Below are 72,089 nucleotides of genomic sequence, written 5' to 3'. Positions count from 1 at the left end.
TTAAAAAATCATTTTAAAAAAGATTATTTAATTTAAATGTTAACCATGATTTATTTCTCAAATTCTGTGATTTTCAATTAATATATAGTTGAATTTTCAAAACAGTTCCACCATATTCCTTTCTTTAATATTTTCTGACAGACTGATTTTTTTTATTTTTATGGTGACCTGTTTGTCTCTTGGCTTCTATTCAGGAATTAATTTTGAATTTGTAAAAAGGCTCAAGTTTTGTATCTTCAAACATCATTTGATGTCAAATTAAATACACTAGCTGTTTTTTCATGGAGTGCCTGACAGTTTCTGGGGAAAAAAAAACAAAACAACAAAGTAAAAAGCACCAAAGTATTTGAAAAAATTTAAGCAATTCGCTGAAGTCTGATGCATACCTGCCATACTGAATGTTCTGCTGATTGTTTTCCCTATGCAACTATGCAGAAAATTGTTATTCATCACACTTAAACGTAACTGGGGAAAATGGACTCTTTTACAAAAGAAGCTTTCTGCCTCAAATTGCATATCACACTCTTCAGATTTCTCTGGACTTCTGTACAGCACAACAAATTTAAAAAAATCTAAGTTTTTTCTTTTTTTCTCCTTACTGATGCATTTTCTGTATCTTGATATGGCTATTTTATTTTAATTTATCGAACTGGGGTGAAAATTTACAAGGTCGACCAGATGAAAAGCATGTTTTGGAATCACTAGCTTTAAGAGTAGAGTCTTGAAATTTAATGTCTGAACAAATCTGCCATCTTTCTAAGAAATATTTAAGAAACAAAAAGAAATATTTAAGAAATAAAATTCAGCGACATTTGAAAAGCACTTATTACGGAATAATGTAGCATTTTCTTTTGAAAATGGGCTTGTTTAAATAATTTTCATGATCTATGTGAAAACTATTTTTAAGTTTTATTGGGTTTTTTTGTTTTTCTAGCATTTTCTCCCTTAAATAAACTCAAAGCATGGTCAGTTTATTCTTTTATTTTGAAAAAAAAGTGCAGATTTTTGAAGCTGCTAACAAAATAAGACTTGAGTTTTCTGTGGAACTCAATTTATCTTTTCTATAGTGATGCTCTTGACCAAATATGAACTTGAATGTAAATTTTTATATTTTTCAATGCAGTCGAAGTATGGGAGTAAGTACGTGCATGATCCATTAAAACCTCTGTGATTTGGACCTTATTTGTCTACTTTTACAGTTTTGCAGAAACATATTTAATGGATGGGTGGATACTGTGTGCCCCAGGCTTTTTGAATCATATGGGCTGCTATATATTTCCTTAATAGGTGGTATCTTCTGTCACTTTCTCCTCCTCTTCTTCTACAGTCTTGAGTCCAGCAGTAGCAGATAGTTTTCCATCCTGTCTCTACATTACCTGTTATCTTATTTTTTTTTTGTATGGTAGCAAACTAGGAGGTGCAGATGTAGGAGCAATGGGGTAGGAAGGATCATCTATCTGCTTGCAGGGATCTGAATTGGTCATAGCTGCTCCCTGTCAGAGTTAGGGATAATTAGGATTGATTTGCTTGCTTGAATAATAAAGGGAAAAAGGCACTGAAAAGGAAAGGGAGACTAGAACTCTGTGGTGAGAATGTCTCGGTGTGAAACCAGCCTTTGCAAGTCTTTGTTTAAAATTGGCAGTACTGACACCTCTGCGAATTCTCTGGTGATGTCAGGCATCACAGGTCAGCATATAAACCTCTGTAGCTCATCTGAAGACTGAGTTCTAGAGTTTAAGCTCAGTTCCTGTGGCAATATCAGTACCAGTGCTGAAGACCAAGATGCCGCATGGACAAAGATCCAGGACTCTAGTCTTGAAGAGCCATTGCTGTATCAGTCTGCTTGGAAAGTGTTCTAGCAACTTCTCCCTGTTGGTTTCTTCTTGCCTTGTCCAGTCTTGAAAATGTTCTCAAGTTCGAAAAGATTTCCAGAACTGTGTGTTTATTATTCTGTCATTTAGTTTTTAATCTGAGAGTTCTTTTCTTCTTGTTTACCTCTTAAGTGAAGAACCCAAAATATGGATATTGCCTACTTTGGAAATAAACTTTACAATTTATGAATCTTATGGTTGACGAAAATCTCATGGTTGTTCTTTTTATACCATGTGTGCATTTGCATGGATTAGCAATTAAAACAAAGGATTTAAAAGTGTGGTATTTCTCAAATTGGTGTTGTCAGTTATCTGTGAAAAGACAGAATTACAAAAAACTGCATCTAAAACAAGTGAGTCTAAGGGAGAAAGGAAAGGATGGATGTGAAGAATCTTCTCTTTAGTGCAGTCTGTGTGTTAATTAAGTACAAAACAGTTGTTAGCAGCAGAAGTTACCTGCTGAGCACACAGCTTTGTGATGTGAGAACAAGCTTGTCTGGGAATGTATGCTTAAAAGCTATATAGCCTTGCTTAATAAATACAGCCTTTTTGCTCTCTAGGTAGACTTTTTATTTGCCTGTAGATATAAAGCAAAGGACCACAAGTTTTTTTTGGAAGAAACATTGCAAAAATTTCATATATCCTAAAATTTGACAGTGCTAGCTTTTATTTTTTTTTTCTCTGTATCTGATCTTTTCTTTCTAGAGAAAGAGAAATACACATACGTTCTGAATTTTTTTGTTGTCTTGTGTTTTTTTTTTTTCGTTGCTACACTTTTGTGGATGGAGATCTGGTGTTTTCTCTGTGTTTCTAAGTGTTTAGCGCTGCAAAACTGGTGACTTATTTTGATTAGAATTTGGGTGTTTCCCTAGACATGATGAGGTGTGGTACTTTTTGATTTTTATTTTACACTGTCTGCAGTTCCACTTTTAAAGGAATGGGAAGTAGAACTTGTTAACTTGTTTGAATTCTTTGCCATTCTTCATTCTAATTGCAATATCATTCTTCATTTTACTTGTGGTAGTAGAACCCACCGTGTGTTAAGTGATTGTCACCAGTATGTTTTCAAATTATATATCCCAATTCTTCAAGTCTTCACAACTAGTCATGTGTTATCCTTTCAGCAGTTTAACTTGATATCTGCCTGTATTTGATTTTTCATCAAGTTCTGCTGTTACTCTAGGCAGAATTCAGCCAGCTTCTCTATGATAAAGACCCTATAGCCCTGGCATGTATGATGAATTTTTCTTTACCTGTGCTTTTTTCATAGCTTTTCTTCTAAAACACTATTTTGAATTTTTTCTACATATCCTGATGGCAGACAAAAAATATTCCTCAAAGTCACTTGGTATTTCTTCAATTATCCCTGCTGGATTTTTAATCTACAGTGGAAAGTTCTCAGGATTAGAGGTTTCTGCACTGACTTGCATAAGGATGATTGAATCTATTCACTGCAATTTATCCAATGTTTCCAGAAATCTCTTCTATAATATTTTTTTTCTCTAGTTAGCTGACTCTACTTTTCTTTAAATCAAATTATTGTCCATTAATGATTCATCCTTAATGATGGCTATTTGCCTGTGCAATTTTCTGCCATCTTTAAAAGTGATTGAAGAATTAATGAACAATTTTATTCCACTCTAGCTTGTGGCTTTGATACATACCTAAAAAATAATTAGAAGCTTTATGGAGATTTCTTATTTTTGAACGTTTGAGACTTAGCTTGAAAAATTTAATAATTTCTTACAACCTGAAAGGAAGGTGTCAAGGATGTCTTGTGTAAGATTCATTCACTTGGTTGTTCAGAGCCTGCATAGGTTTTTTATCTGAAAAATATGTAGCTCATTTTGTGATGGTGAATTCACCTGACCTTCAAGTAGTGAAAGATTTCTCCTTGAAGTTTGTAATTCTTTCATACTGATGCTTGAGTTTCTAGTTCTCTTCTAACTTAATAGCAGAATAGAGAGTAAATTTGAAATCCTTTTTCCTGTTCATCACTATTTTCAAGAAGAATTTGCTTATTTCCTCAAAATACTTCAAAAGCAAATGCTACCTGACATTTTTGAGTGTAGACATGTGCAGACTGAAGAGAGTATAATCTGCAAAAAACTCTATTATTTGACACATTTGTTTGAAGAGTGACCTATTGATAAGGATAGTATCCATTTTAGTTCAGTCTCACCTGGTAAATTCTGAGTTTGCTGTTGGACATTTTAATTTAGAACTTTTAAATCATTTTGTAAGTCAGTTTGGCTTTCTGAACCATGCAGAAACATTGTAAAGGAAGATGGAAAATATGAGCATTGAGAACATGAAACAGCTTACTGTAGTTTTACTTCCACATAGTCTAATCTAGTGCATATAATTTCTTAAAGATGTTTTTTCACAATATGAATTTTTTTTCAGAATTTTAACTTTAAAAGAAGTCCTATCAGGTAACCTATTCTATTTACAGTTAACCTGGAACTTGCCAAGTTATTTAAATTAAATTTTGGAAATGTATGAATTCTTGATTATTAGAAATTACTGACTGCTTGCATGCTTTGTTTCTTATGCAACCTGTGCCTTGTAAGGCCACATGCTTTTGGCTAGAAGCCTTCACACTGTGTTGCATCTTGTCACAAGACTGAGGACCTAAAATGTGCAGGTGTTTACAGCTTACCCTTGCAGACAGCTAATAGTGTACTGATAGCCTGGTGTCTGCTACTGTGACACTACTCCACTGCAATATAGGTTTTGGGTAGTTCAGCTTTTAATTCCTTAGAAGACCATTTAGCTCCAATTGGGAGCTTAAAATTACTTAGTTTAAAGCTGTTTCTTCTGAGTAATGGTAAACTTGCACAGTCTGTACTTCACATGACAAATTGTTTCTCTTGAGGAAATGGAGGTCCTCACCTAGAACACCTGTGTTGATGTGACCTCAATTTTTCTCTAAAAGTCCTGTAGTGCTGGGGTTGAAAGACCAGCTAACAGAGCTCTTCAGGGAGTTATTAAAGACTGCAGTCAGTTTATAGCTCTGGGATGCTGATCGGCAGGAGTGTTGTTGTGAAAAAGCTAAGTGCTGGGTCGCCATCTGTGAATCTTCCAAAAAGAAAAACTACTCCAGTGGTTCTAGTCCACTTCAGCCTTCTAGGCTGCTGTGAAGGGTAGCAGAAGGCTCAAATAGATCTTTCTGATGCATCTTCAGCCATTAATTATTGCATGTCAAGGGTTTATGAGCTTAGTGTTTAAATCACCTCTTGCTGTTGTTAACAACAAAAGCTTTTCACTCATGAATTGCTTATTGTCTTCATGCTGCCTCTGATACTCAGTGATGAAAATACTGCCTGTATTCTCAAGCTGGCTGTTTCTCTTAGTCAAGCACCCTTGGTAGCCCTCCCAGAGTGTGCATGCATGGTAGCTATGGCTTGGAAGAGGGATGTTTGCTCTCTGTCAGCATCTGAGGTGTCAGTAACCCAATTTAAGACTGTAATTGTTTCAGGAAAAGAAGTAGCTGTCTTTTGGCTTATAAATCTCCTTCCCAAAAAGGATTGCCTATTCTGCACCTGTCACAAGAGGCAATTCTGCTATTCAGTCTAAGAGGGAAAAGATTTGAATAGTAGTGATTTCAACTTACTTGCCAGGACTGTAACAGCCAGTAACTTAATGCCCATGCAAACACCTACTTCTCTTTGCTTCAGGGTGTTATATATCTGTAAATTCGTTTTCTTATGTGTTGCAGTTAACCTGGGCTAATGATGTACTCAAAATATTTGAAGCAGTTCTGTAAAAAGATATATGGTTGTTTTTTGTTATTGGATTGGCAGTATTAAGTAATGTATTCTGATTTGCCACTGGACATAATGGAAGTATATTTTCAATTTTAGAGCGGTGGAGTGAATGGGAATGTGTGGAGAATCCCTGAATGAGGTATCTGGTTTTAGATAATTTTTATTCAACCTGTAGAACAACAGAGAAATGAAGTTGTTGCCTCAGACATTTGAAATCTACTTCAAAGTCACAGAATAGACATTTAGTGAATCTCAGCTGGTTATATGACAGCAGTAGGGTTTGTACTTTTATTGTGTTCTTAATTTTCAACTTTTAGCTATCCTCTTGAGCTCCTGCAGTATTTGCAGTGATATTCTGATTGGGAATATTTCATCTCCCTCCTGGATCAATTTATTCCTTTTCATGCATAGCAAGAATTGCTGTGAAAAAAAGACTGCAAATCCAAAATCTGTGCTTTGAATTGGTTTGAACTTTTATTATTTGATTAAAATATTGTTCATCTGGTCCTTTGAAACCTTTCCCGCTGCAGTTTCTTCCTGCAAGACAGGGTTTTCTTGAAGTCAATCTAAAGAGGTCTGGCTATGGCTACGAAGAAGTGTAAATTATGTGATTTCAAAGGCTTGCATTTGAGCAACTGTATAAATAATATTTTGTTCCATTCTCAAAAATGCTGTATTGAGGGAATTTGTCATGTTTACGAATTCATTTGAGAAACCATGAAGCACTGATTGCGAAATTATAAACTGTTTTCAGAAATTCAATGACTATAGTTGTTTCTGAAAACTATAGGTACCAAAATAGCATTGTATCTTCAATTAACTTTTTTGCACTAACTGAAAGAATTTGTTTTAAAAGCCAAACTTTTTAAAACCAATTTTTTTTCAATTCAGAAATGTTATTTCCTTACTATGTAGAAATATTTAAACCTAATCATAAAAGTTTAGAGGTTAAGTAAACACTTCTTGGGTGAGAAGGTACCTTCCGACCCGAAGTATTCTATGATTCTGTGATTCCAAATAGAGAGAATCAGAGGTTCAAGGATGCAGTCAAATAGGTTCCATGCAACTATATACAGTTTGACAGAATTGTGGTTGGAGTGCATAACTATTGTTGGTTTTGGTATTGCTTTTCTATGCCATGAGAGATTTTAACCTCACAAGAGCTTTTTCTTTTGTAAGTATAATGATGCATACTATTAATTTGTAGGAAAGGAAGTATGAACCAGTAGGCTCTGCCTTTGTGATTGAAGTTCATCCTTGTTTTTCAACTGTTGCCAGCTGCTTCTGTATTTGTCATTCTGCCTTTATTCCAAGGCCCACCATTTTTAGAAACATAACTGATATTTTTTTCAAATAGTCAATTAAAAAACAGACTTAGGGATTTAAAAATTGCTTCAGAGTTAAAAGTGTAGTCTTCCTACTCAGAACGAGAAGAGAAATTTATTTTACTGACCTACATTTCTCAGATTTTTCTGAAGTGCAGGTTTGCTTTTAATGAATTGTTTTCATACTGTTCAGACTAGTATGAGCTGCTTTCTCTCATCACCTCCTCAGAACTTACTTGCTGAATTGTACCGAGCAGATGAATACCAAAACTTTTTCAAAATCCATCAAATGAGTATAGCTCCATGAAATATTCTTCTCTTATATTAACTTCTGAGAAGAAGAGCACTGACATCCTCAAACTCTTTAGTATTATTTTAAAGGTTGAAATTTACTGGATGCATTTGTGTTACTGTGAAAAGGATGAAGAGTAACCCGTTTTCCACAGGTGATGGGCTGACCTAATTTAAATGGCTTTTTATCATTTGCTTTCATGGCATTGAAAGGTAGTGCTTTGTTTATCCCCAGACTGACCTGTTTACTGATGTTCTGATGGTAATGAGTTTTCTGCAAACAAGCACTGGAACCAATTTAGAGCATGAGCAAGTAAAAAAGAAAAACAAAAAACATCAGCCCAGTAGCAAAAGTAGTTCTGAAACCTGACTGTAGTGTTGGCATCACTTCTCTTTTCAAATATGGGTGTAACCAATAGGATTGGCCTCAATTATAGTTCAGAGATACAGAGTTGTAGATAATGCTCACAACAATTTGCATTGGCTCCATTTTTTTAAGTTTGCTCAAAACTCCATACCCATGCCTTATATGTTACCTTACAATAAGCCAGTTTTTTTCTCTCATTACTAAGTAGACTGAGAAGCTGAAAATTTGGTTTTGTGGGGGCCATCAATCTTTCCTTAGATGCTGTTCAGTTAGTAATTTTCCATTTGGTTTGAATTTATATTAATAGCTTAAACATAGCAAATGTTGTGTCAGGAATTTGATGAGCCCTTATTTTGTGCCATCTTCTGTTTATTCATAACTGAAATTCTGGTAAACAAACTTTATATCAGTTTTGTCTGGTTACGTGCTGCAGCCAGTGTAGAATCCTGACTTAGCTGAATAACAGCAATGAAGTCCTTTGTCAAGTCTGCTACAGAGTCGTATTGAAGACTGATCACTAGTATAAACAGAGATAAAATTGATCCAAAGACAAAAATGACTGAGTATCTGCATGCTATTCTGAAAGAGTAAGTTTTCTTTTCCATGCCAACTGTGTTTGTAAAGGAGGTTGTTAAGTGAAACAATGCTCTTTATATGAGCAGTAATTTTAAAGATGACCTTTTCCTATGGTGTCAAATGTATCATGGATTGTGTTGCAGGGAAGAAAAATTCACTTGACCTTCAGAAATAACAAGACTTGAATGTACCAATTTTTCCTCTTTTCACTTTATTCTTGATAAAGTACACCCTTTGTTCCTACCATTTGAAAGGTGTTTTTAATGCTCCTATTTCTTCCATAGTATAAGGGTTTTGAAATCTTTAACCCAGTATTTTGAAGGGATGGAAAATACTTGGTTTTGCAAAAATCATCAATTCTATTACATTACTCTGTAGGTAAATGCAATTATTAAGCCTATGCATTTGGGGATTATTTCTGTGGCTGGTTTATAGATGCAGTTGACCTTGTTTGCCATAAGAACACACTGCTGATTCATTTTGAATTGGCTCTCGGTCTCCAAAGGTTTCTTCCTGCAGAGCAGCTTCCTAGCATGGTAGTACCCAAACTATATAGATAATAATTGTAGAATCATAAAATGGTTTGGGTTGGAAGGAACTTCAAAGGTCATATTCCAGTTCCAAGCCCCTGCTATAGGCAGGGATGCCACTAGCTAGATCAAGTTGCTCAGGGCCTCATCCAACTTGGCCTTTAAGAACAGGAATTTGTACTTTTTAGTTACTGTTCTTTTGAGGTTTTAACCTGCCTGTTTTTTCTAGCTTTTGGGTGTTCCTTGAACTGGCCACCCAGACCCATTCCTGCATGTTGTTTCAGGGTATTGTCTGCATGTTCCAGCCCAGCTGGGTGTCACCAGGAACCTTGCTGAGCATGTTTTCAGTCCTATGCCTCAGCTTCCCAGTAAAGACACTAACAAATACCAGCTCCAGTTTTGGCCTCAGCTGCCACTGGTGGCTGTCTGTCAGCTGGATTTTGTAGGGCTGCTCAGAACCCATAAAAGCCTGGTGGTCCAGCTAGCAGTCCACCCCCCTGATAACCCACTTCTTTAGATTAAATCTCACTAAATTCTGAGAAAGTACTCTGGAAGACTGTCACAGTCCCTGTTGAAGTTAATGCAAATGCCATTCACTGCTCTTCCCCTGTTCACCAAATCAGTGCTCTCCTTGAACTGAGCTGCCAAATTGTTCAAATATGGTATGGATTTGGTGTAGCTGTACTGCCTGTTCCCCTTTTGGTTTTTGTGTTGTGGTGATCTGGTTGGATTTGAGTTACTTTATTTTGTTGATTGTTTTTTGGTTTGGTTTGGGGTTTTGTGTGTTTGTATGCAAGATTTCTTACATAACCTTGCAAGGATTGAAGTGAGACTAACTTAGCAGACGGTTCTCCAGATTCTCTTTTCCTACTTGATGATAACTTTTTTCCTAACCTTGAGGATTGGGAAACTCTGGATCACCATTTCAGACCTTTCACAGATGATAGAGAATGGCCCTACAGTAAGACCAGCCTGTTCCTTCAGAACCCTCAGACACTGCCCTTCCAGTGCCATGGAGTTGCACATGTCCCAGTGGTTTAAGAGATCCCTGACCCGGTCTGTGTGTCCTGCATGTGAAGTTTCATTCTTGCAGGCTCTGCCACTAGGCTCCAATAACAGAGAAGGTGAAAAAGGCACTGAGTATCTTACCTTAAGGTGCCATTGCTGCTTTTGCTTTATTCCAACTTGTACTCCTGGATTATCTGAGAAAATCAAGAAAATCTTCACATGCTCAGGAAATGTAATTCAGGTGCATCCATCAGTTTTTCAGCAGCATCCCATGTGGTGTCATTGTTTTGGAAGGGCACATCCACAGGCTTTCCTTCTGTTGCTGCAAGTTTTTAATTTCCTGGATTTGTCTTTCTCAGCCCACTTCTTGAGATTCTCCTTCTACTTATCATTTGAGTGCACTGCTTAGCTGTCTCTTCTATTTTTACATCATGGGGCTCAGACTGGTGGCAATTCAGGGTCTCAGTTGAGATGCATCCACCTGCTGTTTGTCCTTGCTCACTTTGCTCCATAGCCTCTTCCACTGAGGAAGCAGCACTCAGGCAGAGCATTCCTCCCATGTTTGAGGCCACCATCAACTCTCCAGCAGCAGAGGGAGAAACCAAGCATACAGCCCAAGCCCTGGATGGCAGAGCCCTCTTCCCAGAGCTCTGGGTCAAGGCTGTGGTATGCTAAGAGTAGTTGCTTCATTAGAGTTTCTGAGCCCCTCTGCTTCCCTGCTGTGCTGGGGAAGCAGACAGGGGGAGAGCTGTCATAAAAGCAGTGGTAAAAATGCAGTGTAATTCATGAGGTGGTAGGCTGCCCAAGGGAATGAGAGCCTTCTTCTAAAGGTACAGGGAAGGGCCTTATTGGTGGAAAACAGTGTGTGATGAACTTTCGCATCGCTGTCTTTTCATCGTTCCCTGAACCCTCAAAAGATTCAAAGAATTTGCAAAATGTCTTTTTGACATTTCACTGAACTGACACAGGAATTTTCTTTTGTTAGAGGTAGATACACTGCCAGACTATGCATTCTAAAACACTTGATATATTTGGTATTTTTATGGACAGCAAATCTAGATTGTGGTTCTTTTGGTGTCTTGCTAATTTGAGGACCCCAAAGCACTGTGCTTCTATGTGTTTTACGCTGTTTTACAGCCTGATGTCTTAACAAGACGGAACTTCAAGAAGTGTGAACTTAAAAGAATTGTTAGGCTTTTCTTTCAAAACACGTATTTTATTAGCATTTGTGTTCTTCAAGTACAAGCAGGGTACTGAAAGTGTGACTTGATTCTTTGCCAAATCATTTCTATGGTGTCCCAGTTTGGACGAAAAGAAGCCTATTGTATGAAGAGTTTAAGGTCAGTCATGCACTATGTCAGACAAATTTTGTCTGTATACAGTATTTGTTTCTGCCAATGGTTGATATGCATATCTAGGGCAGAGAATAGGGGAAACAGGAATGGTACTTCCTTGCTCCTCTCCTGGAATGCAGTGAGTTGAAGTTCACAGTCAGGGACTGCCCGAAGTAGGGGTGAGGACTTGGTATTTAATAGGTGGTGAAGAGACTTGCAGCGCTGGCAGGGATGGTGGCAGGCTGCTCCCCTGGATGAGTATACACTGGAGGGAATACATTCCTTTTCTGGGTTTTAACTTTTTGCTGCTAAATTTGCTTGGCTTCTGCCAATGCAAGAAGAAGGAGTAAAAGGCATCAGCTGATCTCTATTTACCATCTCCATTCAGCTTTTGATTTTATAGACCTGCCACTTGATTTGGGTTACATCGTTTCCAGCCAGGAAAAATGCTGCTTTCATCTTATAATTAAGCTGCTCTTTGTTGTGTTCATTCTTTTGCACTTCTCACTTGTTCCTTCTAATCCTTCTATATCCTTTTTGAAATGACAAGACTGGATGTTCACACAGCACTCAAGATGAGAAAGCAGATACTGTGTAATGGAATAGGGATGGTTTGGTTTCTGTTTTCTACATAGTAGTCTGTAACAGATTTATTTTTCTTTCACTGCTGCTGATGGTTTTACAGAACTTCATAGTACAACTCTCAAGATCCAGAGTTCAGGTCTATCCTCCAGTCTATTAAAAAAAAAAAAAAGACTAACAAAAACCAAACAAAAAACCCCCAACTAAACAACCCCTGGGATTTTTTTAAATAATGTATGTCACTTAATGTTTCATTGTGGTAATTTAATATTTTACTTTATCATCAAGTCGTTAGTTATAGATACTTCTGCAGTTCCTAATTTTTTACAGTCATCCCTGTGCACCAGAACTGCGGAGATGCCAGTTGGGATTCCAAACAAAATTCCTTCTTGGCATATGATGTGCACCTGTGCAGGAAGCAGAGGGTTTTACACCCTTCTAGCCTTGTGCAAGTGGAAAGCCACAGGCTCCAAACCTGTGTGACTTCAGTGTAAAGGGGTACAATGAGATAGGAATGTGTCTGCTGCCAATAAGAAAAAATAAGCTGTATTTAGGAAAGGGATGTCATGGTATTTTCCCTTAAGAAGGGTTGTGGGGGCAGAGGCAGGGGTCAAATTATGGCAATGAAACACTAAAGGAAGTGCAGTCTTAAGTGATGCAGGCTTTTAATGAGGTTTTTGCATAGTCACAGCTGATAGGCTTTAACCCCCGCTGGCATCCAAGCCCCATGCAGCAGCTATTCACTCACTCCTCACTGCCCCAATGGGATTGAGGAGAGAATGGGAGGAATAAAAAGGAGTTGAGTTAAAGCAAAATCTGCCTAAACAAGTAAAACAAAACTAAGAGTTCATTCTCCATTTCCCATGGACAAGCAGATGTTCAGCCATCCCCAGGAAAGCAGGGCTCCATCACATGCTATGATTGCTTGGGAAGATGAAAGCCATCACTCCAAATGTCCTCTCCTTCTTTTTTCTTGCCCCAGCTTTGTATGCTGAGCTTTATATGATTCCATATGTTATGGAATATCTTTGAGTCAGTTGAGATCAGCTGTGCCTGTTGTGTCCTCTCCAATCATTCTCACTGGTGGGGTGGGGTGAAGAGCAGGAAAAGCCTCAACTGTGTGTAAGCACTGATCAGCAGTGACAAAAACATGCCTGAATTATCAATGCTCTTTCCAGCACAAGTCCTAAACATGGTCTCTGCTGGTTGCAGTGAAGGAAATTACCTCAGTTCAAACCAGCACAAAGGCTTGTGATTCAAGTTCCCCTTTCAAAAAATTCCCCAGTTTTCACTGAAAGCATGCAAGAAAAACTTAGTGTATGTAATTTGTAAAATCCTAGCATGTCTTTGCGGTCTCCTTATTTTATTTCCTTCATTTTCTATTTGGAGAGTGTCTACAAATCTGGTTTTAACTAGTATGGTGTTCCCACTGGTAAACATTTCAGGAGTACATTGTCTTGAAATATGTCAGTGGTGGTTAAAAAAGTAATTAAAAATTAAACCCCTGCATATTTTTTAGTATGAAGAAGCTCAAAGCTCTTCTTTATTCTGCCCTACCAGTTGTGGAAATATGCAGTCTTTGTAATGAAATCTGTAATTTGAGCAGGGCAAAAGAGAATTTCCAAGGTTAGCATTCTAGAATTGTAATGTATAGACATTGAAAAACGTATAAAGGTTTGCTCTATAATAAGACATTAAGTTAATAAGGGCAGTTTAAATTTCAGAATTGCCAGCTTAAGCTTTGAATACCTAGTAAATTGTCATGGCGGGTTATGGGTACTTTGTTAACCTTACCTACTGTTTAATTTTATCAAAAGGGTGTTTATTTTTGGTTGGCTGAAAGTAAAGCATTTGTCTTTGTGATGAATGTGAAATATGCCATTAGATTCTGTGTAAAATTCTGGCATTTGTAGGCTAGCACTCCTAGTGATGGACCCAGAATGTCAGTGTGTGCTACATGGGAGAAGCATGAGAAATATTAGCCATGGGATTCACACAGTAAAGATTGGCATCTTATTTCCCAAGATGCTCCTGGTTTTCATTCATTTAGGTTGTCCTGGTTTCCAGGGGATCCAGAGACTTTCTTCTAATGGCATTAGATGTGCTTACCTTCTTTTTCAGTGGCTCAGCAGAGGACTGTTTCAGTCACTCATTTTAATGTTTCAGGTGATGAATGTTAATATAATAAAGGACTAGAATAATGCTGCTATAACTGATCCCATTCCCTTATCTCACTGAAATACATAGGGCATTCATTTTCTTGCATACAGCATAAGGTAATTAAATTATTGTCTTTAAAATGGAGTTAAAATTTCTGCTTTTAGCATCTGTCCTCAGGTAAACTTTGTGACTTTTTCCTTTTTTTCTTCTTTTATTTTCCAGATATAGAACGTGGTCTCTCAAACTGGATTAAAAAAGGCTGTGATATTTTTATTTATACTTTTTTTATTTTTGTATTTGACTTAAAGTGCCATGAAAAAATTTGCATATTGCAAGGTGGTCCTTGCCACCTCTTTGGTTTGGGTCCTTCTGGATATGTTTCTATTGCTGTACTTCAGTGAATGCAATAAATGTGATGAGAAAAAGGAACGTGGCCTGCCAGCTGGAGATGGTAAGTTGTCTGCCTGAGTATTCTTTCAATTATGCTCCTTTAAAACTACGCTCTTTTTAAAGATTTGAGATTTTTCTTTTTCCTCAACAATGTAGCACTGTGTCAGCATTCAGGTGTCACAGAATGTTACCTGCTTCTTTGAATGACTAGGGAATTACCATGTTGCCTGAGATGTATGTTGTAGACTTTAATCACTTCAGATGCAGAATTTTAAGCACTAAAAATGTCTATGAAGCAACCCTAAAAACTATGCAACAACCCTAAAAACTATGCAACAAGAAGTGCAGAAATGTAAGCCATGTTAACGCAGTCTAAATCATTTCTGAAATTTCCATGAGTGAGGAAGAAAAGCCACTAATAACATCATTAGACCTGCTAGTAAAACAAACTAAACCAGCAACCAAGCTCACTTGTCCCCCTGCCCCTGCAAGAAAAAACTTCAACCAACCAAATTGAAAAACACCCCCTGCCCCACAACCCACCTAACCCAAAATTTGGACAAGGACTATAGCAATAAGGCACAGTAAATATTGTAATGAAAAAGTTTATGATAATAGAATGAACTTGGATGTAAAAGTGATAAATAGGAGCACATGCTTATGTATATAACTTTTATGTGAGTGCTGTAGTATTCAATACTAAAGGTTTTCAGATAAACTTTCAGTTTTGTTATTGCTATCTTAGTTTTTGAATACCGATTAGATGAGCTGAGTGTGGGGTTGTTTTGTTTTGGGCTTTTTTTGACAGCAGTACTATTGATGTTGCCAACTTTATTTTTAGGAAGTCAGCACAGTTGATCACATGGGAGAAAGGATTAGTGGAGGGAGATTTCTCATCTCTGCAATGTCTCAGCACATGTATTTAGAACTGCAGGCAGCTGCTGCCTCCAGTTTGTTTGTGAAACATTAATTTAGTAGTTTGGTGTCTCTCCCACTGAAAAGGCTGTGTCTGTGTTTCACTGCTGATATTGGACACCTGTTCAGTGATGATAATTGTGAAGTCCAATCAGTTAATTGTACTCAAGGTTATTGCTTTCCATCACAAAAAAGTTTTTCACCTGTTGACATCTGGTATGAACCTTGACGTTCCTGGGAAATTTTCAGAAGTATTTTAAGAATAATGTTGCTCTGTTACAAAATAACGCTGGGGAGATATTTAGAAAATGTCAGATTTGGTTTACTTGTTATCTTTCCCTGTGATAAAAACAAGCCAATGAATCTCCACAGAAAGCACTGTATAGGATGTAGAATTTCTGTGCTCAGCACCTCTGGACTTCTGTTTTTGACACTGCATGTGAACATTTTACAGGGGTTCTAATCCACCTGAATTTTGCAGAAATAACTTAAATTTTCTATTGCTTGCATTGCATTTTTTTTGGTTTCTTGTTCAGTAAGCAGAAAGGAAAGTGGCAAGAAAATTAATTAGGCTCATGTAGTTGAGTTCTGAGTTTCTGTAGAAACTTGGTCTTTTTTTGTCCTTTTTTTTTTTTTTCCCCCCTGTAGTTTGGAAATTCTTATATGGAAAGACAATGACTGATGTGTTGTTATGTAAGAATAGATTCACTTTCTACCTTCCCATAAAGCAGATAACTTATGCCAGCAAACAGCAGGTGAAGTCAATATCTATCAACTTAGTGTGATGTATTCATAATGTTGAAATTTCAGATGACTTTACACATGAAGTCATTTGGGGGAACCTTCAGGTGAGGGAAAGTCTTCAGTTTTGACAGATGAGTATTTTGACCTTCCCTGTGCAACACTAATTTTACTTAGTTGAGTGCAGTCTTCATTCTGACCTTTACCCAAACCTGTGTGTGTTAAAATTCTTGATGTATTTTTGGTATCTTATAGTTGGCTGGTAAACAAGCAAACGAAAAACCATGCAAACAAAACCTTGTCTATGGTAAATTTTTTGTGTTTGTTTTGTTTCTTTGTTTGTTTTGAACAGCTGATTTGTAGCATGTTATGCACAGGAATAGGTCTGCTAGAAACCTTGGTTGACCCTGAGACATTTGCTTTTAACCAAGCTGCATGCCTGATCATAGATATTTTTACTTATTCCAGTAGTTTACTGGCTTGGAATCTGTAGTGGATTTATTCCTGGTCAGAGTGCCTGAACTCTTCTCAGGTAACATTGAGGCTATTTTGTCTGTGAAGCTTTTATCAAAATCTGCTTTTTCACTTCACTTCTTCTCTGCTCTTAATTTCCATAATTCAATTAGTTTTCTTGATTCAGCATAAATTATGCTAGTGTTCTGAATTTAATAGTCTCTTGTCCATGTCACTCTGGTGTATAGCTTCTCTTTGCAATTCATGGAAGAATTCCATGGCATTTAGTGAACTTACTCAACACAGGAGTAAGTTTTACGAAGTAGTTTGTTTTAGGTTGTGCATGTCTGATTGGAAAAATAAGTCTTTAGCTATTTCAGCAGGAGCAAAGGATCTTGAGGATGACTTTGGACAGGGCTTTCATGAAGTTAGAAGGATGTTTTCCATATGCCTTTAATACAGAAAATGGAAGGATTTTATTTTTATAAAATTAGGCAAGAGCCAGAGCCAAAATTTCCTTTGGGAAAAATTTTTCTCTTTGGTATTGATGGCATAAGATACTGCCATCTTAAATCAGGAACTTCAGGTTACATGTCTGATATTGGATTTTAGTTATACTGCTGTAATATTTTTAAAATTGCTCAATATAAGGAGTAGTGGAGGAATGTGCAACTGTGGAAAACTCGGTGTACGTGGTTAGGGGGAACTGTAAAATGAGTGAGATGAAAGCCTTGGTGTCTGCTGTGACAGAGCTTGAGGGCTGGGAGTTGAAATGACACAAGTGTGGAGTTGAGGGGACAAAAGGTGAGGTAGAAAAGGGACAGGCCACTAGCTGGATAGGAAGACAGCTGAGGTGGAGATGCCTTGGGAAAAGGGGGCCTGGCATTGGGTCTGGCGAGTACAAGACTGAGGGGCTGGGAGAAAACTGGGGGAAGCTCTGTCCTAGTGCTCAGCTCTGAAGTTGCCTCACCTACTCTGACGTGGGTGGTGCACACCCCTTATCCAAAATGCCATACTGTTCTTCCTATTGCCACATCTTCAGGGTGGTGCTTCCCTTTTTGTAATTCCCAATGAGTACTCAGTAAAATTCACAAAGAGTGATTAATTGTTGTCTATGGAAGGCTGTTGCTGTAAGTTGAAATGTTGCTATGAATTGGAAAGAAAATCACTTAACCTTAGTAAGCATCATCCATGTTATGTAGTATTTTTTTTCCAAATCTAAAATTCTTAGGATACTTGATAGTTATTACTGGAAACAATAATATTGTTTTCATGTGGGCATTGGCATTATAATTTATATTTTACAGAGTGAAATAGAGCTTACTTAATAACTGTAAACAAGTTCCAGACTTAGAGAGGGTTCAATTAGGGACCATTTTTGTAAATAAAATATACCTAGGTAGAACCACGGTTATATTAATAAATAAAGATTTGTGTGTGTGTGTGTGTAGCTCTGTCTTATTTCTGTAAGAACCCTGTATTTCATCTCTGAGGTCTTGACTTAAATGAAGATGAAACGAGTAATTCTTAACACCCAGTTATAGGCTTTTTAAAGGTCTGATTGCAAAAAAACTTTCAGCCTTGGCACCTGTGGTTTCTAAATAAACTTTCAGATTCATCCTCTTTCCCTTTTATTTTCCTACCTCGAGGTGCATTCCCCTTGTGTAATGATTAGAAGCCCTGGGCACTGGGGAATCTTTCAGAATTAGGATTGGTGAATTGCAAGTCATGTAATCTCAGCTCCTTGCTCTTTACAATCTTTTCCTGGAGCAATGACAAAGTTAAACTAGGACCAGCCATTTTTGTAAATTGCCAATCAAGACCTTGAATTCTGAATTTTGAGCTCTGATAAAGACAGAATATCTGAATTGTGTCTTGGTTCTGAATAATGTCATCTGCATGAAAAAATCCTAAGAAGAAAAGTGAGCAATTTCAAGATTTAATTGTTGAAAGTGTGAATAATTTCTCATAAATCACTCTTGTTCTATTAAGGTTGAGGTGTGTGCAAGAGACAGAGCTGCTCTGAACTTTTACCTGACCAAGCAGCTTTCTTGCTATTATGGTGATGCCTCCAAAGGTGACTGGACTTTACATTGGTCAGTTTACATTAGAGACATCTCACCAGAAGAATCCACCCCTTTTTCCTGCTTTAGATGGTCTTAGATTTTGAAGTATCTGGTTTTCATCAGGCATATTGCCTGGTAAAAAGAAATTTGTAGTCTACAGACATGAAGAATTCCTTATTTTTTTAATGAAGATCTGGAAGAGATCAAGCCTTCTTTGAAACTAATGGTTTACCGATACAAATAAGAAATATCTGGAAATGCATTACTAGATTTCTTATTTAATCAGGTGGTGATTCAGTCATTCATTTAGTTCTGAAACCTGTATCTATGAATTTGATTTCTGTTTCTTAGAACAACACCATCAGTACATATAGTCCTTCAAAGGAATTTTTAGAATTTTATTTAACTGACAAAAGTACTGTGGTTTGAATTCGTAACAATGCACGTATTAGTCATTTTGGGAGAACATTGTTGGTTTATCTTTATGTGAGAAGTATGTGCTTTTGTGGGAAAACAGATAACCATAAAAAAAACCAAAGAGAAGAGAGTTCTCAGAAACCTGAGGGAAGATGGTTAACTTTTCTTGAAAAGTCATTGACCTGCCTGTGCCCAACTTGACTGTGTCTGCATTTAGTGAGTTGCACAAAATATCTGAATCTACTTAGTTGTTGCTGAATTTTTCTGCAAGGAGAATGAGGTACTGAGGTAAAATGTGTTATCAAGCAGTATGTATTTATTAATGAAAATTAAAAATTCAACCGATGAATTTGTGGAATTTGCACAACAGTATACAAGTGACTGATGTGCTAAACTCTCATCTTAACAGGAAGATCTGCAAATGTGAGAGATGAGCTTTTGGCTAATTATTCAGTTTAACTGGTTTAGTAAAAGTTAAGAAACCGAAAGTGCAAATGAAACAGGACTTTTTTTTTTTCCTTCTAAATGGGTAATTTGGTAGAATAAGACAATCACTTCAGAAGTCTGAAAAACATGCTGCATACAACTATATTCTGATAGGGTTTTTAAAATTGTTTTAGGTGTGTGGACACCCATTGTGTAATCATTTTCTGTCTAAGTGTGAACCTATGTACTCATTGCTACACACTTAAGAAAAATTGCTGTGATAGCTCACATAATAGTGCCAAGCTGAATGTATAAAATTAAGCCCAAATAATTACTATATTGTATACCATAATTTTAAGCTAATTACCCCCCAGAAGGCACAAATTCTAGTTTAAAAGGTTACGCAACTGCAAGTCAGAAGGTTTTGATGCAGGTTGGAACCATACCTTGTGACGAGGCAAAGATGCAAAGCAAACTGCTGGCTCAGCTTAGCCCATGGCTGAAACGAGCACCTTGGCCCATCTGTTCAGGATCTGCTCGAGCACACTTAGTCCATCCATTTTCAGTGGATGAGTGGCTGGCTGGCAGCTTCTAGGGGGTTTTATTGCTCAATTGGCAATCAAGGAGAGTTTGGTAAAAAAAAAAGTACCCTTGTGATGGGAGGATCTTCTTGCTAAACTCTCCTGTGTGAATGCAACTAATGCAATCACTTCAGCTACTTGAAAATGAAAGTTTTTCAAGGAGCACGTTGTGCTTTTTACCAGCTAATGCTAAATGCAGACCAGCAAAAAAGCCTAATTTATTAGTAATATATATTTAAGTCTTAGTGTTTCAGCAAGGATGGAAGGCTCAGGCCTTGTTCTAAAAGTAAAAATAATTTTTATTCTTGACATGGCTGCTTATTCTCTAGCTAAGGTTTAATTACACTGTGCTATCTTAGATGCAAATTAAAAACAATTTGAAGCTAGGATTGTTTATGGGGGATTTGGTGTCTTTATTTTAAAATACTTTCTGTTCCTCTGTTTAAATCTTAAATTGCTATTTTTTGTGAATTAACACTTTTGCTGAATTTGTAGAGCAGTAATATACCTCAAATTCAGTATTTGAGCATTTCTGTTCAAAGAAAAGCAAATGGAACATGTAAAGAAAATGTAACTTTTTAAAAATCTGTTCTGATTTTTTTTTTTGTTTTTGGTTTAAACCCATAGATAATTCAATAATTTTCCACTACAGGAACTCTATAAAGTCAATTTTGATGTAATGGTGGATAGAAATAAATCCCTATTGGTTTTTTACATTAATTGTGGTGTGTAAGAAAAGCACTTAAGTATTTCTGTTAAACTCCCAAATGTGAAGATTGGTTTACACTTTTAAAACCTGGTGGGATTAGGACTATTCTAAATGTGAGCACTCCTACAGTGTGAATTAATGCATAAACAAACAAAAACAAGTTTAAAAGTAGTTAGTAACATTTTATTTTTTCTAAGTTCCAGAACCCATACAAAAACCACATGAAGGACCTGGAGAGATGGGGAAGCCCGTGGTCATTCCAAAAGAGGAGCAAGAGAAAATGAAAGAAATGTTTAAAATTAATCAATTTAATTTAATGGCAAGTGAAATGATTGCACTCAACAGATCTTTACCTGATGTCAGGTTAGAAGGGTAAGTACTTTTCCTTTTATTTAAAGTGTACTCTCTTTAAATGAAGAATATGCAAAGACTAATCCAAAACAACAGTACAGGTCTCTAAGATATTACTGTTCAAACAAACAGTTGGAGAATTTCCTGTATATAAGATACTTATTTGTAAAATAAGATGGACCAGCAGAAACCGGTTTTCTTCAGTGTTATTTAGCTTTTGAATCTGGTTACAAGTATGAAGTCTGTTCAGGGAATAGAAATTAATTTGGTTGAAGGAAAGTTAAGCATTGGCATTTTGGAAAAAATCACTTTTTTAAAAACCTCATGCCCTGGTTGTAATGAGGCAAACTAAAATTCTGCATTATATAAACTAAAAGAGATTGGGTGATGAGAGAAATACTTCAAAAATTTTCTTACCTAATGAAATGTGCAAAGCCTCATTTAGACTGCATTATAATGCTTTCTAATATCCATCTGGTTTGTTTTTGATCTTGCCTCTAGAATATTGATCCTTTCAGAGCTATTTGAGTCATAAGTAATTAAAAAGAAAATTGTAGCCTCATTTTCACAAAAAATAAGATTGCTTTACTCTCCTGGGACTACTCTGACAGGATAGCTGATGACTCCCCCCACCTCAACCCTTCTTCTTTATGAAAGGGACATTCAGGTTGAATAAAAATTAGGAAACAAAATTTTTCTGATTATCTATGTTCTCTTGCAAGAATCATACGATACAGAAACTCCATTTCTTTAGAAGCTCTGCTTTTCTGCTGTATGCACAAGGCCTAGCTCCTGGATGCATTTATTTTCATCTCCTACCTCAGAAGATAATATTAGCAGAGTGAGACGAAGCTCTTGCTTCTTTTCATTTTTAATGAGTGATAAAGAGCTGGTTTGTAGGTGCCTTCATGTGTTGTGATGAAAGTGATTCTGTGAGTTCCTGGTGGTGCTGATGTTCTTGATGCGTTGCTGGTGTTTTTAATAATGAAGGCATATTTTTCAAAGTACTGTTTCACAAGATTGAAATAATGTAGGGTTTAATGGATTTTCAAATATAAAAACATACATTTGAGGATCCAAAATGTTGACTTAATTGTAACCTTTGTGAGGTCTAGACTTTGAATTAGACAAAAATGGAAAAAGAAATTGTTATAAACTATTAAAAAATATTACCTAGGCATCACTCAAGTTTGCAGGCAATTGAAATTGCAATTTTTCAAAGTCCAGTTTTGCTAAACAGAAATTTTTCTTTCACATTTGGCTATGCTCCACAGTTATTGTGTTTCACAGTGAGACATGTGCTATAACTTTTGTATGCTGCATTTGCCTCTCTTTTCCATTTTGTCTGGATACAATACTCTCACTAAACTCCATGTGTGCAAGTGGAATCTTGGTATAAAATTTTAGGTATAGTCTCAGGACAGAGTTGGATTTTTCTGTTCTTGTAAATTCCTGCCGAAATTTTAACATTTATATGTGTACGCATTTGTAGTAGTTTTTGAGAGAAAACTTCTTTCCAAAAATATCCTCTACCTGTCATCTTTTCAACGTCTACATTATAAGGTTGTGCTAATTAAGAAGTCGTGGAGTATGTTAACAGTTCTCTGGAAAATTTGAGAACAATACTATGGTTACAATGCAAGGGTATCTTAATCTGTATCTGTGGATCAGTATTACTCTACCAGAACACTGTAACCATTTTCAGAGTTGTGAACACTATAAATATACTCTGGTGTTGTGTGTATGTCTAATGAAACTATTTATCTCATTAGTCAAAACACTCCAAAGTCAGAAACACTCTGGGCTGCGTTAGTGGAATTACTTCTATTATAACTTGTTCTGTGTCCCTGGTAATATGGAAATAGTTTGTGGAGACGAGAATGGGCAATTTTTAATCATTCCTTACCACATGTATGTGCCTACAGCACAGCTGCCAGTAGCACTTTCAATCAAGGTTTTGAAAAAGCAGGATATGTTCAAAGGCACGTTTAGCTGTTCAACCATGTAATTATTTTCTTCACAAGTTTTGTGGGTTGCTTCCTTTAATGTGGTGTGGCGGGAAGAAGTGATTATTTCAAGTCCTCTAATTCTCCAGCATGTCAGTTTATCTGAAGTACAGAAGCCTGCAGAGGTTTTGCCTAACAGTTAATCATCAGAAAGCTGGTTGAATTAAGAGTGCCAGGACCAATTTGCCACATTTATTTAATGGGAATGGCATGGCGTGTCAGCTGGAGAGCAGTTTTGAAGTAGATTGCTTTTATCCTTCGATTAATTTCTAGTTCTGCCAAACTCCTGTCACCTGTGCAAAGACTAGTGTGTTGGTCCTGGAGTGCTCGTAGGTTAATCTCTGCAGATGATCCACCCTGGCAACCCTGTTTCTGTTTTGGCCAAGAAATTTTTTTCCTTACTAGAAGAACAAAAATGTAAGCTTCTTTAATAACTTCTAGGCACTTTTCCAGCTAAGGGAACTCCTCAGTATAAGACATCTACAGAAACTGGCATCTCTGTTCTGCCAAGTGTGCCCCAGTTGCATTTACAGGTTTATATCTATCGTTATTATTTGGCAAAAACTACTGATACACACAGACACCTATAAAATCATTGACATGTGCTTGAATTGCTGGTCACTTTGTGTCTGTATCTGGGACCCATTGCTCTACTTCTCTTTATCCCAGCTGACTGTGATTTGCTCAGCAGAAAAAGCTAAACCAGAAGAAATTTTTTTAGCCTGGATACTTCCCTGAGTCTGGACTGGGATATGTTAATGCAACAAACTAATATAATGGACAAGGGTACAACCTCTGGAGGAAAGCTGTTGCAGGGGAAGAAGCAGCTGTGCATACCAGATTGGTTTTAAGTTGTTAATAGAATTATTCTTGCAAGCATGTCTTATTGTAGCTTGTGAATCAATCATCAAAGTGGGAGTTGATTCACAGTTGCCAGGAAAATACGCTGCTGTGGGCTTGACATGACAGCAAAGAGTAAAAGATGGATGATCAGGAATACTAGAGTCTTACCTTGATTTGGCTGAAGATGAGGGAGGCAATGAATAAAATAGGTACCAGTGAATAAAGTACATGTTCAGCTGTGCCTGTATGCCCTAGATTGGTGTTCAGGCTGGAAAATTAGGGGTTTGAAAGCATGAAATTCGCACATGTTGTATGACTTGGTTTGGCTCTCAGTGCTGTTGGAGGTGACTTCAGAAAGTGCTTTGCAAAATCAAGAATGAGTATTGTGTTCTAAGACTGACCTTTCCAGCCTGAACTCATTAGTTAACAATTTGTGGAATATATAAAACTTTTAAGTCGACGTTTGTTCCCTGTTGTGAGAGTTTAAACCAAATTCTGGGATTTTTTTTTTCACTTAAAAAGAGCTGTTTCAAATACTCTATTTTTCCAGGCACAAGCAATCAAGTCTTCAAACAATGAAGGCTTAGATGCGACAGAATGATTTTGTGTTCATGTAGGCTCTGGTCCCCACTGGAGCTTGTGATGCAGTGCTAGCAGGGTGTCGTATTTTGCAGGTTGATATTTCTTGGAAAGGTGATGGGCTTCCCCAAGTAGCTCTGCAGCAAGCAGGAATATCCACGCTCCTTGCTGATCCCTCAGCAACATTTTCTCCAAGGATACAGGTTCTTTACAATTTGGCATAGAAGATCTTCCTTTTCCTTTTTTCCAGTTGGTATAATTTTGCCAGAATTAAGGATATCAGGCATCTTATTTTACCTCAGTTCTGGATAGAGTCTGTGGTCTTTTAACTGTCATTTTGTCAAACTATCTGTTTGTACTGGCATTTTGAGTGCTATAAATCATGTTGATGTGTAATCAGAGTTTTTAGCCAGATGACCTTACATATTTTGAGTCAACTGTGCTTAAATCCATACAAATTGCAGCTTCAGCCACTACATGGAAAAAAAGAAAGTTGTGTATCTCTGAGATCTTCATTAATGTTGTCAGATGGTTATTATTGAAGGGTTTTTTTCTGGATCAAAGTACTCTGCTGAGTTCCTGCTGCCAAGCTTACTTCCACAACTGGGAGAAAGTAGACCATTTTCCAGGTTAAAAGTAATTCTTATAAGTTACATGTTTGTTGTGCAGTTTGTGGCAATTTTGCTGGTCTTCTTTTTGAGTAAATCTAGTAAAATAGTAATTCTGACTGATTCCATCATGTCTTTGGTTAGAAAGAACAGAATTTCGATTTAGGCACTGTTAATTAGGTAATACAATATAATATTTTTCAGTTACCCCAATCTGGCTTTCATATCTGTGCTTCAAAAATGCAATGTCGATTTCAAGTATGACATATGCACGTGAGAATACGTTGGAATTTGGATTTTTAGCTTGTCAAATAGAATTTATTTGCTCTATAATTTAGGATATTATAGTTGAATCAAAATACAGCACATCCATAAGATCAACACAATCTCAATGTGAGGAAAATAGCTTGAGTAGAACTATTCATAGTAGAAAAAATGAAGGCACACATGCAAGAGCTTGCTCTTGGAACTCAAATGTGATATTCCAATAGGGTTTTTTAAGAGAGTCAAGGTATTTGCTTCTATATGTGCTTGTGAAAGTGTGCTCTCTACTTAGTTATTTTAATTCAGGAGAATAGCTAAGGGGTAATTTTATACTACATATAATTTGGTGTAAATGTGCACTGCAGATGAAAGTTTTCTCATCACTTCTGTTGATACTAATCTGATGACTGTGTGGCCTGCATGTTCACTGTCTGGATGGACACCAAGCAGTGGAAAAAATTATAGTTTGTTGATTCAGCAAACTGAAGCAACACGCACAGCAGCCATATGACCACCAGATCTGGTGGGAAGAAGGGGATGGGACAAAACTGTAGTGACGAAAGGCAGGTTTACTGCTGTTGGCCGCAGCCCACAGTCACACTGGATTATGTGGAATGTGGTGGGGAGAAAAGCTTTCTTACAGAACCTCAGCGTTAAAATCCCCATAAGGCCATGGGGACTTAAATAGCTCCATAAATTGTGATATACTTTGTGAACTTTGGGTATTCATTTAGCTAAGGTCATAGTAATGTAAAGACAATAAAAAAAGGGCAAAGTTGTCAACATAAGTGGTGGAAGACTCGGGAACTTTTGACTCATGCTAGAAATCCAGGCTGTTAATTAACCCTGCATCTGTAAAGAAAATCTGCTGACCTCATCACCAGCAATGTAACTTTGAGAAATGTCATGAAAGTCTGAAAGCATGTGAGGTATTAAAGACTTTACCATTCTTTCAAGCAGGAATGTTTTTTCATCTGGCTTTTGTGGTGCCTATAGCTTGTTACTGGCCCCTTGTAGAATCAATGTTTGGAATTGTTCACATTGATTTAGTGAGTTGGCTGAAATAAATTCCCTATAAACCTTTTCCCTAGAGAAAGCTTAGAGGGGAGGAAGTAACATTAAAAATCAGCTTACTTCCTGTAAATTGTTTTTTTGGGGGGCGGGTAGAGTGGGTTATACTACACACACATACACACAGATATAGATGTAGATAGATATATATACCCAGATGTATATGTGCACAAACACTTGGCAGTCTCGTTCTCAGTTGCATTCCTATTCATGCTCATCCATTTTGGATGAGCTGCCATATCCTGAAATTTATTCAGAATATTAGGTCAGGTATGAAAAATAATTGGTCTAGAGATTATAAGGTTGAATTTCAGTCTCTGAGGATAGAATTGGTTTTGCTTCTGTCAAGAGATGCTTTTCTGCGATCACATTCAGGATAAGGAAAATAGCTACTATTGCAGCAACTATAATTGCAGCTATTATTATTTTTGTGAAGTTCTGCTTGAATTTTGTGACCACAATGGTTTTAAGAACCATTTTGGATTTTGTTTTCAGGGTTTAAGAAGATTTCTACTTGACTCATGAGATAATGCGACCTTTCTTATATCCAAATCTTTGAGATCAGAAGAAAGGAAAATTTCATACTCTTGATGTCAGGTAAATTATGCAATACTATTGAAGGCAGATATTAAGCAGGCTGCATTGAAATGTTTAAATAAGGATAAGGGATTTGCCTGCATCCAGGATACCTGTTCAGAAAGAATAATTGAAGTTGTGATATGAATTACAGAAAATAAGGCCTCTTCCTAAAATGAGTTGTTCTGAATTGATTGAAAGAAGATTCAGGGTAGTGTGAAATTCTGTTGCAACCTTATCTGCAGCACTTTCTTTTTGTTCAGTTGCAAGTTAAAACTGTGGTTGTATGCAAAGTCTGAGTAGTGAAATGTGATTTGGCATGTTACAGTAGCTAGTGATCCCATATCTCTCTGAATTGCTTTTAGTTCTTTTAGCTGTTTTGCTTCTGTATGAAAATCAGATCTTTATTGAGCTTGATTGTCTTCAATTTAGGAGCTTGGAGTGTTCTTAAAATTTATGTAAAAAGCCAATTCATTAGCACCTCCTCTTAAATGATATTATGAGGCTGCTGCTTACACTCAGTGATCTTTGTAGATCTCTTCCAACTCAGGCTATTCTGTGATTCTGTGATCCAGGAAAGACTAAGTCAGTGTTTACCAGAACAACACCATGTGACTTGAGTCCTGGTGGTTCTTGATGTAGTGTTTTGACATTTTCTCTGACACCCTGCTACAGGGCGTTCTCCCTTGATGGAAATGTAGGTCAGTCTCACCAGCTTCAGGGTGGCTCTCAGAGCCTTATTTCAAAACTTGTTTTCACCTGTGATTTAAGTAGAGGAGGTTTTTTTTTTTTTTTTTTTTTTTGTTGAGCATAGCTGTGCCTCAGCTCTGTAACATTAACTTTATTGTAGCTATAACTTAAGGCATATGAACAGGTAAGCAGGGGAATACTGACATTTTATAGCACAGCAGTGATATTCATCAGATATCAGTAATTAAACATGAAGTTTCATGAAGGGAGTTCATATTTTCTGATTTTATTTTCTATTGATCTGGAATTAACTTTTCTAACCTCAAAGGAAAATAAATGTGTGTTTTCAAGTCAAAGGATACTGATGCTTACTTTCCAGAGACTCTCAATATATTTTAATACTGAAATGTGTGTTGTTTGTACTGCCTCAGTAATATTAAACAAATTTATTACAGAGGCTGTGCTGTGTAGTATTTCCTCAATACTTCAGCTCTAACCTGATTTTCAGCAAGACTTGGATTACTCCTATGTGTCATTGTCAAATTTAAGTCCTGAGATGCAGTTTATTTATAACTGCAGTTTTTATTTATAACTGTTGTTTGTAGTATGCAAGATAAAAGATTGTACTAAATTTGTAAGATGACTAAACATGCTTCTCTTCCTGTCCCAGTCTGTTGCTAGTTCAGCTTTCAAAAAATGCTTTGGCACTGTGTTATCGTACTACACATACGAGCACCAATCTGAGCTCCACTGGGATTTCCCAACTGAGCTGCTCAGAGCACAGGAGACACTTGTACTCCATCTCTGTCCTTTATCAGAGTGCTCTGGGCTGTGTGCACTGGGCTAGAAAACAAGGACTGTGTACATGTTTTACTGCTGTTAATGTTTTTGAGCCATTGTAAATTATTGCTCATGACTTGTTCCGTTGAAAGGCTGATGGAATATGGGAATAAAACAGGAAACAAGTAGAGCAAATCATGGCTCAGGTAGTGTTTGACTCTTAATTTTCATGATTAGGTAAGTATCAGTGGCCTTATTCTGTACAATCCATACTTAAAAAAAAAAGTTCCAATGTATGTCTTGGTCTCTCATTTCTCCTCTGTGGAGAAAAACATTGGCAGCGTCAGAAGGGGTAGAAATCTGCCCTGTAGTACTTTAGAAATTTAGCATTTATTTCTAATGCAGATTATAATTGTGGCCTCATCTTTCTAGAAAATTATCTAAAATTTATCTAATGTTTTGCCTCAGTAAATGAGTTTTTCCTCATTGTGTCTCACTGCATAAGCATTATGGTAGTCTATAACTGATTTCCTACAAGACTTTGCTTGTAGCTTTGTTTGGGGTGTGATTTTTTTAGCCTATGAAAATGTGTTTAAGGCCTATCCAAATAGTAAATCCTTGTTTTTCACTTTCAGAAATGGTTTAGCATGCCTTTGAAAAGTGTGCAGAGATCACTACTAACATTGTAAATATATGTCTTTCAAGATTGGCCAACATTACATACGTAGCACTCAATCTTTGGTATCAGAAATAATTGCTAAGTAAATTGATCCATGAATGGAATTTTATAATATTGATAAAATGTCAAGTGCTATTCTATAATAAGATGGCTGCACAGTTGCAGGGTCTTTCTAATGTAATATTTTGAATATTTGTCCAAGACCCAGTAGGAAACTGAGAGGCAGCATGAGGACAGCACAGGTGATGTCCTAAGTTACTGCATGCCTGGCTGTGGCTAGAATGGGTAGCTTTTCTATTTCTGAATTAAACACTGAAGAGAGCAGAGAGGTATCAGAAGAATTTCACTTTCTGATTAATTCAATTGAAGCATCTTGTAGAATCATCTGGTAGATTTCTTCTGCCCTTGTAGTGGCAAAGTACATTTGTTCCCTTACTCCCTCACTGGTGTGAGAGAAGAGAGGCTTCCAGTTCTGTCAGATGTGGAGAAGGATTGAGAGTGCATGGTTGTGATGTTGTAGAAAGTGCAAAATGAATAGTTGTCTTCTTTGCCTGCAAGTTCATGCTGAAGCAACAATTAAACTCTGAGATTTAATGGCTTAATTTTATTTGGACATAATTGCCTTACTTGTTGTGTCTTCTGGTTATTTTTATAATGTCTCCTGTGGACTATTTGTACTCTGGTCTGAAAGAGAATGTAGGAAAACAGTTTATTCAGAGGCTCTTCAGATGCATTAGGAGTAGCATCAGGTAGTTTTCAAGTGGTTATACTTAATCCATTGAATAAAATTATCTTAGTTTTTTTTTTTTTCCTGAACATCTCCCTGAGTAAAACCTGCAGAGCTTCTATGAAAGATTCAATTTATACCATCACAAAGAGTCACAATAATGGACAGGCAAAACAAAACTCATTGTAGCTTTTTGCCTTTAATTTAAAAAGCTTTTATAATGGATTAAAAACTTTGAATTCTGGCTACAGAGTGTAAGGGACAATAACACGTATTTATTTTGCTGTCATTGTTCTTCTTTAGCAGTGTTACAGATAAATGTTAGAATCTGTCCATCTTTCTTTGCTTTTAGTCCATTAAACTTGATTTCAAGGTGTAAAGTATTCTGACTTCTAACACTTCCCTGTGTTCTTGATGAGATGTGGACTGTATAGTTGTAATGAACTGGGCCAAACTATTCTCACAGAATCATAGAATCTTGGGATGATACGGTTTGGGTTGGATGGAACCTTAAAGATCATCTAGTTCCAACCCCGCTGCTGTGGGCAGGGACATTTTCTCCTGGACCAGGTTGCTGAAAGTCCCATCCAGGCTGGCTGTGAACACTTCCAAGGTCATCCACAAGCTGGACAACCTGTTCCTATGTCTCATCACCCTCACAGTAAAGGATTTATTCCTATTATCTAGTCTAAACTGACCCTATTTCAGACATTTAAACCCTTAAAGCCGTTCTCCCTTGTCATGTCATTACAGACCTTTGTAAAAAGTCCCTCTCTAGTTCGTTTATACCCCCTTTAGGTCCTGGAAGGTTCTATAAGGTTTCTCCAGGCTGATCAGCCCCAGTTCTCTCAGCCTGTCTGCATAGGAGAGGTGCCCTCAGATAATCTTTGTGGCTTTCTTCTGGACTTGCTCCAAGGAGTGCATGTCCTTATGTTGAAGGCCCCAGACCAGAATGAAGTAGTCAATATTCCTAATATATGATGCAAGATTTCAAAAGGATTAATTTCTGTAAAGAGTAAGTGTGACCATCTTACAAAGGTCAGAGTAATGTCTTTACAGCTGTGTGTTTGTGTGTTTTAGCTAGGTGCTAAACTTAATTGTTTTTTCTCACATCTGATATTGATGAGGCATTAAAAATATTTGACAATTTAAATTCTATTTCCTATGTAATTTTCCACTTTATTTCTGTTGTGGTTTGACCCCAGCTGGCAACCAAGCCCCATGCAGCCACTTGCTCACTGCCCCCACAGTGAGCTGGGGGAGATAATCAGAAGGGTAGAAGTGAAAAAAACTTATGGGTTGAGATATTCAGTTTAATCAGGAAAGCAAAAGCCACATACACAAGGAATTCATGCACCACTGCCAATGGGCAGGCAGGTGTTCAGCCATCTCCAGGAAAGCAGGGCTACATCACCTGTGACAGTGATTTGGGAAGACAAATGTCATCACTCTGACCATATTTTAATAATCTGGCCTATTCTTTTTCTGTGTCTTTAGGTAATAGGACAGAAGCCTCTGTATTTAAAATATATGAAGTTTTTGGGGAGTTCCCATAATCTAAATAATATATGGAGTTGCATTAGCTGAGAGTTTGCATAGTGAATGCTTTAGATTAAGGAAAGGATGATACATTGTATGAGGAGTAGACATTCTCAGCTGCTGTTTGGAGTCTTCATTAAATTACTGGAGATGGTATGCCTTCCTAATGTTAAGCACTCAATTTTAAAACTGTTTGAGGCATGATCCAACAAAAGGAACATAATGTATTAGTAGCTCATTAAAATTCAAATTGTCCTTAATTCATAGCCTGTGTGTCATACCCCTCATGGCTTTATTCTGCTTCTAATGTTGCATAACTTGGTTGAAGCTAATGCTTTATTTTACATTCTCCTTTCTGGGGTAATTTGTTTTCAAATTAAAGACAAAAAGAATTCTTAATTTAAATGTTTGTTAATAGAATAAAACATGAGGTTTCCTTAGAAGGCTAATGTCTAATCATGGGCATCAAGTGTTCTATTTTATTTGTCTTATGTTCTGCAGCATTATATTCCTGGGGGGGAAGGAGTTACCAGTGTTTTCAAGATTAAAAACAGGAGGTTTTATTTGTATGCATTCATAGCAATTTGTACAGATATAGCTAAAAGGTATATATAGAAGCGCAGGTGAAAGGAATATTAAAAACCACCTCTCATACTTTCAACCCTTTCATTTGTCTTGCCTGCATCAATGAATCTTCTCAGAATAATTTTATACCAAACACTTCATTAAGAATAGCATTAAAAAATGCCAAGCCTTTTTTTGTTTTTTATGAAACCACAGCTGTGTTACAGGGCCTGGCAGCCTTTTATGTGTTGGTAAACAAGTGCCATGGGTTAAACCCAGCCAGCAACCAAGTGCCAGTGTAGGGTCACTCCTAAACTGCAGCCCCAGGAAGGGCTGATCTCTGGGGGTGAGAATAGACACATTCCATTATGGCAGGGTGGAGAGTCACCTTCTGCAGAACAGAGCAGGAGGAATGCCTTGCAGTGGGGAAGGGGGGTCCCCAAAAAATTCCTGTAAGCCTTCTTCCTTTTAACTAAAAAGTTCCCCCGCAACAATAAATCTTTTGATATATTTAGACTTTAGACAGTGTAATGTTGTATAAACATTGTAGTCCCTGGTCACTTGGCTGACGTTTATATCGGTTCATTGATTTGAGCTCAGTAAAATAAAATCTTCTGTAAAAGCAAGATAAAGGGCAAGGCTGAAGATGAGAGATTTCATACTACAATGGTAGATCAGGTGGCTATCCCAGCATGATATTCCTGGTGAATGACACATTGTTACTGCTTTTCATAGAGAACTGGCTTCTCTCTACTTGTTAACAAATATTCTTCCAAAAAGTAGAGGAGCAATTGGCAGATTTGTATTACTATTGTAGCTCAAGGTCTACAATCAGAGACTTATTTTCTGGTCTAGGGATCAGTGCAGCAGAAGGAATAAAACATTTTGGGTTTTAAGTAGCAAAGTAGACTGAACAAGTGGCAAACATGGGCATAAAATTATTTGGCTTATGATTGAATTTTTCATCTGAAATTTGCAGTGTTTTTGTGAAAAGGTATTTTATTTTTCAAGGGATACCAAAGAAGTAGCTTTTTCAGTTGTCATGCTTTGCAATTTTTTCTTACATGTGAAATAAATCAGTATAATGTAGTGATAACAAGCTTTCCCTAAAGATTTTATAATGTTCAGTTCAGTGTGATGAATAATTAAGTTAGGCATATTTGTATAATAAGTAGGTAAAGCATTGAAGGCAGATAGTGCCTGATCTGACTGCTTCAATTCTCAGAAATGATTTCACAGAAGCCCTTCCAGGTATTTTTTTAATTTGTACCTGGACTTACTGATCCTTTCTGAGATGCTTGTGCACACTGGGCTTTTGTCACCACCTCAGAGCTGAAATGCTGGTTTGCTTTGAGAGCTGCTCTGAGAAGAGCTCTAACTAAACGAATTATCCAGCAAATAAAATGTTGATGTTGGGAGCCTAGTTCTGGCTGGCATTCCTGGTGTAACTGTTTGGCATGGTGTTGGATGCAGACACCATGATCCTGTTGTATTTGTGGGCTGTTCCTTAAGCATTGCTTTTTTATACTTAGGGTAGAGGATATGCACTCTGTGCTTTTCAAGCCTTTGGACACTGCTGCTGTTAGAATACTTGTTAAGGTGTTTTTGTAGCATTTAGATCAGGTTACATTACAGTGAAGTGACTCAACAATTTGGGATCTAATAAAAGCTATTTTCTTGGAATGGAGCTCTGTTGAATACATTTCTTTTTCCACCTCGGTGTTTTCCTTTTGTTTGAGATCTGCATATATCTCTTTAATTTTGATTCTTAAAGGATTAATAACATCAAATCTTACATAAGTAACTGTGTCATTTTTAAATATGCAGGAGGTGCAGATCTGTGCAGAGAACACTTACATTTGTGTGGTTATTTTTTACAGTAGAATTGGGGTTTTTTTCAGACTTGTGATCGGTACTTTGTGTACAGTGTATTGATTTTTATAAGATAATGAAGGCATAATTTGTTTTAAAACAGCATTCCAGAATTAAAAAATTTGACCGTATGTGGGGTTATTTGAAGTGTATATCATATTTTATGTAAATGTCCTACATATGCTGTTAGAAGAGCTAAACCTATGATTTTCCATGCTAACTTTGAAAAGTGAGTATAATTCTCATTTAATCTGATGAACTTTATAGCACTTTGAGCATGTATAAAATGTGCACTGTGCATTCCTTTGTCACACACTGCATAAAATCCATATATCAGAGACGTTAGCGGCGACGTTCAAGTGAGAAACCTCAGGTTTGCCGCTCTAACTGAAGGCTTGATCTTTACGAACACCCACTTTAATTTGGTTTGTAGGTGTAAGACGAAGGTGTACGCAGACAACCTCCCCACGACGAGCGTTGTCATCGTGTTCCACAACGAGGCGTGGAGCACGCTGCTGCGGACCGTGCACAGCGTGATAAACCGCTCCCCGCGGCACATGCTGGAGGAGATCGTCCTGGTCGATGATGCCAGTGAAAGAGGTAAGGACAGCAACCCTGCACAACTCGCTGCTCTTTGCATTTCAGAAACTGACTCGGTGTGGGCTTAGCCCTCCTTAGCAAAACAGCCCCAGGGGCGGGGGAAGACAGAGGGAGCAATATGAATGAAATACGGATGGATCATTCTGCACTGAAAGCTGGTGTAGCTTCATCTGTCTGGTTTCTTTTCCATTGGCAGCGTGGACTTTGAGTTTGCAGCAAAGGGGGTTTATTCTATTACAGTTTAAGTGTTTTGCATTTAGCATTTTAGCACGTTCATACAGCTTGAGGGCGTTTTATACTTGAATCACCTGCTGAATAATAGTAAAGGTAATGTTGCACACATTTAAATTTACTATCACTGACACTGTTTGGCTTGGTGTTTAGAGGGATCAATTTTGATTATTCATTTCATGGGAAGTTAAAATTCAGTTTCTGTGCTGCTAGAGGTTCCATTTCTTAATAAGTAGTGCTCCAGATGAAAACTCCATGCTACAGAATGAAACTTGCAGTGTATAATTAGCAAAATATTTGAAGCTGATTTTTTTTGGTGAAAAATATAATAAAATTATTTAGATTCTAATCTTCATAGTATTTCTAAATTGCAGCATATTAGAAATGAAAATAGCATTCTGTATAATACTTAACATTTAATTTTGGTTCATAGTTGATATTTGGCTTGTTCTTTTTATAATATTTCTAAGTGATATGGGTTATGAAGTACTTTTTCTTCCTTGTGTTGGTGAATGGAGGTGGGAGGGTTGTATAGGTTTACTAAATAAAACATGTCTATATTTTTATATTGATCCACCCTTTTTCCCCTTCTGTTTCTATGTTGAAAGTTTTCTACTGGAACCAATGGCTAGTAGGCCACTAGAGAAAAACTCTTGACAGTCACCCGTTGTAGGCCGTTGCAGGTATCAGAAGGAATTCCCATGTGTCAGACATAGAAGTGTTTTACAGCATGCTGACATCTCAGCCTGTTGTTTCTCATTCCAGTGATGCAAAATCCATGTTTTGTTGCCTATGGTAATTCCAGCTTCAGAGGAAGATGTCTGACTGTTGTCCAGATGACAGGATCTGCCCAAGATCTGTGTGTATGACAAGGGACTCTGGATTTGTGCTAAGTAGACCCATGATGCATGGGTTACAGTGGCTAACAGGGCATGGTTAGGAACCTTCCGTGGTTAACAGGACCTTTTGTAGCTGAAGAGCATCAGAACTGGATTTTTGCTCTACCACTGAGTTGCTCCTTCAGGTTATGTGTGTGTGCACGATGCCTGGTGCATTAGCTGGCCTGTCCCATGCTGGGTAGGTGTGGAGCAGCCGAGGACAGATCCCATCAGCCATCTGCGCTCTCACCGCTCTGCTTTCCTGACTAGGCTTGTGTTTGCACTTGCCTCTTCTCCTCTCCTCTCTTGGCCACTCTCACTTGCTTTTGCTTTTCCTTTTTTACCTAACTCTAAGTGCTTCAGCTAATTCCAGTGCAATTTGGATGAAGGAACAGAAGTATTAAATGCAATTACATACCAGCAGCAGAAGAGAAACGCCTGTGCAAAGTGCCACAGAAACGTTTCTGATTCAATAAGAGGCATGATCAACTTTTGCTTTTACAAAGGCACGACATCAAATTTTTGCTTTTTGCACTTGTGGGTAATTTGTAATTATTTGTTGTAGTTTTTTAACCTTTATGGAAAAATTCTACATTTTATTTGTCAAAACAGTTCTTGGCACTAATTAAAATCAGTGCTAATTATTATTTGTGACAGGTTAGCTTTCAGCATGACCTAGAAATAAAGAGCAAGCTATTATTAGAATATGTAGACATTGTATTACTTACGTTTTGCCACTTCAGTTTCTGTTTTAGAAAAAAATCAATTTCAACATAGCATTAAGTTGTCCTCACTATGAATCATAGAATTATAGTCCACTTAAAAAAGCGTGTGGCTTTTTCTAGATAAATTTTCTGTTTCTGGGCTTGGTAATAAAAACACATTAACTTAATTCCTGGCTGAATGATAGAGCATTTCATACTTTCTTTGGTGGTGTTACTGAACCTGTTCCAGCATTTCTTTTTGAAGCCTGTGATTTTCATTTCAGATCACTTAGGGATCTTTTATTTGTTGTTATATTCAGCAATTACTGAGAGTGGTGTTTTTTGTTCTGTTTTCCAAGAACTTGTTATGGTTCCATCAAGCATGCTTTTACATTAAACAAAACAGAAGAGTATGATGCCTGAAGATGTGGAGGGTTTGTGTTTGCTACTTAAGCATTCTGTTTGTGTTGAATTCAAACAGCGTGCTTTTCCAGAAAAGGACAATGTTCAGCCTGAGTCTTGTATATTGAATTATAACATCAGAGTCATTTTAATTGGAATAAAATAAGCATTCATTCTGCCTGAAGCACACTTTGTACCTGCTAGAGTCACGCTCTTGGAGGAAGGAATTTGCATGATGGCATGCCTTTATTTACACCCAAAAGAAAAGCATTGGAGAGAAACAAGACATATCCGTATCATCGTTCTCTAGTTACTGATCAGAATTTCAACTTTAGTTTTTAAGTATTTATCTTTGATAACTAGTTTGAAACAGTTAACAGGAGAAATCACAATTAGGTGGTACCTCAGAATAGGTCAGCACCCAATAGCCAAGTGCAGTAGGCAGGTTCTATCAGGACAGACCACATCCACAGAACTTAGCTACAGAGATACAGGTCACAGCAATGTGACTGCAACTAAATCCTGCTAACAATACTTACAAAAATATTCATGCTTCTTGAAAAAACATGTTTAAATGCTTATTAAAATTATAAACCTGTGTTTTATTGTAGTTTAATTTAAAAAAGCAAAAAGGTTTGAAATCTAATTTTTCACTCATATTCATATCAGTGTGACTTGGTAAGAGAATTGGCAGGGTATTTTTCAACTAATGCACTTAGTTGACTTGAAGTGAATATATTTGCTCTTTTGGCTTCCTTAGTTCTACTACTTCCACAGAAGATGCTCAGTCCTAGGTAAAACTATGCACCATTTTGATAGAGAAAAGGCTTGAAAAGAATATCCACCACAAAAATTTATAGTTACACCTATGAAACAAAATGAAATCTTATTGTTCCAAATTAGAAGTATTGTGGAGATGTTTGGGGTTTTTATAATATTATCAAATCTCACTCTGTTGGAATTGTATGAAGCAATGCTAAAAATTAGTCAGCTCTAATCCTGGGTCACTTATAAGCAGTTGACTCTATAATGCATAAAACTTCTCATCTCAGTGTTCAGTATTGAATTTAGTATGACCAGTAGGTTTGTAGTAAAAAAATCATCTCTGTGGCTTTATCCTGATGCTTCTTATAGGCCAAAATGTATTACATTCATTAAAAGATTATTCAAGGTTTTTTTTTTTTTCTATACGGGAAAAAATCAAGCCTTACCTTATAAGAAACAATTATTAGTTTCTGGATGCATGACTAATCAAAAAAGCTAGTTACTTGAACAAAGGGAGCAATTTGTAAGGGATTTTGATTGCTCTTAGAGAGGGTACTCTGGAGGGAAAACAGCTGCTTAGATTTGAGCATTTTACCCTAATTGCTGATAAGAAAGGAACTTCAGAAATCTCGATGCCTGAATTATTTACTATGCTTTTATAGGGATGAGATATCAAGCTTTATCTTTTCTGCATATTATGCTGAAGCTCTAGTGATATTTTAAGGACACAGTTCTTGGAGGTCTATCATGATGTTTCGTTTCTGGGAATATTCCCTTCTGAAGTTTTGAACAAGGTGATAGTTCATAAGAATGTTCTTATGGACATGGTTAAATATGGGAAAAGGACTGTTCTTAACCTTTTTCCCTCTGTAGTGAAAACACTGCACACATCTCTCATACTTTCTTAGAGAAAAAAATTAAAGTACTTGATAATTTGAAATTTTAAATCCTTTACTGAGACAATGTTAGTAGGACTCCAGATTTTCATATGCAATATATTGAGCATGACTTTCTGTAATGTAAGTTAGTGTTCTATGCAAATTCTTGACTGGCTGCAGTTGTATTGTTGCAATCTTTCTCTCTTCCCCCTGCCAGAATTTTACTGTTCCGTTAATGTAACTACATTCAAGAATCAGTGTCACAGCCCATATTCATTCATTTAAGTTTAAAGTAGATGGAACTACGTTAAAAGCTTATCAGTACTCCACCTGAAATGTGCAAAGAAACATGTTCATTTGTATGACTTGCTGATCAGATGGTGAGCATAGAGAGAAATGCTGCATGCTCTCTTTGTGTGTATCATGTATACATTCAAGCTATGAAGATTGCCACGATACTAGTTCTTTTAAATTAGTGACTTTGGAAAGCTACACTGGTACAGACTTAGTCATGATCTCTGTGCTCAACCCCAAAAGCCTTGCAAAATGTTCAGACATGTACACTTGGATTGTACTAAGAAACATGTATTAATTTGAGTCTCTGTTCAAATGCAAAATAAGAACTAACTTGCTTTGAGTTTCTCTGGAGGTAAATATTTAGATTTATCAAACACTTATGTACTTTTAGCATGGTTTAGCTCTCAAGACATGTCAGAACTTATTTCTGTGGGTTTTAGTGGCAGTCCAGCAGTGAACAGGAAAAAAAAATGAGAAGGCAATTAGAGCTCATGCATCTGAAGAAGTAGTAAGGAATGATAATCACCTTCAAGTCAGCCCTGCCTCTTGAGGTTTACAAAAGTTACTAACAGTTCATGCTGAGCTTTCCCCCACCACCCCTCCAGTGTCACACTTACTTTTGTATGAGGTACTTTCTACCTTATGTGAAATCCTGCTACAGGCTGTGCACTGTTGTAGTACAACATTCAACTGCCATGTGCTTTGAGTGTCCAATCTAATATTCTGTAGCTGTGCAATAAGACTATTTTGCCTTTTTTACACATTTAGAGACTGTGAGTTATTGCAGAAGTCTGTTTCTTGAACAGTCCATTGCATTGTCCATCACGTATTTGTTCTTCCTTTGGCATCAATCATCACAACCCAATAGCACGTTTTAGTACAAGTAATTTTGAGTTTCTGGGTGTATGGTAATGGACTGTTGTATTTTGAATAACTTGTCCTTCATAATTCATGCTACATTGGTGTTACAGATTCTCATTTATATGTAGCTTATTTTATATATTTTTAGGTGTTGTAGTAATAATGTAATAAAGAAAATATTAGCCAGGAAACCCTAGAGAAAGTACAACTGAAAAATCAGTTTGATTATGTTTTAAACTTCTCACAAAGAAATTATCTGGAAGTTGCATTACTGTAGGAGGCAATTCATTATATTCAGCTAGTCAAACCATTTCTGTATTTCCTTGGTAGAGAAGTGTTATGTCCAAGAGCACTTATGCATGTTTTTGAAAATAAGTATCAGATCTTCTCTGCCGCAAAAACTTGTGAATCCTGTCTGGGTTTTGTGTAAGCATTCTACCCTCTCTTCCTTTTTGTATTTTCTATAATGAGGAAATAAAGAGGAGAAAAAACTTTCTGTACTATCGAGGGAAACACTTGGGAGATGTGGAAAGGAGTATTGTGAAGTGTAGAAGAAACTAGCTGAGAAAGTGGGAAAAGGATAGACAAGAGCAGGGGAGATATGTCTTAATTCAAGTCTCATCATTAAAAAAAAAAAAGCTGAACTACATAGCTAACAGTTTTGATTGTTTTGATCATACTTTACAGACTTCTTGAAAAGACCACTGGAGAGTTATGTGAAAAAATTAAAAGTACCTGTTCATGTGATTCGAATGGAACAGCGTTCTGGATTGATTAGAGCGAGATTAAAGGGGGCTGCTGCTTCTAAAGGCCAGGTCATCACCTTCTTAGATGCTCATTGTGAATGTACAGTAGGCTGGCTTGAACCTCTGCTGGCAAGGATCAAAGCTGACAGGTAATTATCCTTCTATTCACCCATGCTGGTTTCTTCAGTTATTAAGAAATTTTCCAAGTATTACAAGATATGGTACAAGCAAATATCTACTTTCTGAAGAGCTGAATAAATTCTTACTGGTCTAAGGAGAAAAGGCTAATTTTGTTAAACTTTTAAAAGTAAAACTTGGTTTCAAGCAAAGTCTATATTGGGATGCATGGAATAATGTGTTAAATAGCAGGAGCAATGAATAAAATTGAGGAATTAGAGAAAATTGAGGCCTTCAGTCTTGCAGCTTGGCCTAATTCTTCATGAATTTGGGAAGATGTTCTTGAGAAAGAAGTCAAGCCCGGATCTCATGTAGCACCAACATTGTGAACAAGAGCTTCTTTTCAGGCTTTCATTGTGATTTCTTTATTACATAATGGTTTTTATTGTGGAAATCTGGGCTGTGTCTTTGTCTTCTGGGATGTATTTTCTAAAGTTAGAATAATTACTGGAATCATGCTGATCTATGTTATATACGCAATGGAAATTGTATTGGGGACAAAAGTGAGACAATTGTCTGCTTTATAAAATATTCATACATCTGAACAGGAGGTATAGTTGTGCACTAGTCTGTTAGTAGGCAATTTATTAAATAGAATAAAATATCGTGCTAGAGATCCCTAGGTTTTTTATTGTTATAGATAAAGATCACACTTCAAATCAGATGTTACAAAATATAGTGTTGCATGGTGAATAAGCTACAATTTAATGAAGAATCTTTGTTCAGCACTGTGCAAAGACAAATTAAACCTTGTTATCATTAATCAGGTTTTGTGAGACTACAATACATACCTTGTTGCAATTTGTGCAAGTATCTTAAGTCCTTTGAATTAAGTTGCAAGCAATCTCTGGATCTTTTTACAGAGCTTCCCATGAGAGGAAGCCTGCTTTGAGCATGGTTCCTTAAGTTTCTGCAAGATGATTAGAACAGGTTTCTGTGATAATATGTATTAATAACATCAGGACAGTGGACAATGAGGCCGCTTTCTGTCAACTATGGTGCAGTAGTTGTACGTTGCTAACAATTAATATCACCTCTTAGTCCTGAGGATGTATAAAAATACTTACTCAGGGTTAATATCCAAGTTTTAATTTCAAAACAGGCAAGTTACTTTGACCGCTCAACTGGAAACAAGAACCTCTTGTTTTCTGTCTAATCACTGTGTAGCAGTGACTAAGTTGGGATCATTATTTCTGTCTGCAGAGGGATGAATACTTATGCCAAAATAATTATGCTAAAATTGTATGAGATTTTCAATTAGCAAGACAGAATTTTAGTATGTTTCCTGTTAATAATTTATTGAATAATGTTGTTAAGAGATGGTATTATAAAAATTTCAACTGTATGTGTTAAAAACAATATTTTAAAAAAAAACCACCTTTTTTATCCTTTTGATTAATAGATTTTAATAATTTAAAATTTAACAATTTTACTTGTTTTCTTTTCCTAGGAGGACAGTAGTGTGTCCCATCATTGATGTAATCAGTGATGACACCTTCGAATACATGGCAGGTTCTGACATGACCTATGGAGGATTCAACTGGAAGTTGAATTTTCGTTGGTACCCTGTTCCTCAGAGAGAGATGGATCGACGGAAAGGAGACCGAACCCTCCCTGTTAGGTAATGAGAAATTATTAAATGGCTTGAAATCTTTGTCTGATATTTGCTCTTTATGATAAACTTGAAAGTAAGTACTTAAGGTTGTTAAGTACTTAGTCAAACATTGTAGCATCGTTTTTTGTCTGGCTGAAGGGACAACACAGAAGTTCTTGCATGGAACCATGGGTTGTTTTTTGGTAACTTTTGGTAGCAATAAAGGAATCAATCACTTTGTTGCTTTGGAAATATTTTTCAGTTCTATGTTAATTACTGTAGAATTACTTTTTCAAATAGCACTTCTAATAATGCACAGGTTTTTAACAAAGCTTTTTCTAGTTTTTTAATTGAATTACTTTTATCTTTTATTATAACAAAGTGAACTGTATTTCATAAATATGCATTTATTTTTGGTATATGCATGTGTATATTTATATTTGTGTATGTGCATTTATATGCAAACTTTAAGTCTTAAAATTGGGGGTGGGAGGTGAATTTATGCTTGGATGTCATGTAGTTTCATGAGAAAGGTAGTGAGAAAGATAGCTTGTGTGCAATGTGTACCTTTTAACAATTACAAATGTACATTTTCTGTCCTTACTTTTCTGAAAACTGGGCATTGTTTACTTAGAGTAAAGTTCAGGATCTGGCCTTAGCTGGTTTTTGTTTGTCTTTAGTTTAAGAAATTAGGAGGTCTTCTCAGGGTGTGGCTAATTGTAATCTTCTCTTCCCTCTGTTTCTTTATGGTGGAGGAAAAGACATATAAGTTTTTAGTTAGCTTGTGAGCTAGCTTGTATTTTATATGTCTTCCAGAAAAAGCCCTAAACATTTCAGGAAAATAGCTAGTGATAGAAAATAATTTATGCTAAAAGTGTAAATAATTGAACTACAAAGTTATGTCATTGGCCAAACATGTAATTAATTTACTGTATACTTGTTATCTAAAAAAGTTCCAATGTTCAATGGGAGATGTTTCTAAAGCTCTGAGAAACTACTAGCCAAGTTTTATTTTTTTGTACCAATAGAGAATCTGCAAGGAAAATCTGGTTGTAACCCTGACTGTACAATTTTCTTGTATGAAGCAATAAAAGTGAAAGCAAACAGGCTGTTTAATGACTTCCCAAAACTGTTTCAAGAACAGTAGCCTGAAGTATCATTTTTTTGGTGTGAAGCTATTATCTTTTTTAGGAGTTAGCATTGGAGGCAAAAATCTTTCTCAGGAATGACAGCAGCTTTCTAGGGACTGTTACTCTATCCAGACACCAGTTTGAAGTGAGAAAATAAGGAGAACTGCCACTACCTAATTCCATATCTGGAAAAATTTGAGCTAGCAAGTACACAAACAGTAACATAGTTTGAAGGGAAGCTTACTGAGAAGGAATGTGTTAGGAACTTAGGCAATAAACAGCTATTTTTTCAGTGTAAGTGTGAAATTTACCCAAGTATGTTTTTATAGTGACTGATGTGATTTTTTTTTTCTTCCCCCCAGGACACCTACAATGGCAGGAGGCCTTTTTTCAATAGACAGAGATTACTTTCAGGAAATTGGAACATATGATGCTGGAATGGATATTTGGGGTGGAGAAAACTTAGAAATTTCCTTCAGGGTAGGTAAAAATCTGCAGTGCTTCATTAATCATTAATTTATTAATCAGGACAGTGCATCTGGAGTCCTGTAAAACACAGATTTGCCACCTGCACCAGTGTCCTCTTCTGCTGCAGCTGGCACTTCCTTTCCCTGTTAAGTTCCTCCAGCAGAGATACACAAAGACTGTATCTGTCAGTAAAAAGTGAATGGTGAATTGTTGGTAGAGCTTTGTGATTAAAAGATTAGCATGATTATTCTGAAGAATGAGTGTTTGTGTTAAAAGGAATTCAGGTAGAAAAGCTGTTGGGGAAGCATCAGTTACAGGCGATGTCGCCAGTGCATCGTTTAATGTGCCAGTGAAATGTGAGCACCTCTGTTACAAAGCCTTTCTTCTTGCTCCTTAATAACACAATGATTTAATGTGTTCATTTGGTTGTGGACTTAACCAGTCTTATTCTCATTTTTGTTCCTACTAAATAGCACCATTTCCTTTCATTTTAGTTATTAGCAAAAAGTGTGTAGGTGGGGTTTCTTCTGAAGTACTTCAGCTTTCTGAATCTGCCATTTTTCAAGGTCCAAGTTAAAACTGAAAGTATTTTCAGAGACTTGGGAAGTGTATGGGTTCTTTTACATGGTAGTTCTCTTTTATAATGGACTATTTTAGACACCTGTTAGTTCCTGTGATTCATGTGAGCCTTTTCCTTCCTTTGTGGTCAGCTTGCCCCATCCTTTAGAGTAATGTCTGGGTGATGTGGTATTGCTCTGGGGGCTGAAGTACTTTCATATGCTGCCTTGCTTGGGCTTGTGAGCATCTTTAGCAGTTGAGCAGGAAAAAGCATGCAGTTCTCTTCCGTGCAGTATGCATTTGTTCTAGACCTCAGCTAATGTTTTTTCCTCACCTTGAACTGAAGCAACTGATTAATGTTTTAGAACTTCTTTTAGCAGTTTGTAACTATGCAATAATTGTTCTATTGCTTCCAGATCTGGCAGTGTGGTGGCACTTTGGAAATTGTAACTTGTTCACATGTTGGGCACGTGTTCAGAAAAGCAACACCATACACTTTCCCAGGAGGTACAGGGCAGATAATCAACAAAAATAACAGGCGGCTCGCAGAAGTCTGGATGGATGAATTCAAAAACTTTTTCTATATTATTTCCCCAGGTGAGCAGGTATTTGCTTATGAGAAATACTTATTAAGAATTAAAATGTTGCTACTACTGGGAAATGACGTGAGTATTTATATAAAAATGTTATTGCTTTGAAGTTTGGTAAGACAGAACTCTTTTAAAGGTGTACAAAAAGTAAGGTCTAAATGAAAAATAAATTTTTTAGCCAGAGTTGTGCCCTGAAGGGGTTTTAGTTTGCTTGCTTTTTAACATGAGCATGATTTATGAATGAGCTTCTAGTGCAATAGAATTGAAGCTCAGTGGAACATCAAAGAGCTCAGCTGTAATACTGGAAATTAGCCATCCAAAGTCATATTGTAATGTGCTGAATTTTGGGCTCTGGCTTTCATGTTGAAAGTTCCACATTGAATGCATCAGAAATTATTTAAGTGAAACCCAGAAGTAGGAGTGGCAAAAGTTAATATCTTCTGTCTTGGTAGAATTTGTTCTTTGCTACCTAGAGTATATGGGCAAGTTGCCAATATAATTGACTCTGATGATATTTATTATGTTTCTTTATGTGAGTGTTAGCAAAACAAGAGGATGTAAAATATGAAATTTTCACATGAACTCATATTTTCTGAAAAAAAAACCTAGGAGAATGAGAGGAAGCCTGGGAAATATTGAATTATTACTTTCAATTTTATTTTTACTGTTATATAAAAAGACAAAGAAACTACAGGTAGCAACAGCCAACCTTTCTAAATACTTGTACTATTAGACTTTATGTACTAAGTGGTGGTTTTATATTCCACATCTGCTTTTCCAAAGAAATTTCTTTGAAACTAGTATTTCATTATGACCTGCTTATTAAACCTACATTACTCTTGACATTTAAAAGCTGTAATACAATGTAATATGAGTCTGAACAGTGTCAGATTTAGAATATGTGTTTTATAGATGCTTGTGAGAGCAACTGACAGTGCAGATTTATGGTGGTTTTGTCTTAAAAGAATGCTTTACTCAAATGAGACTGTGTAAGACTTTAAAAAAAGTCTTGCTACTATTCAAAGCTTTTTAGGTGAAATCAGGAGCTGACAGCTTCTTGTTATTGTAATTTTGTATTGTTGTGTAATTAATACAGCATTATGAATTCAAACATGAACATTCATAAATATTCAGAAAAGTTGTATATAAATAGGTGCAGTCTTTTTTGGTTAAGATTGCTCTTATGCATCCATGTCAAGCTGGATTTTAAAATATAAGAAGTTGCAGGAAGACTTAATTGCAAAAAAGAACCAAATTCTTTTAAAAATGTAAATTACTGATAAGCCATGATAAGGCTCTGTTACATTATATATCACCTCTATATTCCTTCCAGTTTGTGCAGTAAGTGTAAGCTACAAAAGGAATTACACTCCTTGAATTTGGTAGGATTGGGTTTTTTAATAGGACTTTCATAGCACTGAAGTATTGTAGAATGTGCATGCATTCTCCAAAGAAGGTAAAAATTCTGAAATTGTGAAAGTAAGTTAAGAAATTATCTGTAACTGCTCTGTATATTTTCTTTCCTTTCAAAAGAAGCATGTCTGCATGATTTGTATGCTAATGGCCTGAGTGATTGCTGGATAGGGATGTGCTCTAACCAAGCTTCTCATGGAGCATCTGCACCTGCCTCCTGTCACACTCTTGTTTGTGTCCCTGTGACTGTATTGACCATGCACTGAAGTTCGATGCCAGAGTTTTCAAGTGGCTAGAGAGTAGGATAATATTGTATCTGAGTAAGTTGGGTTATTCTGAAATTGATTTGTTGCCTGGGGCTGTGAGGAGAATGCCCAGTACTGTGGGTCATTCTTTAGCTCTGATGAAAACCAATGAACACACAAATCTACTCAGAGCCACTCATATGTCCCAAATCCACATAAGTTGTGATAGTATATGTTAACGAACAAGTACTGTTATTTTGGGAAGTTCGCATACACCTTATTCTTGTAATTCTGATGTCTCCAGTCTTAGCTGAGACTGTGATTTTACCCACTGACAACAAATAGCATCTGTACAGGGTTTCAGTAAGTCTCTTGTGAGCACTGGTTGTGAGCATTGGTTGTGCAACTCAGTGAGTCTCTGCTAGCTTGGCTCACTTAGCTTTTCCAGGTATCCTTCTAATATAAAAATTTAAATGTATAGTTCTTACAGAATGCTGGTGTAGTAATCCTCAGGCAGAACAGTGTGCAGCCTGTGAAACTGTTAGTGCAAATGTGTACTTTCAGTATTACTGTGGCAGTGTCACAAGTCCTTGCAAGGAGCGAGGTGAGGATTCTGAGGCTGATGCTGGTTTGCAAGCCTTGGGTGAATGAGGAAAACAAGCAATTCTCTGTGCACCCAGGATTTTTCTCACTAGTTGATATGGATGCAAAAAATTGGATTTTGAAGGAGATAATATACTGACAAGTACCACTGAGCCTAGCTAACAAGACACTTGTTTCTTCTTTTATGTTTTCTTTTCTGTTCCCCTAAGATAGTGAATCACTGAGGGATTCATCCAGGAGAACAAATGTAAGATTCTCAGGTAGCTTTCCCACTTCATGTAATCTGTGTTGTCTGGGTAAAGAAGTCTTGCTGCTTGCATGATGGGAACTCAAGAGACTTTTTACTATTGATGTAATGTAGTTAAATGGAAAGCTGCCCTTTTTAAAAGTAAGCCTGTAATCCTTTCCTTCTTTTATAAGTGTAGCCCAGTAGAAACTGCTACTTGTCTGCTTTAAGCTTGTGTGCATTTTAGAAGGCATCCCTCTGCTTAGGAGTGGTTAGGTACAGATGGAGGTTGGGCAGAACTAAGAACCAAGCCTGCCTCTTTGCAGGCAGCAGCTCTTCTCCCCAGCAGCACAGGCACTGGCTGCAGGCATTTCTCATTAGCTGCTAACTTTCCTCACAGTCATGTGTTACACCAGGGCCCCATTTCCCAGACCATTTTCTCTTTGGCTTTCAGAAAACAAATTCAGCATGTGAATAATCTGTTTCCTGGCTCCAGATGTTCTTTCTGTGGACTCTGCCACTTCTTTATTTCTAGTACTGGTCATTCATCACTTTCTCCAGGCTAAAAGATTAGGACTCTGTTGTCCAAGATGAGGAGGCTTCAGGAGATGGTGATGGCCGTCTCACAGTTTGCTGTGAGGGGAGTGCCTTGCTTTTCATGGCAGGTGTGTTAGTATGGCAGGTGATAGGGCTTCACTTCCCCTCACTTGCTGATTCTTCATCTGCATCAGCTGCTGCTGTGACTTGCTGCATTTGCAAGGGTTGTTTGTCCTGTGGTCTGACTCCCTGGGGTTAAGTTAGAATCTGTGTCAGCACAGGAGGTGCACCAGGAATCTGAAGGTGAGCAAGGGAATGCTGCCCCTTTGGCAGCAGTAGCTGCAAAGCATTAAGCTGGTCAGCTTTGCTCCAAAGGGTATATTCTGAGTTATGTTTTGGAATGTACCCAGCAGGTGTATTGTCCTGGGACTAAATGGGCAGGCAGAAAGCCTGAAAAGACAGCCCTGTGGAATTAACCTAAGCAGGAGTCATCTAGACAGAGACAGGGGTGTGTAATCCTGAAAGGTGGATCCGCAGGCCTTGCTTCTAATCACTGCATTCCCTGGTCTCTAGCCAGGCACAGTAGGTCAAGGTTCAGTGTGTAGAGACTGGAAATGGCAAACATTATTTATGATTGATAGGAAGGACAGAGGAGGGACCGAGTCCACATCTTGCAGTGTAGCTAAGCCTATGTTCAAAGCACATACTAAATGTTTCCAGGTGCTTTTATGTTCAGCTACTACTCCCTATTAGCATTAATTTGGAATGCAAAGAATGTAGCTATTCGAATTGATTTTAAATTATTATTGCTTTTGGAGTTTCATAATACTACGTAAAAACAAGTTAGATTATTTTTATCAGAAGCCTGGATTTAGATGAAACAGTTTTCATACTCTGCTTTTGAAAATGACTGAGAAATTTATAATCATGATAATAACAACATGCTATTTTTTATTCAAAGGAGTTTAGCATAAATATATTGCCACACATTAAGCTTGGACAAGGAAATCTTCAGCTCTTGAAATTTTGAGGATGGCACAACTGTTGCAACATGGCTGGTGCTGGTGTGGTTATGATTTTTAAGTAGATGTTTTTTGCATTACCAATATTTATATTTTGTGTATGTCTTTGAGCATGTATGTGGAAAAAAAGCATGTGATTGTCCCACAGCTAACAGCAAGCTGAGTGACAAATAGAATCATCAGAGAAGCCCAAACTTTTAAATGTTGGGGACTGAGAGGTTGAGGAAAAGTATAGTTCTGGTCAAACAAAGACAACAGTAGCAAGGTTTCTTAAATACCATTTCTGATTTTTGTGATGTGGATGCCCCATCCCTGAAAATGTTCCAGGTCAGGTTAGATGCATCTCTGAGCAGCCTGGTATGGAGGAAGGTGTCCCTGCCCATGGCAGAGGGGTTTGAATGAGATGATCCTGAAGTCCCTTAGAACCCAAACCATCCTGGTTTGGGAGGTTATATGATTCTTTCCTATTTTGTTATTTTTTTTTTTTTGGTTAATTGTCCAAAAGTTTGAAAAGACAAGTGGACATGACTGTTTTTTTCACGATGCACATACCTTTGGAATATGGGATAATTGTTTCCTCAGAGGAAATCTGATCTAATTTGTGTTTTGCAGTTTTATTTTTCTTTTGTTTTTTTAGCTGACCCTTTGAAAGAATGTCCAAAACCCCCTAGAAGCTTATATGCCACTTTTGTAGATATACATATACATTTTACTGGTCTATGGAAGAAATAATGATTTAACTTTTGCTGCAGTTTTCCTTGTTTTCTTCCATTCTTTTTCCCTCCAAAAGAAATTCCCCATAAGTAACTGAGACTGCACTGGTTAGAAATACTCAAGCTGGTTTAGAGTAAAATCAATAAGGTACCAGAAATCTTGGAAACAGAATAATTCAGCCTTACTGGAGGACACCCCTAAGGCAGCTCCACCTGTTCTGCTCTTGGGTCCATCTGCTAACCTGCTGCCAACTGTAGTCTTTGTTCATGGTTTGGTGCAGACCGGACTTCAGAGAGGATTTTTAAAAAACCTTTCGGAATAAAAATGGTTTAATGGAATACAACATAACAGAGAAAAATCAGCTGGCAAATTTTTTTGTGTGTGTGTGGTGACATTAAAACTACTTTAAGAAACAGCTTGCTTCTATGCTGTTAAGTCTCACTTTACATTTAATTATTTATGGATGTGAATTCAATTCTTATTGCCATTCAGTGATGTGATGAAGCCTTAACAGTGCTGTTTGCAGGAGGTCAGGGTAACATGTGAGTGAGTATGTTTTGAGTGTTGCATCAGCTGCTTTTTCATCACTGAAAAATGAAAAATCCAGTACTTAGCTGTGGTCAGAGCCTTTCTGTTCTTGCATTAGCTTTTGACAGAGTGTTGCTTTTCTTGTAGAGCAAATATTTGCTTTCATGAAGATAGAGCAGCATTCTGTGGCTGTGTTGTTTGGTTGGTTTTTGGTTTTTGGTTTGGGTTTTTGTTCTGTGGGGGTTTTGTTTGTCTGTTTGTTTGTTTTTTAATTTGTCTTGTATTTCTTGGTTCTGGGATTTCTTTTGTGACTTGAAAGCCCAGACAGAAGTTTTCTGAGATTCTGTACAAACAAGATTTCCTTTGCTTTCATTCCCTTACCGGTACAGTTTTCCAATATACTTTTTATGATAAAGTGTTTAATTAAAAAAAAAAAGCAAACAAAAAAAAAAAGGACTAAAACCTGGAAAACATTTTTTTATTCTTTCTGGAATATTTAAATTGTGTTTTACGTTGGCATTTAGAGACAGTTAGCTAAAGTTTGAACCAATTATCTTGTCTCACTTGAGTAGAAAGACACCATCTGCTGGCAAGTCCATTTAATACACAATATGCCAGCTCAGAAATGTCTCAAACTCTTTCCAAGGTCAAGAATTTTAGAGGTAACTCATAGTCCTCCAAGTGGAGGGATTTCTGAAAAATATGTGCACCTGGAGATCTGTAGCATGGTGGCCAGCTGAGCCATACTGGTAGTCTGTTAGGAGAATTTAAATTGCTGGAGCCAGTTTTTGATTTTTTTTTTTTTAACTTGGGTTTTTTGGTAGTGTACTGCATTTGACCTCTGTGATATGGAGTGTGGTGTGGGAAATAGAAAAAAAGACATGATGCTTAAAAAGTAGAAATTATCCTACTATTATTATTGGAATATTAATTATGATAGTTCTGAATTTGGGTGAAGCAAAAATATCTACTGTTCATGCACAACATCCTCAACCCATCTGCAGATGGGACTCGCACAAATTAGTTTTCAAAAGGAATTAAAGCAACCATAAAGGAGTGGAAAGATACAGGAAGAAGGAGCACTTTGATAAATGAGGAGCAAAGGAATAAAAAGGCAAGCAAACTACCACGAAAAAATGATAACAGTCATAATGGTGAACATACTTCCTGCAAATGCTGCGGTTATATTGAACAAATGCTGAATTATTTAAGGTTTAGTGCTCTGTATGAAGGCTGCTTTATGCCTGCTTCTTTGTGCAGTTAGATAGATGATGAAGAGTCCAGCAGGTGGTACCTGGCTTACAGAAATAAATTAAATTGGAATTCTGCTTGCTCCACAGAAGAAGACTGCTGTGTTATGCTGCATAGATACACACTCCAGTTACCACTGGGGGATAGAATGGCATCAGTGACTAAAAAGGTTTCAGCCTTTCTCCTCTATTAACTTAGCAAGCAATTACATTCAAGTTGTTCCACAAACTTTTGGTAAGAAATTGTGATGCACAGCCCAGGTGTAGCGATTCTGTCTGTTGTGGAAAAAGAAGTCACAGGTCTTGACAGACATGTTCTCTCTGAGTATAAACAACATAATTCTATATTAAGCAAAAACCCCTTTGTATAGAGGTGGCTTTTTAAAGAGAAAACCTTTCATGGAAGTATACTGATGGGTTTTCTTATGAAGTGGAAGTAATGGTATTTGTTGTCAGCCATTGAATACAACTTTGTTTTATTTTCAGGAGTTACTAAAGTTGATTATGGGGACATATCATCACGACTTGGGCTAAGGCGCAAGCTCCAGTGCAAGCCTTTCTCCTGGTACCTGGAGAATGTTTATCCTGATTCCCAAATTCCACGCCACTACTTTTCTCTGGGAGAGGTAAGATTTTATCTTTCATATTAGTCTTCCCTATGTAATGCACATTGTGCAGCAAGTTGCGTTTTGGACTGAGTTGTGCAAGCAAGTTGTCTCCAGCAAAGTTCAAGTATCTTGTACCTTTGTTTCTGTCATGTGTAGAAGGACAAATCTGACTTATCAGTGGGGCACACAACTGAACTTCGGTATACATTACCATAATTTGAATGTTTTCCTTTTTTCTACTACAGTACAAACTGCCATATAAATGGCTTTAGAAATATTCCTTCAGAAATGTAGCTGTGCATAACTTTCTATATAGGGTTCTCTACACAGAGTTCGAGTGAACTTTTGCTTGAAAGCTATACTAGGTCAAGCAAGGTCTCTGCCTAAAAGCTGTTCTGGACTTTACCCCCAGAACCCTCACCAGTGACCACCAAATTCTAGCGACCCCTAAGCCTTGCTGGGCATTACTCTTTTTTCTTAAACCTTTTAAAGTGTAGAAACAGTACAGATGATGCTGTCCTAAATAAGTAGGCATCCTCTCCTCTACAAGTCAAGTTGAACTAAATATCAAGTTTTCTGTAGAGTGATTTTCTACCGTTTGATTTTAAAAGAAACTCTTATAGCAGAGTGTGCTTCTTCATGACTATCAAGAGACTTCCCTGCTTATTATATAGTGATATAGGGATTAATACTTTTGAAGGTTTTGGGCTGCAGACTCAATTGTGTCCATTCTGTTGTAGCTGAGTCTTTGAGCAAAAAGTGCCCCCAAGGTGGAAGGATCCCCCAAAGAAAGCAAAGAAACAATCATGCTTCTGTAACCTGTAGCTTGAACATTGCTTGAGAGTTTGAGTCTTGGGCAGTGATGCCTCATGGCTAATATGGGTCATTTATTTTACGTAACCTCTGGTGTATGGAGAGAACTGGTGCCACTGTGGTTTGATGTGGACCAAATTCTCTCACAAAAATATCAACCTTTGGTGATGTGCTCTTTCCCTCCTAGATAAGAAATGTGGAGACTAATCAATGTCTGGATAACATGGCAAGAAAAGAAAATGAGAAAGTTGGAATCTTTAACTGCCATGGAATGGGTGGCAATCAGGTGACAATTTTTCAAAAGGAATTTTCTTAGTTTATTGAGTTATTTGAGACACTACTGCTCATTGGGACATTTCTTAGGTGTTTTCAGTAGTTATCTTCAAAATGTACTTAGGAAACCCTCATTAAAGAAAATGTCTGTGAGAGGGAAATGCAAGAGAAGATTTGGTGGTTGTTTCTGCTTGTATGTTTTTCAGGCCTGATTGCACTATATTTTAGATCTAGTTTAAAGTCAAAAACAAAATTATGGGAGGAAAATACTGCTAGGAGCTAGACTTCCTGTAGGTTCTTTGGAAATGCATTCTGCTTAGAACTCCTGATTGGCATTGTTACTTTTAAAAAAAGAAAAATAAACATGTCCGTGCCTGAAATTATTATATATTTTTATATTATAATGTCTTTTTAATGCATCTTTTTCTGGGTGTCAGTTGTGGGATTTAATTTTCATCTGCTTTTTTTGTTCTACTTTCTTAATGATTCTTGATAAATTCACATAAACAGAGATTACCTAAGCAATCTTCAATTCAAAAAAAGTCTTTTTTTACTGAACAGCTTGTGATTGTGTTTATATTTGTTTCACCCACTGCAAAAAAAGAAAAAGAAAAAAATTAAAAATCTTTCTATGCCTTGCTATTATGAAGGGAACAGAAAGCTAAAGAAAAAGAAAATGTGGGAATAAATAAAGTAATGCACAAATGTTCCCCTTTCCCCTCACTCCAGGAATCTTTCAGTTGAAGCGGTTCTTTTTCAGTTCCTCTCATTCTTTTTCTGTGTAGGTTTTCTCATATACTGCCAACAAAGAAATTCGAACAGATGACTTGTGTTTAGATGTATCCAAACTTAATGGCCCAGTAACAATGCTCAAGTGCCACCATCTAAAAGGAAATCAGCTTTGGGAATATGATCCAGTGGTAAGTCTTCTAATGACTTTTGACTGCAAAATGAGGCAACTTTGCCTTTTACATGAGCCTACAGAGCAACATATTCCAGTGTGGGGCCACTGCTGAGCAGACAAAACAGGAAACAAAGTCAGGATTATGATCTCTCTGTTAATAATTCACTGTGTAGTCACACAGTGGGCATCTGTGTTGATTTAATAAACTGCCTGGTGATTTTTTGGGGAGCTTTTGGAAGAACATCTTGCATGTGCTTAGGGACCCTCTGGAGAAATATTGTTTGACAGTGTAGTGTTGTGTTAGAATCAGATCAAAAGTGGGGAAGTATTCCAGGTATCTATTGGACTTATAAAAAATAAGAGTAATGATGTGGTGACAAATGTAGCAGTTGGTGTCTTGTCTTGCACAAAGTTAAAAGGAAATACTTCTCTAGTTAAAAAATAAGCGTTGCAAACTTACAGAGATGATTTTACATTTCTAATCATATTATGTCTAAGGTATAGATGCTTAAAACACCTTTATTTAAATCATGCTCTTTCTTCACAAATGGTTAGGAAAAAAGCAGTTCTCAAGCTTGTTAATTTAAAATTGGTTATTACAAAAGACAGTTGTGAGACAATTTGTGGATGAAGAATCTTGCCAGTATTTGCAATGACTATTTTTTAAAAGAACTTTCAGATATTTAGCTACTAAAAAGTCATTCTACTAATTAAAAAGCAAGGTGAGGGTTATTTCTAAATACACTTGCTATCGACTTCAGTAGCTGAGGTGTTAACAAAGCCTGCAGCCTTTTAGACCATGAGCAAGTATGTGTGAATGATGATTTTGTGATTAGGATGGCAGTTTATGTGGAAGACAGTGGATCCATGCTAGGATTTCTGCACGTAGCTAGCAACTGTTGATAGGACACTAAAGAAAGCTGAGCACTTGCAGGATTAAATTAGTCTTGGGAACCATTCATTCTTGGTTTTAATGTAGTTAGTCTGCCTGACTTAAGCAAATAATATGAATAATATTACCACCTACAGTGACTTGCCAAAGAGCAAGTGCTTTTCATTAGGCTTCTACCTTATCAGTGATAAGAAAAATGCATCTTCAGACACTTAATTGCAATGATCTGTCTTGCAGTGATTGTCATAGACTTCCCCTCTGTTGATCCTCAGCCATAAATTTGGTTATATGTGGTTTTTCTCTTTATTTTGTCAGCAGAAAATCCAGGCATGTTCTTTGGAACATAACTGAAAGCTGCCTAGTAAAGCACCAAAAAAAGTTATAGGACACTTAAAAAGAACTCCTGCCCACATAGCTGAGTGATTTTTTTTTTAAATTCCTGTGTTGTTTTTTTTTTTTCTTTCTGCCTCTGTTCAATTCCCTCCTTCATTCTTCAGCACCTCCATGAGTGCAGGAGTTTGACATGCTCAAGTTTTTGAATTTGATTTTTTTTTTTTTATTACCCTTTGCTGCTTGTGCACACAAGGCCACGACTTCTCAATCATTCGAGTGTGCTGGCTGAGCTGCTGAATGAGAAAAGAAATGTGGGCAGTAAGCCTGTGGTACCACGGGCAAGTTGGTGCACTGAGGAGTATCCGTAGTACAGTGGCAGGAAATGCAACTTCTGAGGATCCCTTCTCCATGAGGGTAGTGCTGAGGTGTAGACAGAGTGGTTTACCAAAGCTTGCACAAGTGAGATTAGTAGGTATTGCAAAAGGTATACACTTACGTGAAGTTGCACATACTTTTCATAAAAGAGCATACTTTTAAAGAAGAGCCCCAAAAGTGCTGGAAAATACATAGTGTAAGGTCAGTATTGTGTCCCCAGCTGAGGAAGAAAAAGTACTTTTGAAAACATTTTCAATGTGTTCATTCTGATCTGATAAAAGCTGCTATCATAACTAATAACTGAAGTTATATATCTTGTAATTTGTAATCTTGTAAATCATATGACCTGTCATTTCTAACTCTTCAAAGATCCCTAGCTGTACAGCCCTATTTAAAGAATGATGGATGTTGCTTGACAAAAAACATAATTTACAAGTTAAGACTATTTTGTTTTTCATAAAGCACTGCTTTTAGTATCTACAATGTCATATAGCATATTTAAGTGTTTATTAGGATTGGGATCTGCAGTCAATAACCACAGGGTCTTGTCTAGTTCCTACTTACCTGTGGAAAAGTTTTGATGCCAACTAGAAATTTTTTGTTACCTTATGCCTGGTGATTTTTATAAAGCTAATTTCTTTTTATTTTTTCTTCAAGAAATTAACCCTGTTGCATGTGAACAGTAACCAGTGCCTGGACAAAGCCACTGAAGAGGACAGCCAGGTACCCAGCATCAGAGACTGCACCGGCAGCCGCTCCCAGCAGTGGCTGCTCCGCAATGTCACCCTTCCAGAAATATTCTGAGAGGTTCTAAAGAAAAGCAAGGATTGACTGGGCTACCTCGGCTGATACTTTGGCTACGCTGTTAAGTAGCAACAGAAGAAACTTCTGCTCGGCAGAATCCACAGTTCCTGCAGCTTCTCAGTATCTGTGAACCAGCCTTCCTGTACAAGGATGTGAAACTACCACATTTAGCAGTGAAACTGTGCCCACTGATGTTTACAAGATCGAAAGAGTTTCTTCCAGCAAATAATTTAGAGAACCTTTGGACAGTGGAAACATAATCAATGAAATAGTCTCTCTGAAGAGCTACATATCGTTTTAGTTTGCTTGCACATCAGTAACCTCTGCTGAAAGTGCTGTTGTAATGAAGAAAGTTTCAAGAATTCTTTTTTTCCTGGTTAGCAGTGGTAACCAGACTACTAAATATAGATCCACAAATAAATAAAAGAGAGAGCTGGAAACCAGATTCAGTATCATGACATGAGAATTCTGTGGTTTAAAAGCAAAAAGTAAACAGGGTTTAGTGAAACTAAATCAAAACTATGAAAAGTACAATTTGTTATAGTGAAGTATCAAATTTATATGTAGATTTTATACCTCAGTGGGGGAAAATAACCAAGTCAAAAGGCAATTGTTTCTCTTTTTCAATTGTGTGATAGTCCATAAATACCTTTTTATTTTCCTGGTGAGTCTAAAATTATTTTGGGCGCAAACAAAATGAGGATAAGAATAAACTGAGGTCTTGAATGTCTGATCCACTTTTCTTTTAATTTTAATTTCTTGGCTGTTGGAATTGTATCTTTTTATTACTGTCTGAAAACTGGAGGTTAACATGCTGTCTAACTTTTTTTGGTTTTTTTTTTTTCCCAGACCTGCCATTTCAATTTATACTTTGGTCAGTCAGCTTATGGACTTTCATGGCCAAACAAAAGATTTAAGTACACTTTGAAATTAAATTAACTTCAGTATGCTTTAGCGCCCAAGACTTGTACTACTGTACTACAATTTTGTTTTCATAGCAATAAATCTTTTTTTCCTTGTTTGATTTCAGTCATCAGAAAGCCAGAAGAAAAGACACATGATTTGGGTTGAAAAAGATTGGCAAAACTGAAGGTTTTCTGGAATCCTTTTTCACTTCATATTCAGATGTGCTTCATTGTCAAGTGCATATTTAGATTAGATTCTGAATTGTAATGTTGATCTGCTGCTTTTTTCTAATAAAACCTAAAGAAAAATAGTGAAATTGGCATGGTTTTTAAAGTTAACATAGCCAAAAGCAATATGACTATGTCATTACATTGGTCTGCATTTTTTAACTGAATTGCTTTGTTTTGTTAAGAAAACTTTGTGTGGGCTGATCTTGAAAATGAGCCACTCGATGCTCAGAGTATATATTGAATTTTCTTTTGGAAAGAAAAATGAGATTTGCTTAATGGAGAGGATATTTTTATGATAAATGTCATTGTTTGGCCAACTGTCCTGTAAAGCAAATTAAACCTAGACTCATGTAAAAGCCGTGTGAAATTATATTTGGCTGTTAAGGCCATTTTAGATTTGCTATCCCAAGTTGCTGTTGTCAGTGTTATTTCCATTATTTCTGCAGCAGTACACAAGAGTTTCCATAAAGAAAGCAGGGGAAAGGTTAACAAATTGTACTATTACATTGCTACTTTAAAAATATATGGGATGAGAAAATGTGGGTTTAATATTACATAAAACACCCAGATATCTAGCTATCTTTTATTGACCCCTTTATTTGGATAGCCCTGCAAATCTTATGAGATTGAAGTGGATTTATGAAAGTAAATTATGATAAATATATTGAAGTGCCAAGATGACTTAAAGAAAAGGGAAAAGTCCATCTTAATGGTTATGTGAGAAATATGAGAAGACTTATTCCTTTCTTATGGTCAATGAAGAGGACAAGGTGGGTGTCTTTTTTTTTTTATTTTAGCAAACTAGCAGTTGTTAGGGCATGTGTGTGTGGTGGTGCCTAAGAATGTGGTATCTTTTACTTCAGAAACAATTTCCCAAACACAAAACATCCTTTTAAAAACATTTCCAGCAGAGAGGCTCTAAATCAGAGTTGGGAAAGCTTTCATGGAATGAGAAGCAGGGGCATCAGAAATGCAGTGGGAAAGTCCTATAAGTTTTAAAAATTTCTTAATTTGTTTCAGGTTTCATATGTGCACAGCACGTCACTGAACAGACAAAACACTTTTTCACATTGTATTTACAGCTCTTATGCTCCCTGCTTTGATATCCTGTTAACGAAACTGAAGTGCCATGGCTTGGGAGGTAACTAAACTTGTAGGCAGGCCTCAATGTTACTGTGATTCTATCTACCCTTCTTAGTTCAACAAGTCATTTTACACGTTGCTCACATAAAAGTGCAGTACAAATAATTGCATAACTTAAAATGCATGTATCAAGTTGTCAGCAAGCTGAAGGAGCAATCAAATTTCCAGCCTGTATTTTGCCAGTTCTTACCTGCTGAGTATGGGAAGGGGAAGCAGCAAACCAAAGAGTGGCTGCAGCCCCAACGTGTTTGGCTCCAAACCCCTTATCCCAGCCAGTCCCATGGTGGATAACTGGAGCTGGTTAGAGGCAGTGGGCTATGCTTAGCCTGGCCATGTCACCATGGCATGTGCCCAGCAGCTGTGCAGTGTTGGTGGACAGCACAGGACTTCTGCAAAAAAATCCCTGCACCCATGTGCATTTGAAAAATTCTGTCGTATTAAGCACTTTTCAAACACAGCTACAGAGCAGCTTCCCAGGGTTATCTTAGAGCTTCTCTTGCCACAGAAGCTCATGTCACCAGAACTCCCTGCTGAAAGTGATCTTCCTTAGAATTCTGCTCAGCTGTAGTCATCCAGCAGTGGTCTTGCACTTACAGGCTCTTATAGTGCTTCTGTATACCAGCTTTGAGTAGGAAAATTTGAGTTGGTTCTATCAGTTAGAGACATAATTAATTCCTTTCCATCTAGTCTGTCTTCATGTACTTGAGCCTTCAGATAGAATTTTAAGAACCTCTGTATGTATTTTTATTTAACCCATTCAGAAAAAAAACAAATCATTGCCTTTATTATGTAACATAGCTGTGTTATGAGGTGCATGAATAATTTCCAGTAAAAATCCCACTTTCGTTCCTCAGCATTTATTGCTGTTCAGATCAGATGTAGGAGGTGGGGAAAAAAACACCAGTGCTGTCTTATTTGACCTTGATAGCAAATAGTTGCATGGTAGTGAGAAAAAAATCAGTAGCTATACTTGGAAGAGAATTGGTAAACTCTCTTGTTGTCCATTGTCTCTCCTGTGCTCACTGTATTTAACATAAGTTTCCTATGCATGCTCAAAAGGCAGTGTTCTGCTCTCCATCTCTTTTCATTTGTCTGTTTGAAGACATGTATTGAGAAACACCAGTGTCTTTTAACTGAAGTAAATTACACATTATCATACAAACTTTAGGTAACTAACTGTGCCAGGTCTGACTAGGTCATCTTGAGTCTCTTCAGATACTGAAAGTCACAAAAGTTGTCTGTATGTACGTATGACTATGACTGTTGTCTCAAATTATCAGTTTGTTTTATCAGTATTAAGTTGCATTTTAGTAGCATCATTTTTAGGGTAGTTCCCTTCAAAGGGACTTGGCAGCCACTTTTCTTTTTATCACAGCAATGGTTCTCATCTGAGATATGTACTGTAAGCAAAAGAGAGAATCTGTGTTACAAGTCAGAAACAAAATTAAAATTATAATTTTTAATTCTTGCTTGTAGTTCAAGTGATGTAGCACATTCAGAGAGATGAGCAAAACACTGGCAGATTTATTCTGCTATATTTCCCCTTCAAGGTAAGTAAGGAGATATGCAAATGTACTTCAGAAGATTAACTAAGAAATAGTAACGCAGAGCTTTCCTTCACTTCATTAACTATTCCTTCATGCTTTCAAATGAAGAAATGCAGGAAAACAAGTGCTGCAGAAGGAATTTTGGTAGCTTTAGGAGACTTTTGTCTGATTGAACTAAATTATAAACAATAGAGATTTAGGGTAAGAGAAGAATGTGCGAAGTTAAAAACTTGCACGGTGTCAGACTGCTGTTTGCTCTCAGTTCTATTGTAGTGTTTCTTACAGTGGTTTTAAAGTATTTCTCAGGTTTGCATCTTAGGCTATCCACTGATGATTGAGAATTGTTCAGCTAAGCAGTTGTGATATGTGAAGGTGGTGAGCATGGTGTTCAGTACTTTGAACAACAAAATAGTACTTTTATGTAGTAAGTTTCTCATTCAGAAACCAACTGGCACATAACTAATAGGTTATCTAAAGACTAGAAATTATGACATTGAGATGTAAACTAATCCACTACATTGTTCACTTATTTTCTTTTTGAATCTTGGAGGATGTTTTTGTAGCATTTTGCTTGCATTTCATGCAGTGTCACCTGATCCTTACCTTGCCAGGCCATTCATCTTGGTGATGCTGCTCCATATCAGAACTGAATTCTTAGATGAAACTAAACTGCTACTTCTGACAACAAACCAAGTAATTGTCATAGCACTGGTTCAGGGCGTAGACAGTGACCTGCATCTGAAACAATCATGACTGGTTTCCTCAAATAGTAAAACATCTAGAACTTCCTAGAGTTTTAAATGCATCTTATTTCTATCTTCCAGTGGATGGATGTCAGTAGGAGTTCTGATAACTCTGATTATTTTGATGTCTGTCTCATTTTCATCACCTTTCCCCGAGTCTTTTTTTTTTTCTTTTTTTTATTTCTGAGGTTGGATTGTAGCTTTTAGGATGGTGATGTGGACATATATATTGCCTTAGAGATGTGCATTATTTCTGTGTTATTCGTTAGGCATTCAAATAGTGCAGTAAGTAAATGTTTTCAGGAAATGATCCTCAGTGGCATTTTAGTCTTCCAAATATTTATCTTATTATACAGGGCTATAGAAGTAATTTTTTGTTCCATTTTGCATTTAGTCGAATTTATAGATTTTTGCTTTCTTTCCACGTATGCTGTTTAGTTGCCTAGGGTTGGTTATTTTGCTGTTTTAATTAACCTGGGACTTCTTCAGTACTTAATGATACTGATTCAATCACACATTTTGAACATTCCCACTTTTGCTTTTCTCTTGGGTTGGAACAGACCTGGGCAGGTCATCTGGTCTAAACCTTTGCAAAAGCAGGGCTGACTTCAAAGTTAGATCAAATTGCTCAGGACCTCGCTCAGTTGGCTTCTCCATGTCTTGAAGGATACAACCTTCTGGCCAGCCTGTCTGTGTCTGACACCTCTCATGATGAATCCTCCACTTCCCCACCAATACCTACTCAAAATTTCCTTTCCTGCAACTTTTCTGTGCCTTTCACTGTGCATTTCAAAGTGAATCATAAATATTTATTTTTCAGATACTGTTTGCTCTGTCATTTTCCTCCTTCTGGGACTGTAACCAGTTGGCTGTATATAGGTCATATACTGAGAGTGAACTGCTATAAAACAGGCTAAACCAGTCTCTTTCAAGAGACTTCACCACTACTTCCTGTAAATTCTAGAATTATGCCTTCCCTACAAATCTAACATTGGCAAACAGAGGCACCTATCCTGTGAAGTGGTCCAAGAAAAACTGTTGGGTCCATGTCCAGTCCACAGGAAGTGGGAAAGAAGCCCAGCCATTATTGCTGTGGTGACTTCAGAACTGGAAATATTCAGACCAAAGAACTTGAGAGTAAGTTTTGTAGTTGCCTTGGCTGCCTGATGAGCTCTGGATTGTTTCAGAGCAAAACCCTTGTTTCAAGTTCAGTGAAAATAGGAAGAATTTTCTAGCTACTGTTTTCTCTCCTGGTTCTCATGTTCATTAATTGATTAATCAGGGTATCTGAGTTTCTAGTGGATCTTTTTGGTCTGAAAATATTTTCAGGTAGATAACCAGATTAGCAAAACAGTGTTTTCAGTCTAGTCCAGTTAGATAGATGCAGCTCAAATGACCAGTTCTGGTGGTAAGTATTCCAGGATCTTGGGATCAGCTGTCACTATAGATAATTGCTGTAATAAGGTAAGTGATGGCTTGTTGAATGGCAGTAACCCTTTGCTTGTGCTTTCTCCTGTACTCATTTGAAATGCTGTACTCAGGGAGGTGCTGGGAGTGGGAGTGTCATTTCCATTGCCCAGAATAAACAACCTCTCCCTGTGTGAAATGATGAAAGAAATGTATGCTTGAGGCAGTGAGATCAAGTTGCATATATAGTTCCATTTAAATGTGGCTGTACTTACATTGTGAATGAACTGGAAACAAACCTCAAACCCCAAAATCCTCTCTCACATTCCCAGATGCTGAAAACCACAGGAACTGACTGAATTACCCATACTTAGGGCATGCTTGAATGTAGTAGCTCTCAGAATCGCCCTTTGTAGTCAAAGCCAATCATTATACTCATCTGGCCTGGTTTGTGGTGGTTTTTTTTGGTTTTGTTTTGTTTTGTTTCTATTTTCTTTGGTTTTTTTTGTTGTTGTTGTTTTTTTGTGATCTTGAATGTGAATTACTGGATGAAAACAGAATTATTCAATTACAGATTGTGCATATGTGCGTATTTATGTGAAGTAGTTCAGAAAAGCATGTTTAACTACTTCAATTAGAACTAAAGTTGAACCCGGCAGCAGGAGCACATACACCCAATCTACATCAAGAGGCTGTTGTACAACTTTGTTAAATGTAGGTGTTCTTAGCCCTGCCTGTTTCGTTTGGTACAGAAATTGATCAGTGCCACCTCAACCCTGCTCAGTCAAGTCCCTGGTGTGAGGAAACACTTCATTTTTCTCATTCCTTTCCACAGCTCTGGGCTGCCACTAGGCATCACGTGCCATTTCCACTTTTATGCCGTGTACTTTTGCCTTGAAAAAAATGCATTTCAACCCTATGCAACAGTGCTGGAATGTAACTTGGAGGAAATTGTATCTTCTCAGTCACTGCTTTCATAGAAACCAGATCCATAAGGTCTGGGTTTTTTCTAACTATGGTCTTGCAAGGGCTGGGTCTCCTGGATAGAGTGGTAGAATGGGTAGAGATCAGTCTCCTGCTTTGTTCCTGGACGCTTCAGTCTAATTGGATCAATGCTCTTCCATCCTTACGCAGGCTTCAGAATCCATGTAAGTATAATCCATTAACTCTGTTGGGTGCCTGAAGTCAGATTTATGACAAATAAATCTGGAGTGGTCTTAAACGATCACTGACATTGTTAAATTATTTTCTTCAGGTTCCCAAAATTCCCACCCCTCTGCACTTGGTCATCGTAGAAGAGGTTTTTTTCCTTTACCAGGTCAGTATCTGGAGATGACTCTTCAATAATGCTCAGGCGTTGGCATTTTAGAACTCTGGTTCATCCAGTTCAGCTGATCTGGTCTGCTCTGCAGCTGGTTTTAGAAACCACCGACCTGAGAGCCCCTCTCTGTCTCTGCCAGTGTGGTGCTACCTCTGAGCAATGTGGACATCATGGACAGGTCAGAATATTCTGGACAGTAAACAAGCAATGCCTTTGGCATGGTGCAACTGACAGCTGGTGTAATATCCACAACACTGCGAGCCCTTGTGCTTTGGTGTAGAAGCAGTTGACTATTGCTGTCTTGGTGCTCTGAGCCTCAGATTTGCTTCTGACTCATTTACTGCATACTCTGAATATTCTGGTTCAGGTCACTGTATCGTGTGGGAAATATCAGAGGAATATATAATGGACTTTACTCCAGACATGGGGTTATTCGAGTCTGCCTGTTAATTGTGTGTATGACTTGGACACCAGCAAAACACAATAATTGTTCTCATCCTGTCAGTGAAGCATGGGAAATTAAAAAAGACATCCATTAGATGTGATTCTGGCTGTAGGACTGAAAAGGCTGATGTACAAGGTTCCTTCATTTTTCAAAGAGGTGACAGAACTAGAGCCATAGTCATGATGGCAGTGTGGTTTGGTGGGGAGTCTGGTGATAGTGGGAATGCCTTTACCACTCTCCCAAAGCTGTTCAGTGCTGTTGTCCCTTCTTCCAGACCTTCTTTTGGAGAACTGTGGAGCACTGTGCCAAAGAGTTCTCCAGTGCTTTATCCCAGGCATGGATGTGAGGCAACTCTTCAGATCAAACATCTCTTCTGTCCTGCAAAATACTCTCTCAACAGCAGAAGCAATTGTACTACCTAGAGATATTTATGATTTTTCATGAGTTGTTCTAATAGTCCTTAATATTGCTGGTTAGAGCAGTAGAATTGGAAGAGGCTGTAGTTTGTCCTGTTTTGTGGACATCATTAACGTAAGGAGTTTTATTTTGTGGTTTTTTGGGGTTTTGTATATTGTCACACTTTGATGTGTTAACATTCCATGACATTACATTTCCATTGTAAATTTTTTCCTGTAGTCTTCTGAGGTCCATCCACCCTAATTGTTACGTAAAGGTACCTGTTTTTTTCATTAAACCCTGAACGACAAAAGCTGTGCTTCTCAGTATTACCGTAGACAGTTTTGCTTTAGTTAATGTTGTGAATCTTTAGTTTTGTTAGTCCAACTAATGTTGTTTGTAGTTTTAGCTGTCAAAACTAGTAGGAGCAGCCGCCTCAGTGTCCTCCACCTTTGTGGAGTTCTTCTCTGCAGTTCTATTATCACTGAGTTTTTACTGTGTTCTTCCTGCCCCTTCTCAAGCAGGTGATGTGAGGACGTAGGGCTGACGTGTCAGCAAGGTGTTTGTGAGAAGTGTCCCCTGACAAGCAGCTATCGATGTGTTGGGCACATCATGTTAGTACCATAGGTGGTTCCATACGTATTTCTTTTGAAAATAGAGTAGTTTAAAACCCACAAGTGGAATTAATACACTTGTATTTGCTCATTTTCCTCTCTCGCTTTCCATGAGAATCCTTACTATTTGAGGCTAGGAAGAAACTTAGATGGTGTGAGGCACAATTGTACCCCAAATACAATTGCAGAGTAAAAGTTACTTTTCCCACTAGGGATACTAGAAATAAAGAATGGTGGTATGTGTGCAACCAAAATGTAAACTGCAGCTTGGAGAAACCCAGTTTGAGGTAATCTCACTGTATGCAAACTTTTGTATATATATATTTTTTTTTAAGCTGATGAAGTGAGCTTTGACTTCTGACTGTCTTGATCATTCAGAGCATGAAGCTTATTGAAAGCTAAGCTGTTGCAAAAGGCTAATGAAGTGATTGTTCCTGCATCCTGTGGATGTAGTTTGATGACTGTAAAGTTCAGCTCAATTTTTTTAGGATGTGCCTGGAATAGGAATGTTAAATAGCTAAAATGGATTTAATACAGCTGTATATAATCAAGGAGAGTATAAGTAGAAGCTCATATTCTACCTGATATTGTTCAGATTAAAATGTAAAGGGGTAAAAGTGACTTGTTGCTCACTGACGCATAAAAATGGAAGGGAAAAAAAAAAGAAAAAAGTCAAAAAAGCTGCAGCCCTGCTAGTTGCAATACTATATTTCAAATTTTGGCAGTTATGGGGATGGTAAAAAAAACCAAATAACTCAATAAACAATTGCTTCTCTGATTTCCTGAAAGATTACTATCTAATGTTTCCCTAGTTACTGAAAGCAGGAATTTTCTCTTATAAAGTCCAAGTTGCTGTATCTTCTTAACCAGTTTTTGCTGTCTCTGCAACCACTGCAAATGAGAAATGTTTTGGGTCAGCACAGGGGCAAGTTGTGCCTTCCCAGGAGTCATTCTGTTGGTTTAAGTAACTTGCAATGGATATATATAGCTGAGTCCTAGGAAAAAGCAAATTATTTTTCTGAAAGTTAGGAGAGCTAAAAAGTGTATCTGATACGTAATGGAAAAAAAAGATGTCTTCACAAATTTGAGCTACACTTAAACCGTTATTTTACAATCCTTTCTCTGAAACAAGTGACTGGTCTCAAGCTCAGGTGCTTCCTACAGACAGGTTACTAATGCCTGTCACCTCTGTGTGGAACTACCAGCTCAGTGACATGTTCTACAGCAGATGCATGGGGAACTTCTGCTTTGGGCTGCAGAGCACAGCCCAGAGATGTGGACTCCCCAGGTTTGTGGTAACCACAGAGACAGCTTATTAAGAGACAAGATAAGAGATCTATTAAAATGTGATGACAGCTGGAAACCAACATGAAATATTGTGTACTGTAAAGGCTCCCTCTGAAGATTTTCTCATCCTGACTCCTTGTCACTCGCATGGCATCACTTGTGTCTGCTTCACAGGAGGGATTTCTGGATATCCTGAAAGAAGTGGGCAGGGTGAGGCTTGGGCAGTGTATTTCTAAGGGTCAAAGCAGCACCAGCTCCAGGACTGGAATTTTGGTGACAGGGCACACCAGTGCAGTTGTCTGCTTCACAGGAGGGATTTCTGGATATCCTGAAAGAAGTGGGCAGGGTGAGGCTTGGGCAGTGTATTTCTAAGGGTCAAAGCAGCACCAGCTCCAGGACTGGAATTTTGGTGACAGGGCACACCAGTGCAGTTGCTCCATGCCCTGTTCAATTCTCATTCACAAAAGAATACCATCGTTCTCATCTCATTGAAAAGACTCTGCTCATCTTCCTGTCCCTTTTCCTGTGCATGTGTAGAATAGGGTTATTTTTAAAGAAAAGGAGGCCTTGCTTAGCATTCAAAGGATGTTGTCAGATTCCCTTTTCATGAAAAGGGAGTGTGCAGGTATGGGGAAGCAGAAAGTCTTAAGATAATGTGTTTAGACTTAATGTCTCTGGTGAATTGCATGGGAAGTCCTGCTAGTCAGGATTCCGCAACTGTCAGCATGAGTATCTAGTTCACAGGAAAAAAAATAATACATAAAGCAATTTTTAAAAGAAAAAAACCCAACAAACAAACACTTCTGGTGTTGAGATGGCTGAGTATTTTGAAATCTTTACCCTTAAGGAAGAATGCATAACACACAATTTTGCAAAAGAATTGGCAAAATATTTTGATGATGACAGCTAAACTAGCACACTTTTGCCTCTTTGGGGGTCTATTCTCCTTTTGTTAACACTGCACCATGTATTTTCACTTTGTTTTTCCCTTCCCCCCTTGTCCTGAAGGCCAAAAATATAACTGTGGTTACATCCCAGGTGTAATGCTGGAGCAGAGCAGGAGACAGGCAGGTGTGGTGTCTTGCTGCTCTGTGGTTGCTCTGTGCTTTCCTGGGTTGTAATTATTCCTGCAATTGTTCCTCCTGCCATTTCCACTGCTGCAGCCACTTTGTGTGGCTTTTCCCTCACCAAATCAAAGCAACCACCCCCCCTTCTCTTCCTGAACTCAAACCAGGTACAAAAGACTGCATCAAATTTCAGAACCTTCCCTACACAGTGTGTATCTCACTGACTTTATTTCCTCTCTGCTTTCCCTTCCTGTTGCAGAATATTTTGAATTTGCAGAGTATTTTGAATCTAGAGTCTGAGCCCTGACAATCGATGCCCATGACCTCATTTGACTTCCTTTCTGACTGAATCAGCTAAAGCCTGGGCTGCTGTGCCTGCCTTTGGCCACTCAGCCCCTGCCATTCTTGCCACCTTCCTCAAGCCACACACATTGCCTTGGATAACTTGCCTGCTCTTGGCATGAATGGATTTTGTTGCACCTACCTGTAGGGCACGACCCTTTTCAAAGTGGCAGCTTAAAGCTATGGCAAAGGCAAAATTGGTTGGTACCAGGATTGGTTCCACATGGCATACGAATTCCACATTGGTTTTTGACAATGTTTTAAAGGTGTAAAAACAAAAACTCAACAGCTGTTTCTTTAGTTTTGTGCTGTGAAGGGTACTGGGGATCTGAGCAGAGGCTGTCAACCATCAGCAAGGCTTTGGTTGAGCTAGAAGAAACTATGAAAAGCTGACTTAAAATCAGGGAACACTGACCAGCCAAAACTACATCTCCTTCTATAGCAACCTCCTCACTCTTGAGCTGAATTTTCAGTTCTCCCAAGATTTTTTTTTTCTTTTCTCTGTAATGAAAACCTTCCAGAAAACTTGTGGGCACTGCAAGCAAAATCTTTTGTGTAGCAACACGGGATTAAGTCTTAGAGAAAACCAATAAACAATTTTCTTAAACATATTTGAAGTGTTTGTATTGGACCACTTTTTTGGCACCTTCTTTATTTCTTGTTAAGGCCAGGAGCATCAGTTACTGTGAGTACAACTGTGCAAGGCCACAGGCAGCTGCTAAATCATATGAAAGAAATGAAAACCTCTTTTCTGGACCTAACAGTGCTGTAAATTGTGTGATCAGAAATTTTTGGAACTTGTAGGGTTAGCAGTAATAATCAGCAGTCCTGTCAAACTTTGTCATAGCTAGCTTAAAATGCAGGGGGAAGCATGGAATTACACCTATCCAAAGCAGTCTGCTTTGGGGCCTTTCCAAAAGCAGAGGAATACAAAGAATGAGAAAGCAAATCTTGCATGCTTATATCAAACAGCTTTCTAGCTGTCACTGAAATATTTGCAGCTGCCCATGTGAACCCAACTTGCCATTGGCACCACATTTTGATTCAGTGCACGATGGTTAAAATTTTTGCAACAGTTATGCATGGTTTTTGTTTAGTTTGTAGATTTTTGGTTTGACAGACGGCAAGTGCCATAATTTAAAGAGCAGAGGTGGATTCAGTTTTTAATTTTCACTACTGATAAATTATCTCTCCTGTGCTTTACTGAGTAAGTAAATTGAAAGTATTTATGAAATCCCCCCGTCCTTATTTTTTTTTTCCCAGCTGAGGGTTAAGAATGCAAGAATTTCCCTGTGATTAAAAATAAATAAACCCTAATGTGCTTATTTGATTTTCAGCTTAGCTACATAGGCCTGAACTTCATTGCTGGAGATCAGGGTGAGTGCAAGTACTGTGCTTTAACTCTCAGTCTGGTTTGTTTTAAAACCAAAGAAGAAGTTTGCAGACTCTTGTGTCATTTTCACCCTGATCTTAAGGATGAAAATGATGGTGGTTCCTGAGAATTTTTCTTTCTGTACTTACAGTTTACTGTGCTTCAAGAATAGGCCTAGAATTGGTTTAAACTTTAATATCACTCAGCTGAAGTAGGCAAGTTTTCAATTATTTCCAATAAACTGAGAATGTTGAAAAGAGAGAGGAGAGATTTTGAATAAAATATAATGGCCTGCTTTTAATATATAAATAAGAGTGCTGCTCTGAACCTGTAAGTGAAGGTTACAGAAAAACCTCTGAAAAGGACTTTGGTTTTCTACTGTGACACAGCAGGACCCATTGCCTGATGCACAGCTCTACCAGAAAAGCTTCTGTGGGCTATAAATGTCATCCTCTGCAACTGTGCCATGTGCTGAAGACTTAAGATGGAGAAACTGTTTCAAACGACAAGTATGACTTTTTTTAAACTTCGATCAGGCATATGCAGGAAGTTCCTGAGCTGAGTTTGGATCACAGCAGAGTTCAAGCAGAAAATTGAGGGGGAAGGTGCTGAGCATGTGGCTGTGCTATCAGCCTCTAGTGCATTCAGGGCCACACAAGTAGCACAAGTGTTTCTTCTTCCTGCTTCCACTTTCTTAACTGTGGACATGTGGATCCAGTGCTGTAGCTTTGGTTTAAGTAGGTAGTTTAAAATAATTACATTTCAGAGACCATTACTTGGTATTTTTTGCTCTTGTTCATGTCACACATTGGTCATATGCTAGAAATTCAGGCTTTGTATAGAAATAATCAGAGTGCTATAGCTATGTTCTTATTTGGACGAGTTTCTGTTATTTTTTATACATCTAGTTCTGTCAAAAAAGAAAAAGAGAGAGATTACAGTAGTATTTGGGGTAGTTCATTCTCAGAAGCCACCCATAGCACAGCTAACTTCAGTGAAAGCCTGACCACCAGCTACCAAATAAACTTGCATTATTGTTCCTCTGTTTAAGCAGCACTTCCAGAGGACTTTTCCTTCATTTATCTGCATTGTGCTGATACCAGCAGTTCTCTCCGTGTGAGCCTCCTGAGCTCTGCCAGGCAATGTTTCCATCACACTGCAGAAGGTTTTGCATGAGGGGTTTGGCCAGGGAATATGTCAGTGCTGCCCCCGAGCAGGCAGTATGTTTTAGCCAGCTCTTTTCTCCCTCCTTAACCTATCTCCTCTCTTTTCTTACAAGGAAGAAAACATTGCCCAATACGAAGATGAAGTGTAAACAAAATTGTTATACTGGGGCTTTGAAGGATGGGTAGTTAGGCTGGCTCCTGAGGGAGCCACAACACATCCATCCTTTCCCAGCTAAACCCAACTTTGCTGTGATACAACACCAGCTCTCAAGTCTGCATCTTGTTTTACTAGTGGTGTTCACATCATTTGCAAGTTGCTTCAGGTGGCTGCCTGGGCTTGTAAGCAAAACAAACTTACCTGTTTATTGTAGCACTCTCAAGACACTTTTTAAATCTGCTTTGGTTTTGGTGGAGGCCTTTTGGGGGAGCAGGAGTTCTGTCCTCATCCTCTCTTGGCATCCTCCTGCCCTGGAACTGAGGGTGGCTGTTGTCTCCCAGTGCACACTCCTCTGAGTGGCAAGCTGCTGGGATGACTGCTGTCTGAAGCCCCTGGTGTCACCAGAGGATGTGGGCTTGTGTTGCAGAAAGTAGAGATGGGATCTAGAACCAAAAATTTTGGTAGAGCTTTCTATGAAGATTTATCTGTCTCTTACATGTCCATAAAATCTAGCTGCTCTAATACCAGCTTTCAGCACCACAGCCACCCTCTTCTTGACATTAAAACACCTTTTTACCAGAAATCTGTTATATTGTAGATCTTTAAATTTAGATCAATTCTGAACATACTTTAGCCTAACATCCATTATCAGTTGCTAAAGCTGCCTTGGGTTGTGTTTGCACTGGGTTTTTGCTTTTTTTTTTTTTTGGTGTGTGTGCTTCCTTATATTTTAACCAAATGACGTGTTCATTCTAGAAGGAAAATATTTAGAGGGTAAAGCTTTGCAGGATATAATTTTGTATTGTCATAATTTCAGGGTTTATATATTTGAATAATTGGAACTTTTCTTCTGTGCTGCAGCAATGAGAAGGTATTCCCATCCTTTATCCTGTAAAGGTAAGGTATGGTTTTCCTGAGCACTGATACAAATATTCTCTTCTTCATTAATATTGATGATGGTGCAATCATCAGCATCAAGTTTCCTTTCTTCTGTTACAGGACAGACTCTTCACAATAAACCCTGACTCCCTGACAAATTTCCAGAGCTTGGAACTTCTTTTTCCTTTTAATATTGTTGTTTCTGACAGCTGACGTGTAATTGTGTAATGGTGTCCAGGTGAAACTTAATAATATCATTTGCTTTTCAGAGTGCTTTGCAGCAGGCTATGGACAGATTGTCAGCTCCCCTTAGCTAGCAGTGCTTGAGGTGATCATTTCTGTCCACAATGTGTTTGCCAAAAATGAAGCAATCCATTGCATGCCTTTTTTTTTTTTCCCCTCTATGTAGTAATATTGTTTTGACCTGTGGAGATTAGGACAGTTTGCTTGACTGGTTTTAAGCTCAGCATGGCTTCCTGCTGCAGGACTTTGGAGACAGACACTCCTGACTGCAGCATCAGACCTCTGCTCCAGGTAGTGTGCAATCTTCAGGAGCCAAACTGATTTATCCAGGGATAAGTACAGGTCTCCCCTAGGGCTGCTGCTTTGGGCTCCCATTGCAGTCTGATTCCTTTTCAGGCACTGATAGTGTCACAGAGGCTGGTCAAGATCCTCCCTGGATCTGTCATAAACTCAAAAATGTGTTGTTATCTCATCCCAGCCCCTTCTTATTACCTTCCTCTTCCTGCCTCATCTGGCAGTTGCTAAGGGTACCATGCACATCGCTTTGCCAAATGACTGAGCTCCTCTTCATTGCTGCTAGCAAGTTGCCACCTCATTTGCTGCTTAAATATTTCCATTCCAGTAGGTCTCTACGTACTCAATACATTCAACGTATAATACATTCATACGTACCATAACATTCAACTCCTTCAGTCTTCCAGGTGTGTGTAAACCCAAATTATTCTTTCCATCAGCTCTTCTTGG

The 72,089-nt window shown here is 37.5% G+C and overlaps 1 protein-coding gene across 2 annotated transcripts; it reads left to right on the top strand.

Moving 5' to 3' along the window:
- The first annotated feature begins 13,850 nt into the window (after positions 1-13,850).
- Positions 13,851-57,325, top strand: GALNT1 (polypeptide N-acetylgalactosaminyltransferase 1). Of its 2 annotated transcripts, none has more exons than XM_062513898.1 (11): positions 13,851-14,265; positions 20,716-20,884; positions 34,095-34,261; positions 39,965-40,172; positions 41,651-41,821; positions 43,287-43,404; positions 44,367-44,547; positions 51,565-51,704; positions 52,687-52,785; positions 53,558-53,692; positions 55,934-57,325. In XM_062513898.1, the coding sequence occupies exons 1-11, from the start codon at positions 14,127-14,129 to the stop codon at positions 56,078-56,080; spliced, it is 1,674 nt and encodes a 557-aa protein (XP_062369882.1). In that variant the 5' UTR covers positions 13,851-14,126; the 3' UTR covers positions 56,081-57,325. The 2 variants fall into 2 exon arrangements, with proteins under 2 accessions (XP_062369882.1, XP_062369954.1); XM_062513970.1 differs by having other exon boundaries at positions 20,710-20,884.
- The last annotated feature ends 14,764 nt before the right edge of the window (positions 57,326-72,089 follow it).

The sequence above is a fragment of the Cinclus cinclus genome, chromosome 1, assembly GCF_963662255.1.
Source record: "Cinclus cinclus chromosome 1, bCinCin1.1, whole genome shotgun sequence".
Taxonomy (NCBI): Eukaryota; Metazoa; Chordata; class Aves; order Passeriformes; family Cinclidae; genus Cinclus; species Cinclus cinclus.
Note: the sequence above shows the minus strand (reverse complement) of the source record. Positions and strands in the feature narration are given on the sequence as shown.

Coding starts and splice junctions, on each gene's coding strand:
- GALNT1 (XM_062513970.1), top strand. CDS start 14,127: ATGAAAAAATTTGCATATTGCAAGGTGGTCCTTGCCACCTCTTTGGTT. Junction 20,885..34,094: donor CCTGATGTCAGGTTAGAAGG/GTAAGTACTTTT, acceptor TTTGGTTTGTAG/GTGTAAGACGAAGGTGTACG. Junction 44,548..51,564: donor TTTCTATATTATTTCCCCAG/GTGAGCAGGTAT, acceptor TTTTATTTTCAG/GAGTTACTAAAGTTGATTAT.